The 70,660-nt window shown below is 54.6% G+C and overlaps 1 protein-coding gene and 1 long non-coding RNA gene across 12 annotated transcripts; one reads left to right on the top strand and one right to left on the bottom strand.

Moving 5' to 3' along the window:
• Nucleotides 1-15,103: 15,103 nt before the first annotated feature.
• On the bottom strand, nt 15,104-68,310 carry ELFN2 (extracellular leucine rich repeat and fibronectin type III domain containing 2). 11 transcript variants are annotated; one of them, XM_066258899.1, is made up of 4 exons: nt 67,705-67,896; nt 59,367-59,437; nt 58,857-59,023; nt 15,104-21,255 (listed from the first exon to the last, which is right to left on the bottom strand). In XM_066258899.1, the coding sequence occupies exon 4, from the start codon at nt 20,791-20,793 to the stop codon at nt 18,319-18,321; it is 2,475 nt and encodes an 824-aa protein (XP_066114996.1). In that variant the 5' UTR covers nt 20,794-21,255; nt 58,857-59,023; nt 59,367-59,437; nt 67,705-67,896; the 3' UTR covers nt 15,104-18,318. The 11 variants fall into 11 exon arrangements, with proteins under 11 accessions (XP_066114996.1, XP_066114989.1, XP_066114975.1 ...); XM_066258892.1 differs by lacking the exon at nt 67,705-67,896 and adding an exon at nt 60,844-61,068; XM_066258878.1 differs by lacking the exon at nt 67,705-67,896 and adding an exon at nt 60,662-60,713.
• LOC136319950 (uncharacterized) lies at nt 21,917-27,712 on the top strand. The gene is made up of 3 exons (XR_010728243.1): nt 21,917-22,003; nt 26,336-26,479; nt 27,519-27,712. It is a non-coding gene; the product is annotated as an uncharacterized lncRNA (long non-coding RNA).
• Nucleotides 68,311-70,660: the final 2,350 nt, after the last annotated feature.

Here is a 70,660-nt window from a genome sequence, read left to right as displayed (position 1 = left end):
CCATCTCCCTGCCAGCTGTGTGCCTCTCACTGGGGCTTCCTCACTTCCCCTCAAACAGGTCAGACTCCATCCTGCCTCAGGACTTTTGCATCTGCTGTTCCCTGTGCCTAGACCAGCATCCTGGCCTCCTCCTCATTAGCCAGGTCCCAGCTCTGACACTGCCACTGTGATGGACCTCCCCTGAGCATCCCATGGAATTTGGCCTTGTCTCTCCATCCTGGGACCTCCTTCCCCAGTGTTGCCAGAGGCCAAATAACATATGTACTTGTGTTTATCAACTGTCTCCTCCCGCTTGGATGTCTGCTCCTTGAGGGCAGGACCTCAATGTCCGGGTCACTGCTCTGTACTTGGAGCCTTCTAGGAGCAGCCTGTGACACCAGGATGTTCTCCACTCACACTGACTGAACCAAGCATGACAAAGGGCACCTTTGCACATCGAGGGACAGCAGACCAGTCCCTTATCCACAGTCATGAATCCAAATGCTTGGAAAAGCAACTCCCCTTCTTTTTTCTTACCTATTTGGCAGTAAACCTGACCCAAATTGATGTGAGGCTATTCAGAGTCTCTGCTTATCCCACTGCTGTAAATACATATGCAGCTTGCTGAAGAAACAGTAATGTGTTTCACTGGGCGAGTTGTCTTGGGCTGGGGTCCCCAAAAGCAGAACCAGAGAGAAGATTTGGGGGCCAGTAGCTTATTTGGTAGGTGATGCCAGGAAGCAGGAGGCAGGGACTGGCCAAGGTGAGACAAAGAAAAAGCCAAAACAAAGGTCATGGTCAAGGTCACTATAAAGGACAATGGGGCAATGAGGTGGGAGGTTGACTACTCTGGGTACTGTGAGAAGCCTGGAGTGCTTGCTCTCTGGAAGGGCCAGCGACTCCAAACCCTTACCCACCTGCCCCAGGCCCTACCAACTGAGGGCTGCCCCAAAGGCAACTTCCCAGCTACAACTGAGGTGAGACATTGTCTGCATGAGGCTGAAGTCAGAGGTGGCTAAAGACCCTCAAGGAGGCTGCAGAATCGGCCATCCCCAGACCTTGTGGGAGGAGAACACGGAATGTGGCATATGCACCAAGTTACCTTCCCACATCTGGCCCCAAAAACTTGAGGTTGCTAGAGCTGAATTGCTGGGTCAGAAGGGACACATTAGAAAGAGTCTTGTACTTGTAAAGTTTGAACAGATATGGCTAAAAGCCCTCTGAAACGGCTGTCTAAGCTTTCCATCCCCTCTAACCAAGTGTGAGCATGCCCCAGCTGCACCTGCACACCACCAGCAGATGTGACAGCTAAATGCTGAGCATAACAGCAGGCACTGTAGTCCGTGCTCTGTACCAACCACTGTTCTAAGAATTTTTTTCTCATGATGACTCTATAGTAATGTTTTTCCATTCATTTTGCCAGGTGAGAAAACACCTGGAAAAGGCACGAGGCACAGGGGTTACTTCATGCCAGTTTCCATAGCTGGTAAGTCCAGGCAGGGTCCAACCCACCTGGGATATTAACCACAGTGCTACACTGTCTCTGATGACATAATAATCTTTTAATTCTAACCAATCTCATGAGTGAAAAATGACAGTTCATTCTCTTATTTTGCATTTCTCCACTGTCATTTTATCAGTTAGGATTAGGCATGGGTACAAATAACAGAGACCTAAGCCAGAAATTGATTGCTCAAGAAAAACCTTGAGGTTGGCAGTCCAGAGCTCCGTGGAGCTTTAACCAATGGTGTCAATCATCCAGACATCTTCTTTTGTTACGTTGCTGTGTGTAATCTCAGCTCTTAAAATCTCCTCACAGTCCCATATGGCTACTAGAGCCCCAACAATCACATCCTGTCTTCCAGCCACAGAAAGAAAGAAAGAAGGGACAAAGAAAATGAAGACAAAGCACACCTACCGTTGTCTTTTCATAAAGGCTCCTGAAATCCGCTACTTCTCATTGGCCAGAACTTGGGCACATGGCCTCACCTAGATGGGAGGCTGGGGAATGTCTTTCTTCTAGATTGAAAGGCGGAAACCACAAGACAAACCAAAAACACAAGGCTGGTGTGTTCCAAAAGGCAAAGTTTATTTTAAAAATGCTTAGATAGGCCCTGGCCTGTTGGCTCAGCGGTAGAGCGTCGGCCTGGCGTGCGGGGGACCGGGGTTTGATTCCCGGCCAGGGCACATAGGAGAAGCGCCCATTTGCTTCTCCAACCCCACCCCCTCTTTCCTCTCTGTCTCTCTCTTCCCCTCCCGCAGTCGAGGCTCCATTGGAGCAAAGATGGCCCAGGCGCTGGGGATGGCTCCTTGGCCTCTGCCCCAGGCACTTGAGTGGCTCTGGTCGGGCAGAACCTCGCCCTGGAGGGGCAGAGCATCGCCCCCTGGTGGGCAGAGCTTCGCCCCTGGTGGGCGTGCCGGGTGGATCCCGGTCGGGCGCATGCGGGAGTCTGTCTGACTGTCTTGCCCCGTTTCCAGCTTCAGAAAAGTGAAAAAAAAAAATGCTTAGATATAAGTAGGCTGAGACCAGCAAAAGGGTATCAGCCCTGAGCTGCAGGAGCAAGGATTAGATATAGGGGTTCAGGCTTTTGCTGACATGGTGTTCTCTCCACCTGGGCAAGCCCACATTATCATATCGGGTTTGTGGCCTTGGTTACTGACTTAACATGAGCAGGAGGAGGGAAAATCCTCCTGCAGAGACACAAGTTCTTTGATATAGCACAGGCTTGGTGTTCTTGGTAAATTCTGAAGATAGCCAGGAAGTCAGTCTCCCAGGAATAACTGGGACCTGAGTCTGTGACTAGGCTTTTGCAAACAACTATTGAGATTTAAACTTTCTTAATGGTCAGGTCCCTCCCCAATGCAAGCTTTCCCAGACATTCCTGCCAAGGCAAACATTTTACTACATTGCAAAGTGAAGGCCAGGAAGCCATTAAGCAAGAGAATAGCAAGCAAATTAACTGCAACCTTACAGTGGGGGATGAGAATGTTCTGTTTTGAGCCCCGGAAGAAGCTGGGTGAGGAGAATTTGAGTTTTACAGGGGCTAATTTAACTTGAACATAGATGACCATGTACCCGGCCAAAAATCAAGGGTTCTGCCTCTATGGAAGACTGGAAGGTGGATATTGGTAGCGCACTCCTGTGATCCCTCCCACACTGGAGGAGTATCTTTGCATAGGTTTCTTGGCCATTTTTATTTCTTCACCTAAGAATCATCTTCTATACTTTTTCTATTGCATTGATTATTCTTTTTTTTTTTTTTTTTTTTCCAGAGACAGAGTGAGAGTCAGAGAGAGGGATAGACAGACAGGAAGGGAGAGAGATGAGAAGCATCAATTCTTTGTTGCAGCTCCTTAGTTGTTCATTGATTGCTTTCTCATATGTGCCTTGACCGTGGGGCTACAGCTGACCGGGTGACCCTTTGCTCGAGCCAGTGATCTTGGGCTCAAGCTGATGAGCTTTTTTGCTCAAACCCGATGAGCCCGCGCTCAAGCTGGTGACCTCGGGGTCTCGAACCTGCGTCCTCCGCATCCCAGTCTGATGCTCTATCCACTGCGCCACCACCTGGTCAGGCATTCCTTTCTTATTTTTAATTATGCTTCTTATAGGGAACTCACTGCTTCCCAAAACAATCTGTTCTAACAATGCTTGGCTCTAAGGATTTCTGTCAAAATCAATTGGAAGACACAGTGCTGGGCCCGCTCAACACCCAGCTCCTCTTAGGTGCCCCACAAATGTCGGCTCTGTTCCCCTGTGTCAGGGGTTGCCCAGTGTTGGTGTGCCTAGAGTCCCCTGGAGTGCTAAGAACTCAGAGGCCCAGGCTCATAGACAGACAGGGATTGGGCCTTTGTGTCTTTACCAAGGTCCCCGGGTGACAGTGAGGCCCACTGAAGTTAAAGTTTGCCCTAAATTGTTACATTGTCACTCCCTTCCTCTTTGACGTCTGGGGCAGCACAATGGCCTGTCTCTCCTCCATTCAGTAGCACCACACACATCTGAATTTTCTCACTTGTCCCTATGTGACAGGCTATCCAGACTCTTTTCCATGGTATTGTTCTCAGCAGATAGACCCCAGTGGCCCAACCTCTCTCCTGGAATAGTCAGCCTGAACTGACCACAGCCTCTCAGGTGGGTATGGAAAGTACAGAACAGCACAGAACTCTCACCTCCCCCAGCCTGACCCTATGTTCTGTTGATGTGGCCCATGGCTGCCATCAGTGCTCGAAGCAGCTGTCACTCTGTGAACCAACACTGAGCCAGAATCTACCACAATCTTGTGGAACAGGAGTTACATGTTGACGGTGTATATCTGCAGATGGCTAAGAGAAACTCATAACATAAAACCCTAGCTCAAGTTCAAGCGAAAGAGACCTCATCTCACAGAGGAAGGCAGAAGGAAGCAGGTCCAGGCCCAGTGCCGCCATCAGCTCCACCATGCTTCAAATATAAGCTTTGTTCTCTTTCCACGAGGCCTTCCCAGTCTGTCAACTTTGCTCAGGGAAGGCCCTCGTGGCCACAAGGCTGCAGTGGTCCAAGTATCTGTGTCCCAATCAGATACAACAGGAAAACCAGAGGAAGACTGAGACCCTTCCCTGGAAGCCCACCACCAACTTTCCTTTCCTTGGATGGAGCTGGGTCACATGGCCATTTCTAAACCAATCACTGGCAAGGCAGGGAGGACCACCATGATTTGCTCAGCCCAATTCAGATTTGCCCTGGGGGCTGGAGTGTGGAGCCATCTCCAGTGCTCTGTGTTGGGGCTCTCCTAAACAGAATGAGAGTTCTTTTAGGGAAGGTAAAGGGGAAAATGGAGGTCCAGTGGGAAACCCTCAGCAGAGAACAGCAGGTACAAAGGCCCAGGGGCATGACTGCCTGGCTGGCTGAGCATAGCTGAAGGACTCAGAGAGATTATTTAAAAAGATGAGGGCACAGCCAGCTGCCTGCCCACCAAGGTCCCTTGCTGCAAGGAGAATGACAGGTTCACAACCGAGGCAGGGAGGTCAGTTCATAGGCTGCTGCAGTCGCCCAGGGGGAGGGTGACATGGCTTAGACCACAGGGGGAATGGTGTATATGGAAAGGACCCGTCAGAGTCAAGCTGGGTTTCAAGGTGAAGTCACTTGAACAGACATGGTGCAGCATCAGGTGTGGGAGCAAGGGGAACAGGCAGGAAAGACAGCCTAAGGCTCTGGGCTCGGGAAGCTGCAGGGCGCCACTCACACAGGCAGCAGGGGGTCTGGAGGTTGCTAGGACCGTCTGGGTTGGATATGCAGCTGAAAGTCATCAACATATGGATGGTAGCTGAAGCCCTGGGAGTTTGAGGAGAGCCTCTGATAGAGAACCAGTGAGCAGATGCTTCTGTGTGGCCATGCCCCTCCCAAGCTATTGCAGGAGCCCAGGAGAGATGAGGCCTGGATGAAGGCCACACAGGAAGGGTTTGACTTCAGAAGCATTGAAAATACAATCTGGAGGATGTCTTGACCCAATCAGGTACAGCTGGGAAAAAAGCGAGTTGACATCTGGACTGAACCAGGTACCGCTGGGAGAAAGAAGAAGGTGCTACTCCGCTTGGGCCAGGTCCTTCCCTGGCCGACATGCCCCTGACACTCTTCTCTTTCCTTTTATCCCATTCCAAGTTTCTCTTCCAGCTCCCTCTGGCTCACAGCTGCCCAGCACACCCTCTCTGGGGTCTGTTTCTTTTCTACAAAGCATATGCTTCCATTGCTGTGACCACAACTCAGTCACAGCCTTCTTCATTCAGCTAACATTCTCGGGCAGCCTCCCTGGGCCAGGGCCTGGTGGGAGAGCCTCTCAACTCTCAGGTCTTCCAGGCCTCCCTCTAGCTCGTTGAGGTTTAGATAACTAGTTCCATTTTACAGAGGTGGAAACTGAGGCTCTGGAGTTCAGATGGCAGGTCCAAGGCTTAGTGCCTGGTCACCACATATTTTCCCCTGGAGGTCAGCCTAGCCCTTGGCTCATAGCCTGGCCTGGGACATCTATCTCATCACCTGTTGAGGGGTTTGGGGGACAGCCAGGCCTGGGGCAGGGCCTGAGTGGTGAGAGTCTGGCCTTGCTTATGCTAATCAGCATTTGTTGAGCCTCAGCCCCCTTGGTCTATACCCTGGAGATCACAATGACTGCAAGTATCTCCCTGGCATGCTGCAAAGAGCTACCTCATGGTGCTGTTGTGGGGCTTAACTGATGAGCACTGTACACAAGCACAGTGCTGACCCACGGTGGTTGATCTGTCCCTAAGTGAGGTCCTCCAGGGCAGGAGCCATGGGCCATTCCTCTCACCCCTTCCCCCCCACCACAGAGCAGCCATAGCAGGCCTGGCACAGTGATAGCTCAGAGATTGCTGGGGAGGCTTCTACCCACAGGTCCTAAACCAGGACAGTCCTTAGGCCAGACGGCACTGGGCAAGGCAGATATACATGGGCCAAAAACAGGATCAGTGCTGATTAAATCAAAACCAGAGAAGTGGACAGATGAGGATGTTGGAACCACCTCTGGGCATGAGACATAAACAGAATAACAAGAGGACTTATGAGGAGGATTGTTGCGAGTCCTGTATGCAGTCTAGATGTCCTTCAAGAGAGCTGAGTGCTGGACGGTGTTTTCAGAAACTTACTCCCTGCAGAGACTGGCCTCATGAGGTCCCTGGTGAGCTACCCACCTGAGGAATCTGAAGAACTTTACAAACAGTTAAGGCCAGGCCACATCCAGGCAGCTCCTTGTACTTGGCCCTCGCCAGAGTGCCCCCAGGACCACTGGACTGCCTCAGTGTCCCCTGGCTCCCAAGAGACAGGCCTGTCTCCTTTGAGGCCTCGCCACTGCTGATGCCGGCCAAGCCCTGAGCCACAGAGGCCACGCAGAGCAAGGCTCCAGGTCGGACCCTCAGGGTAAGAAATGAGGAATCCCCCTGGCTGTGGGATTATGCTGAGCAGGAGAAGAGGGAAGAAAAAATAGGCGTGTGACATAGCTGAAAAGGAAGAGGGAGGACACAGCCCAAATGCACAGTGACCTTCAGACCCCCTTCTCCCCGCCCCCCACCCTCCCTCAGAAGCCAATTCCCTCAGCCCCTCACTCCCCGGGGAAACAAAAGTTCCACCCCGCCTCTGTGACCAGCCTTCAAGTCCGCCCTGCTCCTGCTCAGGCACATAAAAGCAAAACCATTTACTCATCCAACACCATTTCTAGAGCCTTTTCTTCAAGCAGTGGGCCCCTCCCTCACCATTTGCCTGGGCTTTTTCAGCCTGAGCCCAAGCCCACCCCTAGTGCTCATAAGGGCTGAGCAAGAGCACACAGGGAAGTTCAAATACTGCAGGTTTTAAAGATTCAAAGATATTAATCCAGCTAACAAACCGTTAGAACATCTTCCTGCCTTGACAAATACACCTTCATAATGACCTCTGACACAAATTTCAAATTCTTGGACTTTTGAATGTAGTAGCCCCATGAAAGTAAGCCCCCACTTCCTGGCCCACAGCACCCACCCTCACCCGCACCACTATGCCACAATTTAAGGGGCCTTGTGTGCATGCATACAGTCCCCAAGCCACATGTCCAAGCTCTGTTCATACCTCCTTCACATGGCTACCCCTTGGCCATCTCTCATGCTTGGGCTGCCCACACAGGTGGTATAGTCTGCCCTTGGGAGGACAGATCCTAGAGCCAGGTGGGCAGACAATCAGGGGGATCCCAGTTATTCTGAGCAGGATATAGAAGTAGGGAAGCACCAGGTGCACATGTGTAAGTGCTGCAGACTCATGGCCCTGCAGGGAGGAGCTGGGAGCTCGAGGGGCAGAGCATGCCCTCTGCTGTGCATGGCCCAGGGCAGGGCCCCTCTAGACCCTGGTCCCACCTGCCTCCTCCCATTCCCATCTCTGGGGCCTAATGGAAATACTGTTAAGACCTGACCTCTATCTTCCCATGTATCTATGCTCCCTATGACCTCTCCCCACCTCAAGGCAGGATAGTAAGAAGCCAGGAAAAAAATTCTTAGTAAGTGGAATGGGGAAACTAAGACAGATGGCTGATTCAGACTGGCTTCACCCAGCACCCTGACTCACCTGCCTCCTTGACTCCCTTGCACGACCCCTCTCTTAAACATTAAGCCCTCAAGACAATAAGGTCTGGTCAGCATCAAATAATCTTAGGAACAAAACCTCAGATCTGTTGACCACAGAGACAGAGTTTTTGGCCAAACTAGAGGTAACATCTAGGTTTCAGTTGGGTTTCAGCTCCAGACCCAGAAAAGCAGTACAACCCGATGAGCAACGCCATGGCTGACTTCAGGGCCAGATGCAATGACTAATGACCCCTTCCTAGTGCTGACTGATCAGTAGAGAACACAGCCCTACACTGTAAGCTCATTTTGATGAATCAGCATAGTAAAAGAACACACCTGGAAAGCCAATAAAGATTTTATTGAGATCCTCCCCTGAGCCCTCCCCTAAAATTCCTGCCGTTAGAAAAGAGATAAAAACCCTTAAGGCAAAGGGCCCAGTGGGTGCTCTCTCTCTAGAGCAGGGGTCCCCAAACTAGGGCCCCCTGAGGCCATTTATCCGGCCCCCGCCGCACTTCCAAAAAGGGCACCTCTTTCATTGGTGGTGAGAGGAGCATAGTTCCCATTGAAATACTGGTCAGTTTGTTGATTTAAATTTACTTGTTCTTTATTTTATTTTATTTTTTAAATTTTTTCTTTTTTTTTTTTTTATTCATTTTAGACAGGAGAGGGAGAGACAGAGAGAGAGGAGAGACAGAGAGAGAGAAGGGGGGAGGAGCTGGAAGCATCAACTCCCATATGTGCCTTGACCAGGCAAGCCCAGGGTTTCGAACTAGCAACCTCAGCATTTCCAGGTCGACGCTTTATCCACTGCGCCACCACAGGTCAGGCCTGTTCTTTATTTTAAATATTGTATTTGTTCCCTTTTTGTTTTTTTACTTTAATATAAGATATGTGTAGTGTGCATAGGGATTTGTTCATAGTTTTTTTATAGTCCGGCCCTCCAACGGTCCGAGAGACGTGAACTGGACACAAACTCCCAGCGAGGTAAAAGGTATCAGAAGAGATCCACGAGCCGAGAGCCACCAGGAAATGGAGTCCGATCCAGAGTTGAAGATGCCAAATGCCACTATGGGACATCACTCACAGGGACTCACTCAGTGCTGGGGAGTCCGCTCTATAGTGATCCAGGCTGAATCCAGGAGCTTCTCTGAGGACGAGTTTCTGGCAGTTGGAATCAGGGATCCAAAAAGTGCTGGGGCGGGGCTCTGCCTACCGGGGAGACAAGGAGGCTGGGGCTCAGAGGTGGGTTCCAGGCTCCACCTGAGCAAAGGGTTGATAATTTGCCTGAAGTGGCTTGCATGAAGACCCAAGCTCCATGCCTGACCAAAGACAAGTTGCATCCTTTGATCCATGAGAAGCAGCAGCTTGACAGTTCATAGCTGTGGAGAAAAGGACAATACACCATCGGGGGTGGTGGTGGTGGGGTGACACTAAGGAATGAGGCAGGCCAGGGGACCAGGTCAGGGGTCAGGCCTACTCTGGAGGCTTTCCTGGCCCTCATCTGGAGGAAGAGGCTCTTGGGTCCACAGGAAACCTCAACCACCTGAGGCAGAGGCAGGAAGATAAGCACAGGGAAAGCGGGCCTGGGGGACACCTTAGCGCCTCGCCCCTGGAACAAACCGAGACCCTGTTATACCCCCCAACTGTGCCTACTACTGCTAATGGCAAAATCTAGGCACCTTCCTCCAGAAAGCGGTCCCTAGTCCTTACAGGATGATAGAGTTGGGAGAAGGCTGTCTATAGAGCACCAGAAAAAAGTGTGAAAGAGCCTAAAGTCACTGAATGAAAACCTGTGAGGTCCCCCGGAATAACTTTGGGACACCACCAGGTGCTCCCTGGTGCAGTCCAAGGGCACTAAGCTTTGTGGAAATGTACTTGGCTCATGTCACCTAGCAGTATAGTCGGTAGGTCCCTGCAGCCCACTGAGGTGCCCATGTGAGAGGCAGAGATTGTGGGGTGCAGAGGGTGGAGGTGCAGGTGCAACTCAAGGAGACCAGCAAGGCCTAGGCATGGGGTGCGGTTGCCCTGTCTTCCTTCAGCACGAGGACTGTGGGGCCCCAGGCTGGAGGAAAGTTATGGAGGAGCAGGTTGGGGCCTAGGAGAAGCACAGACCCAGGTCTTAATTGGTGGTACCAAGATATGAAGGAGTGATAACTTGTATGACCCTTTTCCAGGAGCGTCTTCCTAGGACCTCCTTCCAGGTCCTTCCCAAAGGACAGGCTGCAGGCCCCCATACTCACAATGGCAGGGCACAGCGCAAGGCAGCTGGTGTAGTGCCTTGAGTGGGCGGTCATCTCTGCGGTCACTGCAGCAGAGCGGTGGGGGGACCCTAGGGGATGAGGCAGGCAAGGGGGCCCAGGTCAGGGGTCAGTCCTGGTCTGGAGTCCTGGCCCTGACAGGGAGCAGGGAGCTATCTGTTCACACAGAAGCCTCCAAACCTGAGGCAGAGGCAGAGGCAGAGGCGGCAGGCCTAGGGAAAGAAGGAACGAGGGTCACAGACCAAGGGCCGGGGTGCTCGGGACCATGCCTTCACACTTGCCTCTGAGAACCAGCAGAGACCGGTGATGTCTGTAATGCCTCTTCAAGCACAAGGGCTCATTTTGAGGGTATCTCAGAGAAAGAGGAGTTGCTGTTGCTAAGGCAAGTTGGGAGCTTACAGGAAGGAGCTAAGTGGCAACTTAGAGGAGGAAGTGTGCTGCCAGAAGCTAGGAGGGGTCACCTGGAACTGAGAACACCTTCAAACCATGCACCTGCGCAGGAGTCCAGACAGACGTCCTGGGAACGCCCAGTGAAGTGGGAGCTCCCACCCCACGTGGAAAAGGTGTCTCTGAATCTGGAAGAAAAGGAAGAAGCCCTGACTTGGACAGGGTCAAGATTGGGAGGAAATGGGTGGGGCTGCAGACTTCCTGGAGAAGACAGAGGAACCAGGTCACTTACAGCATGGCCCCACAAGCATCAGTTTGAGAGAACCCCCCACGTAGAGGACACAGCATAAAACGTGTAAGGGAGCGGTCTCCCCTGGGCTCCTGTCCCAGCAAAAAAACCAAAACAAAACAACACAAAACTGTCTGTGGAAGCTACAGCCAGCAAGATTTTACCCCAAATCACGCACAAAGCAGACCCACTGGGTGACCCTTGTTTCATCACTGATGAGTCCGTCCTCACCCCATAGAGAACTGGGAGGAGGTACAAACACACGTGTCAGGCTTTGCTCAGCTCTCTGGGCATGTTTGTGCTTAGGTATTTGTTGATGTTTGCTCTTGAAAGTCAAATTGAATATTTGTAAATAAGGAATGAATTCAGAATCACAATTTTTCCTTGGTACACCAATCATATGGTAAGAAGATTGGGACATGACAAGATGCCCATTACCCTAGACTCCTAAAAAGTTATCAGGATACAAGGTTTTGTTCTTCAAATAAATGAAACATTTTAAAGGGAAACCAGATATACTGAACTTTTGGACAAAGTTTGGAGTAGTTAAGAACACTGAATCAATAACATTTGTTAAACAGGATCTAAATTAACCAAAAGTCCCCTTAAATGTGAATGTGAAAATTTACTAGATTTATGAATAGAATAATGGTTTTGTGTTGAAATGAAAAGGTATGGGTCTCTGAATTTATAACTTTAATGAGTAAAGTTCATTTTGGAACTTGAGTCATAACAGAATGGACTTCTCTGTACACAAAGCAAAGCTGTCCTTGAGGACACTTCCAAATGCCCAGTGACTACTCCTTGTCCCCTAATCCAAGTGGGTAGGGTGGGGGTTAGGCATTGAGGGCAGCCTGCTGTGGAAGGACCTGGACTAGTCTGGACCCACTAGGCTCCTGTCCACCTTTGGTCACATTTTTGTTTCTTCTGAAATAAAGGGACCCCCCTGCCCCCCCCCCTTAGAAAAGGCCTATGCTGAACCACCTGGGCCTGAGACAGGCTTGGGGGCCCAGGACAGCCCCAGCAGCAGGCCTGAGATGACAGAGCTTGTGTGATTCCACTACCTGCTCCTCTGTCCCCTCCCACCAACCCGGCCCTGTCCCCTCTGCACCCCACGGTGTCAGTTCATAGGAACATGCCTGCAGGAAGCATGGCATAGGCAGCTTCAGAAGAGCCAGGAAACACAGTGGGAGACCGTAGACTAGGCTGCAGCCACCTTGGGACAGAAGCCCTGAGGGTGCTTGAGGGCAGCATGGAGGGGAACTGAGGCCCCCTGGGCCTCCAGCCCTGGGTCTTTCCAGAAGCTTCCCAGCAGGCCACACAAACTCCCGAGGTGAAAGGGATCAATCAGAAAAGAGCTGAAAAGGGCTGAGAGCCACCAGGAAACAGGGAGTCTGACCCAGAGACGAAGATGCCGAATGCCCACTATGGGACATCACTCACAGGGACTCACTTCACTCAGTGCTGGGGAGTCCGCTCTATAGTGATCCAGGCTGAATCCAGGGGCTTCCCTGAAGAGGGGTTCGTGGCAGTTGGAGTCAGGGGTCCAAAAATGATGGGGAAGGGCTCTGCCTATTGAGGAGACAAGGCTGGGGCTCAGAGGCAGGCTCCGGGCTCGCCTGGGCAGAGGTTTGGTAGTTTGCCTGAGGTGGCTTGCATGAAGATTCGAGCTCCGTGCCTGACCAAACACAAGTTGCATCATTTGATCCCTGAGATGAAGCAGGTTGGGGGGGGGAGGGGTGTTCATATCTGGGGAGAAAAGGGCAGCAGACCAGTTGGCAGCCACCATGGAGAGAGGTAGGCAGCCTGGAAGTGGGCCTGGCAATGACCAGAGACCCACTGGGTCCCTCATCATCCCTGGGGACGGTCTGAGAGTGATGCCCACGTGTCCCTCCATCTCTAAGGTCTGAACACAGTGATGACAGGGGCCAGGACACCAAGAAGGGGAGCAAGGGCAGTTGGCAGAGAGAATTCCAGGCTTTCAGAAGAAGCCATCAGGCCCCAGCTCCTCCCAGGCTTTGGGTGTAGGGGACAGTGTCCCCTTAGTTTCCTGCTAGCCCACCCTATGTGTGGCAGACACACCTCTTTTTTCCTTTGACCATGGGTGGTAACCGCCTGTTCAATGCATCTCTTTCCTTACCCTGACTCGGGAGGCTCTGATGACAGAGGGAAATGGGGCAGAAAGCACCAGAAAGTAAAGGCATTGAGACTCCAGCTTGGGGAGGGCTGAGGGTTGACATTCAACACAGACCTTAGGCCCCATTGTTTTAAATAAGAAATTTATTGCAAATATAGAAATTGATTCTCTCCATACAGGAATCTTCGAGTTGAGGAAAACAATTTCGTGCCATTCAGTTTAAAACAGGAATTTGGGAAGAGGGAGAGGCAGATATCAGGAAGAGAAAATAAATGAACTTACCCCCCTGAAAGGAGAAAAGGAGAGGGTTCAGGCCCCCTGAGGGAGGAAAGGTCCACACACAGCTAGGGTTCACAGGTTCATCTAGCCCAGCGTCTGGGACCAACTCTGCAGGACCCAAACCAGGTGCCACGCCCCCGGGCCAAGAGGCCGGCAGCTCCTTGTAAAGGGAGGGAGAGATCAAGGGTGCAAAAATGGACCCCTCGCCCCTGGCCATCCCTGTGCTTGTTTGGTGAGGGGCAGGGGAAGGAAGAGGAGGCCCAGACCTTCCCACCCCACCCACACCCTGGTTCCTCACCCCACTGCTCAGCAGCAGTGAGGGACCTCTGATGGGGAACTCTGAGGCAGGCATGAGAGGCAAGGAGAGTGAATACCGGTTCTGTCTTAGAGGTGGGAAGGTATAGGGTCACAGGGAATGTGGAGCGTGGCAGCTTCTGGGACTGAGCTGGTCATGGAGCAGAAGTTCAGCAGTGAGGAGAATAGCATTGGGGTCAGGAGAGCCCCTACCTTCACACTGGCCTGTTGGGCAACTTTGAACCCTGCCCCACAGGCGTTAGACACCCCCAGGGCTTCCCTATGCCTTCCCCACCCACCCATCAACCCAGAAAGAGGACCCAGTTTCACCAGGAATGGGGTGTTATGCTGCTGAATGGTAGGTGCCCTCAGAGGGCAGGGGCAGTGTGAGGGGGATGACCTGAGGTGGTACTTCTGGACATCTAGCCACTACTGACCCCTCTTTCCTTCAGTCTCAATCTTACATGGCCAGAGGGCTGGCTAGTCCTCTGGCTCACGTCATTCAGAGCATGGCTGCCGATGATCTCTTCTTCTGAGGGGCAACCCTAGCCCTTCCATCCTCCGTTACCCTATTTTAATTCTCTGCACAGTGTCCATCTTTGGGGAACATTTTATGGCTGTCCCTTCACTGTGTGTAAGGCCCTTAATAAGCTGGGACCGGTCACTCTTATCCCCCATGTCTGGCCCCCTTCCTGGTCTTTCTGTCCTTACAAGACACTGGAAGATTTCTTTCCTTCCCTTTCCTGTACTTCTGTTTCCTCCTCTTAAATTTCCAGGATTGGGGGACCAGTGAGTGACTTCCAGTTGGGAACATCAGAGACCCTCAGCCATGCCTAGACTCTCCTCTGTCTGTCTGGGGCTACTCAGACCTACTCTTCCCAAGTGGGTCTTTCTACTACCACCAACCCACAGAGTGTCCCCGAGGAGGGGAGCAGAGGCCAGGGACCTCTTCAGGCAGAGAGATGCCCCTCCTGCAGAGGAGAGAAGCAAGCCCAGAAACCCTGGGAGGTGTCGGCACCAGACTAAGCTTTCTTTCCACCAGACCTCTCACTCTGCTTTTTACTCTGGAAGGTCATTAGTGCCAACAGAGGGTTAGGGGCGCCTGCTGTACCCTCCAGGAGAGAGTGGACCCCTCAGTGTCACCTCAGGAACAGGCCCCCAAGAATTTCCTCAGGAGCATCTCAGACAGCAAGCCCAGGAGTGACCCAGAGCAGGGAGGCCTCTGTCAGGAGGTTCGGGGTGCAGCACCTATACCTCCTCCAGCCAACTGGTTCCCCAACACCACCGGGGTCCCCTGTCAGGCCATCATCCAGGTCCATCATTCATTGCTAAAACTGTAGGGCCCTGGCCAGCCAAACTCCTTGACGTTAATGCTCATTTGTCTTTCGTGAATATTTTGCTCCTCCCAAGGGATAAGAACGATCCTGAACAGCACAGAGGACACAGATGCAAGAAAGCCTCCAGGGTGAGTGACACTGAATGTGACCATCCCTTTTCCAGAGCGAGGAGCCTGGCCTGGGCAGCTGAGGGATTGGGCCTGGCTGGGAGTTCCAGATGCTTGAATTTTTGAAACTATTCTACCCTAAAGATCAGTGTGACCTGGGTCATGAAGATTAGTTCACCGCCTGGGGCGCCAAGACCCTCACTGTTAAGATGAGGACCTATCTTTAAAGCTCCCTGAAGTGAGACATTCTGAGCTTTTTTATAGGTCAACTTCAAGCAGGAGTGATGAGGGGATGGCAAGGAGAGGCTCCTGTTCCTGCTGCCAGAGCCCTCCGTGGGCAGTTCCCTCTCCCATGAGCCCAGGCCAGCCTCTGGCTCCGGTTCTCAGGTTCCTCCCGTGGGCTCCTCCCTCAGGGCCCCAAGCCTCTCCAGTAAGCTGGCCATGAAGCCCCAAGCTCTTGGTCTCCTGTACTCAGCAGTGTGACTAACCCCGCACCCCATTTGGTGGCCAAATCACACGGCCCCTCTGTCTTTGGGGGCCCCAACTTCTCCAGCTGCAAAATGGGAGCAAGTGGGACAGAGGAGAGGCCCTCCCATGCTCCCTTTCCCAGGGCACCCTTGTCTGGCAGGGTGGGGGTGGGGGAGAAGCAAAGGAAGGAAGGGGCAAGGGTGAGGACAGATGGGAAAGAACTGTGGACATGAGGAACTAAGGGAGGAGAGAAGGTGGCACTTGTAAGCCCCAAGTTCAGAAAGACGGAATACAGGTGTGGGGCAAGGGCTGTGTTTGGGTGGCACCTGTTTTGGGTCTTTTGCAGAACTGGCCCCTCCCCAGATGTCAAGAGCTGCTAATCAGATCACAACAGAGGGTATATGGGAAAAGGGGGGCGGCGGAGAGGGGCAAGGGAGTCTGGACAAACCGGCACATACACGACAGATGTTTGCTCAGAAAAATACAGGAAAATCATCATGCAAATATAACAGGGAATCTGCTTTCTCACACCGCTGGCTGCTCTGCCTACTTGCTTTCCTCTGTTTTGCCAATCGGTGTGAGGAGGGGTTGGGAGCGGGTTTGGGGGGGTTGGGGGAGGTCTGCTCTGCATATTCATGCTGGCCTCCTCCCTTCCACTCCCCAGAACAGTCCTTTCTTTGTAAATGTCACCCCCAAAGTGAGCCCTGGGCTTGGTCTGTCCCCACGTGGGTGTGAGAGAGATGCTCAGTTGAGTTTCAACCCCCTCTGGCCCTCCACTGTCCTCTCCCTGGCAGGAAGGTCACTGGAGCCCCCCCACCCAGGGGTGGCACTGCCTTTCCTGGTCAGAGCGCCCCACACAGTACAGGTCTTGGTCCCACCCCAGTACCTACCCTCACCTCACAGTCACACTTTCCAAATATCAAGAAAACCGACCGGGTGGCCAGCCAGAGGCCCCCAGCAGGTCTGAAGAGAGCTGCCTGGCTGCTCCCATTCCTGAGGTGTGTGCAGAGCCAAGGGGCACACTGGCCGGTGGGCACAGCTAGAGTCGTCCCCACTCCCTACTGGCTCATTTCCCAACCAAAGGTGAAGGGATGACTGACTCCAGCCCTTTAGCACCCGGACCATGTTAAAGACCCCACAGTGCCTGGACCCCAGACATGCCCCCAGAGCTCGCCCCAAGAAGCCCCTAGCTCATGAGCAAGGCAGCTGCCCTCTGGCCCTGGTCTCCCTTACTGCTGTTTGCCACCCACACTGGGAGAACCCCCAGGAACCCGAATATCCCAACTGCCAGGAGCCCAACAGTTCCAACTGCCAGGAGCCCAAAGGTCCCAACTGCCAGGTTCTGAGTTTCTATGGCAACAGCAGCTGGCCAGGGACAGAAAGGGGCCCCATGAACCCAGCCTGTTCCCAGCCCCATTAAGGGGGGGTGCTCACTGTTTGTGCTTTGTTCGATGTTGGGTGGGGGTCAGCAAAAGAGGAGGAGCCAGTTCCATATTTCCATGGAAATACTACAGGCCCTAGCCCCTCAGGCCAGGGGTCTGGCCGCCAAGAGGGGCTGGGTGGGAAAGCCCTCCTCCCTCTGGGCAGGCTGAGATGTTGCCCTAAGATAGCATGAAGACAGTCAGACAGCAGGAGGTCTGGAGATGTGGGCCCAGCAAGGAGGCCCATTACACTCGCATCCCGCATCCCGGCTGCTCCCGGGCTTCGTGGGTCACTGCTGCCCGTCTGGGATTAGCAGGGTCGTGGAAGCCCGGAGAGCTGAGCTTGGGGTGTGGGGGCCTGCATCTGAGAGGTGGTGGGAGCTGGCCCACCATGCTTCTCAGAACCCAAAGGCCGCTCCCAGGCTATTCGGAAGACACTTGAAGGGGGTGGTGGAATGTCCCCGTGCCTTTGCTCCCTTCCTGTCAGCAGGGCCTCCGCCCTCCCACCTCTGCTGGGTGCCGGCAGCGGGGAGAAGGGCACCCAGCATGATGACTCAGAGCCACGCTCCGAAGGCATGGCTGTGGGGCTTTCTAGAAAGAAAAAGTACCCACCTGATTCTCAAGTCCCTCAGCCCCAGGAGACCACAGCTGGAAGGGGTGGTGGGTGGATAAAGGACGGGAGCCCCAGGAGAGCCGCTAGAGGTGGGGGTAGCACTGGGCTGCAAAATTGGGTGACTGACTCTAGCCTGCCTTGTGACCCTGGGGTTATTACCTCCTTTCTCTGGGCCTCAGTTTCCCCATCCTTAAAAGAAGAAAACTGCCCAACGTCCACCTGGTGCTAAATCTCCAAGTGACCTGTTCCCCAACAGGGGACCTCTCCCTGCCCCAGAGTGACTGTAGTCCATCTCTGCCCCAGGCTCATTTGCCCCCTATAACCTGTCCCTACTCCCAGAGCCCCAGGCCCCACCCTCCTTGACTGCCTCGCCTGCTCTCCAGCCCCACCCAGCCCCACACACCCCAGCAGAGTCCCTGGGCAGCACAGTAAAGACGCCTGGTTTCAGTATCTGTGTAAACTTGAAGGAGAACGAGTCTTTGTTTTCCTGTCCGTTATTGTTGGGTGATGGTTGTTCACAGTCAGGTGGTGGTCAGGTGTGTGCATGGGTGCGTGCGTGCGGGTGTGCGTGTACGTCCAACTCCTTGGCCTCGGCCCCCTGCACGCCCCTGCCCGGCCACCCGGGCCCTTCCCCACGTGCCCCTGCCCTCCCCCTCCGACCTCACCAGGGAGGAGAAGGTCACAGCTTCTGCTGAGCCGAGACCCCCTTCCAGTAATCGAGGATATCATGCAGGTCCTCATCCTTGGCGAACTGGACCTTCTTGCGCAGGGCATGGCCCGCGGCCATGTACACCTCTTCCCGGTGGTGCTTCTTGTAGGGCCGGAAGCGCTCCCAGATCTTGTGCGTGCTCTCTGAGGAGTACTCAGGGCTGGAGGAGTACCCTGAGTAGTAGTGTCTGGGGGAGAGTTGCGAGTAGGTAGAGTCCCGCTTGGAGCGGGTCAGCGGCTTGAGGAAGGACACGCGCTGGCTCAGGCTGTCGGCGCCCTCCTCATAGTACAGGGCTGGGAAGCTGTGCCGGTGCTCACTGCAGTGGTAGGCCGGCTTCACCTCCAGGTGGTGGACACCACCCCCGCCACTCCCACTGCCTGCACTGCCCCCGCTGCTGCCCGCAGGCACCAGGGGAAGCCGGTCCAGGGGGCTGTTGAGGGGGCTGCTCTTCTCGATGTACTTGGAGTCACCCTTGGCCAGCCCTGCGGAGGCTGGGTGGTCGGGCACGTCCAGGCTGAAGACCTTGGCACTCTTGATGGAGCCGCTAGAAGAGACACTGCACGTTTTTCGGGCCACGGCAGCGTCGGCGCTCAGCTGACGCTGTAGCGGGTGGTGGGAGCTCTCCTTATACGGGGGCGAGAGGAAGCTGGGACGCTCCAGGGCCCCAGGGGCTGCTCCCGAGGAGGCTGGTGTGGCTGCAGGGAGGGACTGGCACTCGAAGGCCAGTTCAGGGTCCCCACCACCACTGCCACCCCCCAGAAAAGAGGCCGAGTCCAGCTTGAGGGCATCGATGCAATTGTTAATGATCTGATTGACCTTGTCCACCTCCTTGGCGATGGTAGAGATCTCAGCGGCTGAGCCCTGGCCATTCTCCAGGTCCGGGAGGTCATCCTCGGGCCGGGCCAGGCCATCCCCACCCGTGCCTGTGCGCACTTCGATATAGTTGCCCTTGGTGGCCACCTTGGGTGTGTCCAGCCCGGCCTCCAGCCCCTTGGAGGTGGGCAGCTTCTCCCCGATCATGGAGGGGATGGAGGACATGCGGGACACGGGAAGCACGGGGGGCTCACCCAGCTTCTGGGCAGCATGCACGACAGACCCCGTTTCCACGTCGGCACCGTAGCGCATCTCCAGGATGGTTTTCTTGACCTTGACAGACTTCTGCTTCTCTTCCTGCATGCGCCGCTTACGCAGGCAGTAGTAGACAGCTCCCAGCACGATGACCATGCCAAAGAGGCAGCCCAGTATGGTCATGATGTAATGGGTGGTGGTGGAGGTGCTGGGCGCCAGGTCGCCTGGGACCGGATCCCGCGTGGTGAAGGCCAGGCAGGTGTGGTTGAAGCGGCGGCTGTTTCGCAGAGAGGTCACACAGAAGGTGTACTCAGTGTGTGCCCGCAGCTTGTCAAGGGTGACGATCTCCTTCTTGTTTTTGAGAGTCATGACATCGGAGAAGTAGCTATTATTGTACTGGACAAGGACGTACATCTTGCTGTAGGGATGTGGGATGATGACCACCAGGGTGGCCGAGGTGAAGGTGACATGGTGCAGCTTGATGGCGGGCCCCGCGGACGCGTCTGTGGTAGATGAGGCCGGCGGCTCCACTGAAAGGATGTCATCAGGGTTGAAGCCCGAGTTCTCGTCCGGCTCCCGCTGGGTGTCGGTGGAGTAGGGTGTGGGGTGGCTCACAGGTCGGGCGGGCAGCGAGCCATTGCGGCACTTGGCCTGGAGCACGGTGATGGCATTGAGGCTGTGGTAGGGTCGGGGCACCAGCAGCGGGTAGCCAGCAAACTCACGAGGCGACTCACACTGCAGGCGGTCATAGTTCTTGGTAACGTTGTTGAAGACCACGAGCCAGGTGAGGAAACCGAAGAGGTCGCACTCGCAGTTGAAGGGGTTGCCGGCCAGCTCACACACCATCAGGCTGGCCAGGCTGGCAAAGGTGGTGCCATCCAGGCGGCTGAGACGGTTGGAGGACAGGTCGATGCTGATGAGGCTCGGGCACTCGGAGAAGGCGGTCGGCGTCACCACCTCGATGAGGTTGTGCTGCACGAAGAGGAACTGCAGGCGGCCCATGCCACGTAGCATGCCCTCGGTCAGGTTGCTGAGCTTGTTGTAGCCCAGCTGCAGCACCTGCAGGCTCGACTGGCCCAGGAAGGCGCCGTCCTCAATGTAAGAGATCTCGTTCTTGGTGAGGTTGAGGTCAGTGAGGTTCCCGAAGCGGTTGAGCGAGGAGTACAGCACGGCCTTGAGCTTGTTCTCGTTGAGCCGCAGGTCGTGCACGGTGCTGTTGATGTGCTGCGGGATGGTCTCGTAAGGCGGCTGGTTCTGGCTGCAGATGGCCAGCCACACATACCCCTTGTCGCCCTCGATGAGCCAGCAGTCGGCCCGCACGGCGCCGGGCCGGCACACGCAGAGCAGTGCAGCTGCGCACAGCCCCAGGCGCAGCATGGCGCTGGCCACGGCCCCCTCGCAGGCCGGGCTCAGGGTGAAGGGCACAGAGGGCCTAGAGGCCAGAGGCTGGGGCTGGCAGCACAGTCCTACCTGGGGCCGCCACCATCTTGGGGGCGACCCCCAGCACAAGGGCCCCAGGTGAGGCAGGCACCACCAGTGCCAACTCCCGGGGGCCTTCCTGGGCGTTAGCAGCAGGTGCCGGGCACTGTGGCCGGGCCAGGGCCAGGGCCAGGGGTGCTGCGGGACCCACAGCCCGCTTCCCACGTTGTTCTTCGGCTGGGAAGGCACACGAGCTCTCAGCGTTTGACTTCCTCTTCTTGCCTCTCCTCCTCTCCTCCTTCCGCAGGTTCTGAGCTCAGAACTTCAGACGATTCCCGTGGAAGGCTGCAGAGTGAAGCTCTGAGAGGGAAGCAAGTGAGACAGGGGCAGGAAGGAAGAGGCCCATCTGTCACCTGGTTCCTGAAAGGCAGCACCGAGAGGGGGTGACAAATCAGTGTGAAGGCTCAGAGTAGCCCCTCAAAGTCCAGTGCAGGCCCCCAGTCCCTTCTCCATCCTCTCCCATGGGGTGGGGGAGGGGGTCCTCTGTACCAGGTGCACTCTGGGGCCCTACAGTAAAAGAAGGAATGTGGTGGGTAGCGAGAGAGGGAAGAGGGAACTGGAGGCCTGAACGGAGGGAGGAGGGGCAGAGCCTGAGGACTGGGCACAGAGGGGACACTGTCAAACTAACGAGTCAGGTGCACATACCCATTCACATGTACTCACACACACCCTCAGCACACTCATGTCCATACTTTCCCATCTGCCCACACAAAGACCCACATGATCCAGACTCCACAGCATGCACACAGACAGGTGTGTACACACACACACACACACTCTCTCTTAGTCTTCTGTAAGACAAATGGGCCGTACATACATGGCCATGTACCGGGGCAGGCACCCTCCAGTCCAGATAAAGAATTAAGAAGCCCAGCAAAATGCCTCCTCTCCTCCATGCCCAGAGATAAATAATTCATTTGTTGTGTAACCGTTCTTGTTCCAAAAATAATTCCCTTGTCTCGGCTTCTATGGGGGAGGGGAGCAGAGCAGCATGGCTGTGGGCCCCCCAAGCATGGGAATGTGGAGGCTGGGGGTCTCCAGCAAGGGGAGGACATGGAACAAACTCTTCTTACAGACAGAAGCAGAGCTGAGAGAGAGGGCAAGAAAGGTAAGCCATACATAGCCCCAATCCTACCTCCTCAAAGATAGAGGGGTGGGGGGAGCCCTCAGACCGGCAAAAAAGCCAAAGGCTCTAGAACAATGTGATCAAAGTCCCACAGAGAGGGGCAGGGACTTGCCATGAGTCACAAACACAACCTGGGCCAGGATCAAGGCTCCTGAGGCAGCAGAAATCAGGAAGCCTGGGGCCCAGTCCACTGGGCCCAATTAGGTAAAGCAAGTGAGTCTGTTTCCACCTCTATAAAGTGGGGACCAAGTCCCTACCTGGCCATCTGATGGGAGAAGAAGTAAGGTGAACTGGGCTGTCCCTGCCAAGATGCAGAGGAACAGGGGAGACAGCACAGGACTCAGAGCCTACAGACCCTCATTTTCCAAGTGGGGAAACTGAGCCCCAGACCAGGGGAGACTTGTTCTGGTGGCCTGGCAAACCAGACACAGCCCCTGGGGCTGCAGGTACCCCCACCACCACCACTACCACCATTGCTTTCTGGACTGCGGGAAGAGCCCAGTGTTCCCTCCCTCTGCCCTGGGCAGTGGCCAGGGATGTGAGGATTAGGCAAGAGAAATTCACATTTGGATAAAGAAAGCCAAAGACCGTTCACAAGAGCCTCCTCTGTTTCCTGCTCCTCCTCCTGGGAAACTCCAGGAAGGAGAACGCTTTGAGAAAAAAAAAAGTTAAACCTTTGCCTTTAAAGCAAAACCAATTTACAGCCCTCAGCCCCAGAGGGCTACTGGAACCAAGGAAAGGGAAGCGAGGAGGGGAGCGTGCCAGAACAAGTCCAAGCAGGCAGTTTTTGTCGAGCAGGCAGGTGACCAGGGCGTCCAGATGACCCCTCAGATTAAAGGCTGACTTGAAGTCAGAGGCTGTGATAATCAGGACCTCTGGGAGAGGCGTTCTCATACCTGCCAGCCCCCTGCAGGACCAGTTTGGGCTGAGGGGCCAAACAGGGTGGAGGTGGGACACCGTGGGGCCAGCTGCAAGGAGGGGTGCCCAGGCAGCAGAGAGCATTTCTGTCCTTGGCTGTGCAACGCAACGTCTCAGGGCCAGAGTAGACCTCAGCTCCTGTCCAACGTGGCCAGGTCAATCTTGCCCCTTCTGTGGCCCCATTGCCCTCAACACACACACACACACACACTGCATATACTGGAGGAGGTTGATTGCCCTCAACACACACACACACACACACACACTCTGCATCTACTGGAGGAGGCTGAGTCGCCAAGCTCGCTCTGTCAGAGAACCCTCCATCTGCACCTCCTCCAGCTAGCAATGTCTGGGGACCACATTTGTATGCAGGTGCATGCACAGGTGTGCGCTGGCTCAGAGCGCCAGTGCAGGAGTGTGCTGACATGTACAAGTAGATGGATGTGCAGGCAGGCGTGAGCACTCACACATGCCTGTGTGCCTTGTGGCCAGCTACAGGGGTACTCAAGAGTGAACGTGGGCGCGCGTGTGGGGCATCTCAGAAACACAGGCAAACACTTGCCTATATGTCGACATGTTAAACACATGTATTATATGCCCTTATGTGTGCACATGTGCACCTTTTGTCCCATAGAGCCCCCTTATATCTACCCCCTATCCTCAGATCTGAATTGCTTAAACCAGCAGCCCCTCTGCCAGGCCCCAGAGCTGTTGGGTAAAACTGAGCTGCTGGAGCCTGGATAGCCCAGGCCATGCTGAAGGGGGGAGGGGTATAAATAAAGCTGAGGGGGCAGGGAGGGGAGTAGGAGAAGGGGCCCAGGCTTGGTGTGGGGAATAGTGCTGCCCCATCTCTTCCCTTCCCAGCCCCCACCCCAGCCACTCTAAGCTCTGCCCCTCTGAGCCCTCAAGGTGACCCTGCCCATTGTCCTTTCTCCCACTCCTCCCAGTCTCCAGGACAGCTTGGGCCAGGGCCTGGCTCACCCCACCCTCACTCTCCCCTGTGACTCAGATGGAGGGGTAAAGGGCCCCCCCATCACCCTGTCCCCTGTGCGTCAGCACGATGTCCCCGTCCTTGTCCCTGGGCTGCCTGCCCACCACCCGTGGAGGCCTGACACAGCCAGGGACGGGGACCGCAAGGCTTTGGAGGCGCTGACAGTAGCACTTGGCCCCCAGCCTGCTGTGCGCCCACTCAAGGTGTGAGGGAGGGGGTTCTGGCCAGCAGTGGGTCGGTTCCCTTGGGCCTGGGGCTGGAGTCTCGAGGATCTCACCCTTTCCCTGCTCCTGTGAGGGCGACCCCCTAGCACACACAGTAGTGGGAGGAGCAGGACACTGCCCCCCACACACCTGGGGGTGGAGGAGAGGAAAGGAGGTGAGGGAGTTGCAGACAGGAGGCGAGGACTGAGAAGGATGGGAAAGTAAAGATGTGGAGACAGCCAAGCAGGGAGAAATGGAGTAATGGAGGGTGCGTCTAAGACAGAGGGACCAATGGTCTGCAGAGCAGCACAGGCAATGATAGATGGGAGGGGGGCTGAAGGAGGGGACACAGCACCTGCTGCCCACCCACCCAGGGACAGGGAGACAGATGAGCACTGGGCCTAGCTGAGCCATTGAAATGCAGCCTGTGACCAGCTCAGGGGAGGGGGAGGCGGCAGGAAGCAGCTGTTGGAGGCAGAGGCCTTTTCTGCCCAGGGCTGAGATGGTGCTCAACCTGGCAGGGCGTGGCCGGTGGCACAGCAAAGTGCAGCTCCTAGCTGGCCTGGCCTGTGGGGACCCCTCCCCTTTCCCCTTGTCCCCACTGTGCCCCCCCACACACACACACAGGCATGGCAGCAATGAGTGACCTCTGGCCAGAGCTGGGGCAGCCCAAAGTGCCTCACCGCACCTCTTTAAGGGTCCCTCTCTCCTTCCACCAGAGAGAGAAGGAAAGTGGCAAGTGGGGGACAGCATGCCATCAAGGAATCTAGGGGCAGGCCCCAGCCAAGCTGGCTACACACCATCTTACATCCCTTCTCATGGGGACACCCCTGGATGGAGAGGAAGGAGAAGAGTCAGCAAGACCCAGGGGTCTAGGGAGCAGAGCTGAGGTGGGGTCTCAGTTCAGAGTATGCATGACATGGAATGTCTGAGTCACTGTGGACAGATGGCTTCCCCTCTCGGGGCCTCAGCAGCGCTTCCCCCCAGTCAGTGGTTGGTTTCTGTGCCCTTCTTCTCCAGGTGCCATGAGGCTTGGGGCCGCTCTGTGGACTCAGAATCCTAACACTCCAGAGCTAAAAGAAGGAGCCCTTGCTCAGCCCACTCCCAGCCCTTCTCAGAGAAGAAAGTGAGGCCAGGACTGGGGAAGAGATACATTCCTCTGGTGGCAGATCAGGCTCAGGACACAGGGTAGCACTGACAGTTCCAGATCTGCCAACCTTGAATGTCCTCTGGAGCTATTGCCCTGACATGGCTGCCCATCCTCTAACCCAGGACCCAGGGCACAAGCTTGCATTTTTGCCCATGAGTGGGATGGATAGCTCCTACCTCTCGAACCTGCAATGGACTAATGTGCATGATCACCACACAAGGTTGCTCCCAAGGGTTCAGCATCCTTGGCCTCCCCCTCCCTGAGCCAGGTGAGAGGATAGGCAGGCTGAGGTCACCTGAGTGTCCCCTAGCCAGGGGTGGGGTAGGGAGGAGGGATCAGCAAGGAAGACATGGTCTGGCCAGCTCAGAAACCTCGTGGGAGTTGCAGGCCCTCTCCAAACCTCAGTTTCTCCACCTGCGTGGCAAGGTGAGTGCCACTCATCTCCTAGGGCTCCCACAAAATTCCAGGACATAATGGAGACGGGTATTCTCTACACAGAGCAGAAGGCCCAGCAAGGCACCACCTTGGGCTCCTGTTCACGAGGCCACACTCACACGGGGACATTGGAGGGGTTCAGGGATCAAGCAGGAGAGGTAGTCCATGTTCCAGCCTCCCAGGAGCAAGGATATGAAGCTTAGCCAGGGAAATCTCATTTGCAGCAGCTGATAAGCCCTGGCACGGGCTCCTCCCTGGAATAGTCTGGCCAGGACTCCCAAGGTACCATTGTCACTGTCCGTGTCAATGCCATTACCAAGGATTAGGAGGACCAAGCACTGCTGGTGTCCAGCCAGAACTCCCAGGGGAGGCAGCCACCTCACCTCACTCTGCTGGAAGCACAGCACCAGGCCACGGGTCCCAGAGACAGGCTACCCCTGGGAGCAGATAGGTAGCTCTGCTTTCTGGGACAAAGCCTGCCACCCCCTTGGGCAGGACACTGGGTCTTGTCTTTGCCTCCACCTCATCAGGCTTCTTCAGACATGCTGCTCTGGGTCTTAATTCCTCATCTCTAAACAGGATAACTAAGCCTTCACCATTGAACTACTGTTTTGTAGGTGAACCCTTTGGACCTCAGGTGCAATGAGCACCACTGCAGGGCAGAAAGAAAAAAGCATGGATGTTGGAAGAAGAGGGTCCGCGGACTGAATGCTGAGCTGTGCACGTGAATTAACCTCTCTGGGGCTCCAGTATCCTCACTTGTAAGATGGTCAGGACTACCCCTTACCCAGTGGCTCATTTGTGTCTGATGTTTAGGTCCCTTAAATCTTATAGCACCCTCCATGGCTGGCACTGGTAGCATCATTTTACAGATGACAAACTGAAGGCTCTCTCCTTCCCCATCTTTCTCTACATACCTGGGCCCATGGCAGGGACTGGACATGCATGAGCTGTCTGGTAGATTTCTTCCCCCTTGTGACAGCACCTCCCTCCCTATCAGGAAAGTGTGCCAGCATGGATTGTGTACACACCAAGAGAGACTTCAGTTTCTCCCATCAGTCAGGAAGTATACTTATTGGAAGCCAGCTATGCCCCTCAAACCCCCAGGCCCACTCCCACCTCAGGGCCTTTGCACATGCTGTTTTCTCTGCCTGGAATGCTATTCCCTCAGTATCTGAACTCACTACCTCATTCAGGTCTTCACTCAACTGCTCTCCCCAACCGCACCCTTCCTCACACCAAATCTGAGATAACCCCACTGGTCACTCAGCTTGACCTTTGGTCCATTCAGAGCACTCAACATGACCTATCATTTAGTTTTTTATTATCACACCCTTCATGGCCCCCCATCATGAAATCAAAGCAAGCTTCATTTTATTCACTCCTGTAACCTTCATGCCGAGAACAGGGTCAGGCATGCCTAGGACATGATGTGTAAAATAAGAGCTCAGGGCGAGACAGGGTGCTATCAGAGGGAGGGGCTCCATTTCTGGTGGGGTGCTCACACTGTGCCAAAAATGTGATAAGCCTTCCTTTTATTTATTTTTTTAAGGGTCTCAGGTGCTTTTATTTATTTATTTAAATTTTTTTTAGATTTTATTTAAAGAGATGAGATAGGGGGGGGGGGGGGGGAGCAGAAAGCATCAACTCCCATATGTGCCTTGACCAGGAAAGCCTGGGGTTTCAAACCGGCGACCTCAGCGTTCCAGGTCGACGCTTTTACCCACTGCACCACCACAGGTCAGGCTGATGAGCCTTCCTTTTAGCCGCATTACCTCTCTTATGTTTCCCATTTTACAGGTGAGGAAACAGGCTCAGAGAGGTGCACTGATCTACCCAAGACCACACAGCCAGGAACCAGGAGCCAGACTTTCCAGAATCCCTGTGGAGGTGATTTCTCTCCAACTTGCATACCTCCAGTGACAGGGATCTCAGCATACATCTGAGGCTACTTACTTCTTTCTTGAACAGCTCTGATTGTTAGAAATTTCTTCTTGTATTACAAAGCCAAATCTACCTCTGTTTATTGGTCCTGGCCTGTCTGGAGCCACTGTCAATAGCGGCCAATAGTCCCCCTCAAAGTCCCTTTTGATATTTGCTAATCTGTTACCCCGTGCCTCTGCAATCTGCTTATCTAAGGTGCACGGCCTCACGGCCTCCACTGATCTTTCTACACCATGGTCTCAAGTCCCCCCACCCTTTGGTCCAGCTGTGCAGGGTCATGCCAGCTGTCAAGGTCCCTCCTAAAAATGTCACCTAGAGCCAAGCATCAGTGCCAATATGTCTGAGCAGTAATGGGCACCAGGGGCCCTCTGCCTTCCTTTGTTCGGCACAGGCTTATTAGAGCAGTGTTGAGTGTGAGCGAATGTATCAGCATTATGTCCTCACCTTGTTGTCCTAGATGTCAACCAAACCCCCTTCACACACACACCAGGCAGCTCAGATAACCTCAGAACGTCCTCTGGGTTTCACCCGAGGTGCTGGGTGTCCATCCACCCCCATTCAATCACGTCTTGTTAGTCTCATGCCTTAGTGCCAGCTGCTCCACATCTTGGGGAAGCTAAGTTCTGTCCCTCGATGCCCAGCACCTGCTCCTGGTTCTGTGCCAGCCTGCGCTGGGCGAGCAGGCACGGCTGCATCCATTTCCATGTCTAAGGAAACAGGAACCAAGCCCACAGCTCACCTCCAGGGCAGGCAGGGCACTCTGTCCCACCAGCTATGCACACACCCACATTCCTTACATATCCTCGTGTGTTTACTGCACACCTACTATGTGCCTGGCACTTCACTGAGCTCCAACTTACCCAGGAGACCTCAATAAGGGCACCACCCCAACAGCAACAGCTGACAGTAACTGAGTTTGCAAGGCCTGGACATACTGGGCACTCGTCTCCACACCCAGAGACAGTGGCCCGAGAAGGAGACTGGGTGAGTTTGCAGAGTCACAGGCAGTCATGACACATAGATGGCTGGCTCATTGTGTGACCTTGGGCAAGTCAGTGCCTTACCCCTCTGGGCCTCAGTTTCCTCACCTGTTCAGGGGAGAAGAGCTGTGCACAAGTGTCTCTGGTCTCCTGGGCCCGCCCCAAAGCCCTCTGCAAACCGCCTACCGGTTGTTTCCCATGCACTCAACGGGTCCTTGGGCCTCCCCTGCCCCCAGGAGTGTCCCATCTGTCATTAGCACCTGTGCTGTGTCTAGGCCTCAGGGGAAGGAGGTAGGCAGGAGGATGGAAGGGTTTTTACCAAACAGCCTGCCTTGGGAAACCACTCAGTAGCCCGAGAGAGGAGGACCCAACACTGGTTCTGGGGACAGCTCTTCACATGTAGCCCAGGTCACATAGCCTACTCCCTGGCACCCATTCCCCAGCCCCAAGCAGCCCAGCACCCACTCCACCCACCGCCAGGCACTTGGTAGAGCACGTGATCCTCCTTCCCACAACCAAGGATGACCTGTATTAAATGTCCTTGTCTTGCTCCCATCCCAGGGGTCATCTCTGGCTTTCCCAGAATCCTCTAGGCTATTCATGACTGCCTCCCCCACCTGACCCCTACCCCCCCAAGCTGACCCCTGTCCCCCCCACCTGACCCCTGCTCCCCTACTTGGCCCCTGCCTCCCCCGCCTGGTCCCTGCTGGCCTCTTAGCCTTGGCTCCAGCAAACCCCAGGCCCCCACTCAGCTGCAGCCCCAGGCACTACTCACCAGTCTCCACTGGACCCGCTCTTTCACCAGTGCCTGCGCACGCACGGCTGCCTCTGCCTGCATGGCCTCCATTCATTCATTCAATAAACATTTATGGAGCACCTACTATGTACTAGGCGCCAGCTAGGCCCGCCCTCCCAGCTCTGCCTCCTCCACCTGCTCCTCCTCCAGGGCCCCAAGGGGTGAACATTTCCCTGCCTTCCAACATCCTCAGGGCTGTCCCAAGGCAGAGTGGCATGTCAGGGGCCTACCGGGAGAAGTGGAGGCTCCGGGTGGTGGAGACTGCGGCCCACTCAGCAGCAGATTGTTGGGGGAGGGATGCACAGCCTGGGGCAAGATGAAAACCATCCTGGGCTTACGCAGGCTGGGCCTACACACACCTCTCATTAACTGGTTTAATTCTCAGCACAGCCTTATTGAGTGATACTATTATTATTCCCACTTTACAGAGGTGGAAACTGAGATCTCACAACTTCTACACAGCGGCTTTTAACCTCCGTGGCACTGGACTCTGGGTCAGGAGATGCTGGGGAACTGTTTCATCTGGGCAGTCAGTTTCAGATACTTTTCTGAATTAACTGCCAAAATTGAAAACTTGGGAGATTTTATTTTTAAAATCCCCATTTCTGGAATCCAGTGAAAACCCTAGGAGACGTGGCTACCCAGGGTCCACATCCCATCAGGACCAGAGCAGGTGTCACTGGTCCGTGGGCCTGCCCGCCTCCCTGCCTGTCTGGCTGAGGTTCCACTGACCCCTGGGCACTGGAGTTCTCAAGGCCAGCATGGAGGAAACTCCCGAGTGGGGACAATTAGAATCTCAGTCCCCTCATCTGGGACCCAAGGGTACCACCACCCCTGCCTCCCTGGTTCAGTGGCTCTAGGTCTTTTGTGTGTGTGGGGGGGGGGGGGGGGGACGGGACTCTGGTTTTAAATCTGGGGTGCAAGAGTTCTATGATGTATCTACAATTCTTTGGTCCTAAATGTGTACAGAGTATTGGCCTCTGTGGTCACCAATTCTACAGACTTCAAGTTGCCCTGACCTGTCCACACTCCCCACTGGTTTGGCTCCAAGGAGGCACACTGGGGTAGGAATCCCAAACCAGGGGCACACCCAGATGGCCCCCCCAGACCCCTAGACCTGCCTGTCACCCTGTGGGGCCCTGGCTCTTCAACAATGCTGCTTGGCTTGCTGGGTAGAGTTTGGGGCTTCCATTGGGGCTAATGGGTTACTCACTCCCAAATAAAATTCCCACGCCATCAAACACAGCCGGCTGGCCGGCCTGGGCTGAGGTTCCGGCCAAGGCTGGTGTGAATACCAGGAGGCCTAAAGCTTCTGTTGCTGAAGCCACACCTCAGAACCGGGCCTGCAGCACAAGGCTCTGAGGGTTCTGGAATGACTCCCTGCTCCTGCTGCTCTCCACACAGATTTTGGGTTCCCCACTCTGCTCACCTGGAACTCCTCCTGCCTGTCCTCCCCACTGCTTCTCCAGGCCCCGGAACCCAGGGCCCAGAGACAGCCAGGGCCAGGAGAAGAACCCCTTCTAGGGCCAAAGTCCATCACAACCCCAAGCCAAGCGGTCACATGGGGTTGCTCTCCTGGCACTGAAACTAGCTTCTCTGGAGCGGCTGGGGGAGCATTCAGAGGCCTGCAGCTGGTGTATCAGAGAACAAGGAAGCTCTGTCCCTGCAGGAGACCATGTAGTGCTGGGAAGGGCTACCCAACGACTGCAGGCTGCGCAGAAACCATCACTCGGGGCACGTGGCCAATCCACGGTGACTGGTCCCGCCTAAGGTTCTCCTGCAAGGGTAGGCCACATTCAGCTCAAATCCCAACTCTGCCACTTAACCAACAGCGTGGCCCTGGCAAGCTTCTTTTCTCTGAGTCTCAGTCTCCTCTTCTGTAAAACGGGACTAGAAGGGCACTACCTCAGAGGGTGGTAGAGTGAATGGCTCTGGCACATAGTAAGTGCTCAATAAGGATAGCTGCTGCCAGCATGGTTATCATGACCTGGGTCCTCATCACCCACTGATGTATCAATGGCAGCAGGAAGGGGACAAGACCTGGCCCCTGACAGTATCTTCTTTTGGTCTTGAGGGCAATACATCCCTCTTCACCAGTCCCTACACCCTCTCACAGGTCCAGCCTCACGAAGACCAGCGCCCCACACCCCCTTCAGCCTGGTCCCCAGACTCTGTTTCTCTCCCACTGCTAAGCACAATGGCTGTTCTAATTAATGGATTATCTCAGTGTGACAGCTGTGGTCTTTTGAAAATTGGGTTGAATAACAAGATCCTGGCGTATGGTAATTTCTTTTCATCTCCTACTCCCTCTTTCTCTCTCCCTCACTCCAGCTTTGTTATGCATGCAAATGTTTTTCCCCTTTTCCTCCTTCTCAAACACCTTCCTCCTCCAGATGGCCTAGGGGACAGACATCGGTTCTGCTTTCCCCACCAGTCTGCTTTACAGTGAGGCAGGTGGGAACTGACCCTCCTGGGCCCCTCCTGGGCACCTGACACATGTGCCTTCTGTAATCTCCCAGCGGACCCAAGTCCTGACACCTTCCTCTTGGGACTGCACCGGCCCTGGAGAGTGACCTACACCTCAGCTTTCCTCCTACCTCCCAGGCTGCTCCTTTGCCTTCCCTGAGGTCCTGGTCACAGCCCTCTGCTATCCTCCCCCAGCCCCTCCCCCACCTCATACTTTCCCAAGGCTCCTTTTATCACTTCTTTGTGCTGACCATACCCAAGCCACTGTACACCAGCTGCTTCCTCCCTGCACCTGAAACTCCACTCATTCACATCCACTACCGACTCACCTTTCGTGCTCCCACTCCCTGACCAGCGAGAAGCACCCCCGCTGCCCAGCTCCCTGCACCTGGAAGGTCTTCGTGTGTACCCACCCACTACTCCTGCTCTGCTCCAGCCTTCTGCCCTCTGCCCCAAATGAACTTCTCAATTAGCATCCTCCCTGATCTCTGCCTCCAATCTTATCACCCCTTCAATCCATCCTCCACCCAGCAGAGGATGAGCAAGTTCTAAACTATGAATCTGAGCATGGCACTCTCCTGCTCGAAAGACTTTGTTGGCTCCCTACTGATCTGGGAAAATTCCAACAGACATCAAGGTACCAGAAACCCTGCCCCCCTGCCCATGGGGTCCTATGGAGCTGGTTCCTATTCTCCTCTTCTGCCTTCCTGCCCCCCCCACCAATTAAAATTGTCCGGTTGGGGTCCTTCTGTGGGTTCCCACAGCCCCCTGGGCTTCCTCCATCATAACTGGCATCATACCTGTTGTTATTACCCCTGGACTGACTTCTCCAAGGAAGGGCCCAGGTACTCCATTACAGCCCAGCACCAGGCACCCAGTAGGTGCTCAATACATGTTAACGTCTGAATGAAAGAGGTCTGCTCTCTCCCTTTATAGATAAGGAAACCGAGTCTCAGAGTAATTAATGACTTGCTCAAGATCACACTGTTTGTGCAAGACAAAACCAGGATTTGAACCCAGGACTATTATTCCAATGCCAGTCTTTTCTACTTCCTAAAAGGGCTGTGGGGATCAGCTTCTGCACAGATCTTAGGGGACTCGAACAGAGATAAGAATGGATAAGGAAATGGGACCCCCTACCCAGGCTGTCACTGCCAAGACCTTGAACTAGCCCCATGACTCCCAGGGCTTCAGTCGGCTCATCTGTAAAGTGGGAAGGATCCTGCCTCACTCCCCATCTCAGAAAGTTGCTGTGGGGACAGAAATTCAGGTCTTAGAGAAAGCCCATCCTGCTAATAACATCTGAGGGATTTGATTCCCTCAGCCCCGTCCGAGCCCATCTGCGATGCCCTTGGCAGGCAGTCCTCAGAGCTTGGGGTCTTTCTAGGATGAGAGATGTCACACAGGACAGAGATTCCATCCCTCAGTGAGGACTATTAGGAGAAGCAGGGGAGTTTAGGGACTCAGATCATGACCTTGGGCAAAAAGCTTCCCTCTCTCAGCCTAGGCATCCTCATCTGTGAAGTGGGCCCATTAATGCTCATTGTTAGGATTGCAATGGGAACTAAGTGCAAAGTGCAGGCACTACTACGACCACAAGCTTCTACAGGAATGTGATCCTCAACTGTTTCCCAGGGAGAGAGGGAAGAAGGGGGCAGGACAAAGCCGGACCATCTATTTTTGACTCTCCACTCTCAACAGCCGCAAACTTGAGCTCATGCCCCAAAGGGTAGCCCTTGGGCCCCTCCCTCTCTCTCTAAGCTCATACCCCATGACATCCCTTCACAACCTACAGAGTGTCGGGGTTGTTACCTATGCGCATGTCCTCCAGGCCTTTGCTCATGCTGTTCCTGAGCCTGGGGTGCCATTCCCACACTTCTCCACCCTCTGCAGCCCAGACTTCACGCCTTCTCCTCCATGGAGCTTTCAGAGATTTCCTCTCTGCAGGGAGGGTGATAGCCTCCCTTCTCTACCCAGTCCCTGACTCCATTCCCATGAAATCCTGGAAGGATCTTAGAGATTGTCTCGCCCCACCTCTTCTGTCCCCATTTTACAGATAAGCAAACTGAGGCCCCAACGAGGGATATAAGCTCTCCAGGGATGCACTTGAACCCAGGTATCTCTGCTGCTTCCAACCCTGCAGGCAGCTTCTCTCCTGGCTCTGAGCTGTTGTTCTGTCCTTGCCTACCTTCTCCAAGCCCCCCCCCCAGCCCAGAGCTAACTGAGGATGGGACCCTCATCTTCCTCTCTGCTCCCACCCCAGTGCCTAGCCTAAGGCCTGGCACATAGTAGGCACTCAGTAAATGTCTGTTGAATTGAATTGCGCTCAGGGCAGCCAGTCGTCTCTGCTCTGTAAGAGAAGCATAGAGTTAGTGGAGCTGTTCCCGTGGCGACGGGGGTGGGAACCAAGCTGGTGGGGTGAGGAGTGTGGCCTCCCAAGGACCTTGAGGACCCTGGGAAGGAGATGGGGTCTGGGAAGCTGGAACATTCGGACTTAAATGAGTCCGAATTCTGTCCCAACAGGCAGCATGGCCCTGGCAAGTCATGCTGCCCCTAGGGCCTTGGTGGCCTCATTTGTCCTGTGGAAATGACACTCCCGTCCCTAGGGGCTTTGAGGACTTCTTGTGATGAGGACCAGAAGAGACATGAGGAGTGTAAATAGTGACTCCAGCTCACAAGCATTGATGCTCACAGGCTGACCCACAAAGTCAGGTGGGAATTATGCCCAATTCTACAGATAAGGAAACTGAGGCTCAGAGAGGGGTGTGGCTTGCTCGAGGCCACAGAGCCCATGCACTTGATGTCATGCTGTATACACGGTCTCCCTGCAGAACTGGAGGGAAGTGAGGCATGATAACAAATCCCAGACAAAGACGTCAAGCCCACCAATGGGTGGCTGGCCCAGCCCAGGCCCAGGAAGGTGACAATTTTCCATGCAAAGGACCCCCAGCATGAGCCCCAGACTGTGAAGGGAAAAGTGAAAAGCCATGTTCTCCCTTCCCCATGGGGTGAGCTCTGATTCCACAGCCCCCAGAGGGTTCAAAGCCATACTGAGATCTACGGGCTGTTGGCCAGGTGTTTATATAGATCAGCAGAGACTATAAATACATAGCCTGGCCAGCATGCCAGGGCCACACCCAAGGAGCAGCCCAGGGGTGCTGTAGCCCTAACCCTGCCCCAGAGCTCTCTCCCCCTGGCCCTCGGTTTTCTCATCCATCAACAGCAACAGCATGCTACACCATGACCGTAAGAGCTCAGGTTCTTCACCCAACAACCTATAGTTCCCTAATCCAGCCAGGCCAACAGGAAGCTCTCCAGGCCCCAGCCAGAGTCCTGGGGAGGAAAGAGAAGGATGCAAAATGGACTCACCCTAGGTCCACCTGGGGGCGTGGCTGTGCCTCTGCTCACCGGCCTGGAGCCAGGAGAGACAGGGAAAGGGGCCTAGACCCCAGACTTTCACTCATTTGCTCCCTCATTCGTTCCAACAACCATTCTTCCAGCAGCTGCTGGGAGCAGACACCTCACAGCCAAAACACACAGCCTTAGGTCGGAGCTCTCATAGAGACGACGGAAAGATAAACAAGCACCTCTCCTCTGACCCTGCCCACACCACCCCACTGGGGCTGTTCTCTGACTCCCATGACCTGTCCCAGCGTGCATCAAGCGACCCTGGTTTCACAGCTGCCTTCTGCCTGGGAGGGCAGTCTGGCTCACCCTGCAAACCCAGGGCCAGGGCCCACAACAGCGCCCAGGAGGTGCTCCATAAACGCTCACAGATGAATGCAGCACCATGTGATGCATGCCGGGGTGGAGTGGGGAAAAGGCAGGATCTCTCTTCCCCAGCACCAACTGTGGGCCAGGCCCGCACATTCTATACACAACAGCCATGTTGTTACACCCACTTGAAGGATGAGAAAACCAGGGCTGAGAGAGACAAAGGGATGTGCCCGAGAACCCAAAGCTACAAAGTGGCCCAACACCTGCTGCTCCCCAGAAACGAGAGGGGCCAGTCACAGACACTCCCAGTACAGATGCTCTCCGTGTCACCGGGACGGCGTTTGCAGAGTCTGGGACTCCCCAAAGACGGGGCACAGGTGAGGGGGTCAACGTCCTATTTTCACATCAAAGCCTCAGAACAGCCCTGAGTGGCAGACAGACCCTCACTTAACAGGTAGAGAAACTGAGGCTCTGAGAGGTGGTGCTGGACCAACCCCAGGACCAACATACTCTGAAGGCCCTTTCCAGGCAGTGCACGGAGGGACCCTACTGCTGGCTGGCAGTTCTATCTCCAGCCCCTCTCACATTCATGGGCAAGGGACGTGGATGTGGGGCCAGACCCAACTCTGCCCTTGCTGGCTGGGGACCAGCCCTCTCTGAGCTCCAGCTTCCCCAAAACCCATCTTCTCTGCCCCACCCCACACAACTGCTACAAGGAGCAAAGGAGCAGACTTATGAGAGGCACCCCCCTTACAAACTATAACGTGCTTTCCATATTTAAGGTAATAATGTAATTGTTACTGTTACACTTTCCTTGGCCTTCCTCAACTTCTTCTCTGCCTTCCTTTCTAGAAAGGCTATGACAGTTATCAGAGGCTCGGACTTTGCCTGCCCCTGTGCTAAGGATTTGTCCTCGGGATCCTAGGAACCAGGTACTATTTTTATGCCCATTCTGCAGATGAGGAAACTGAGGCTCAGAGAGATTCAGTGACTTGTTCAAGATCACAAGCCAGAAATGAGAGCACTTAGCCATGATTACACTAGATATATGCCCCTGAGTGTCTGTATATTCAGCCCTTTGTGGTGCTAGAGACCTTGGTTCATTAACACCCACCTGCTCCCCAGTTTACCCGACTTCCCAGATGTATGCAATATTCATATTTCCTCATCAGCGGCTCGCACACTCCTTCCCAAGGCCTTCAGAAGCCCCATTAATCATTCAGACACACCTGCATATTCATTAACTTCCGAATTAATACAGAGTCCCTTATTACTTCGGGCCTGCTGCCTGCATTAAAGACATTCAACTTCATTCATTATTAAACTCCCTTGGCAAATGATCACATTCCTCCTTCACAGAGGAGGGCAGCACTCAAGCCCCAAGCCTGCAAGTCTGCTCCAGCTGCTGTGTGACCTTGAGCCAGGCACTTACCCTCTCTGGGCCTCCTTTATGTTTATCTGGCAAAATTAGGCAAACAACAGTCTCTAAGCACGTCCCAGTCTCCTCAAAGTCAACCCTGTCCCATTCTTCTGCAGACTCTGGTGTCCCTTCCCTGCATTGTCTTGCTTGGACTCACATAACCTCTGTTCTCCATGAAAAAGAAGCCCGTGCTTTCTGTAGTTTTCCTGATCCTCCACACCCATGGCCTCTGCTCACACCTGGGCCTGGGCTTTGCACCAACCCATCAGCTCGAGGGCATCATCTGTCCCCGAGTTAAGCTGGCTTGGCAGACCATGACATGTCCAAAATCAGAGAGGCCACTGACTCCACAGCCAGCAAGGGTGGCCTCCAGCTGCAATATAACAACAGTGATGACAGCAACAATAACAGCACCCCCATTTCCTGAGCACATACCATGCCCCAGGCCTGTACTAAGTCCTGACTTTCTCATCCTTCTTGGAACAATCTCCACTTTACATATAGAAAAACCAAGGTCAATGAGGTCCAGGCCATCTCCTCAAGACATGCTGGTGCCAGCTGTCAATCAGGTCTCTCTCACTTGGGGCGAGAGCTCTCTCACTGAGCTCTTCACCATCACACATGCCTCCTGGGGGCAGGACCCGTGGATGCCATCTTGCTGTGACTCCATCCTTCCCTGATGGTTCCTCTATGTGCCAATGGAGCTATGGCCAACAAGAACGAATCCCCCATTCCCTGGCAGACACCCTGATCAATCTCCATTATGCTTGGCACTGAGCAGAGCTCACGAATGAAGCATGAGAGTGCTACCGCCAGTATCACCCTGCTGGCTCTGACCCGCCTTCCGCCTCCGCTCCACAGGGCCTCTGTGCAGGGCCACTCACCGCCGACAGCAGCAGGCCAAGCCATCACCTTGTACAAACGCTGCGCCTGAGGCTTCCTTCCCCAACCCACTGGCTGTGTGACTGTGGGCTCATTACCCAATCTCTCTGTGCCTCAGTCCCAGTATCAGAATCACACCTGACTCTGCCCTCTGCCTTATCTCTGAACTCCAATCCATCCCAACACCTGTCCAGGCCACACACCTGTGTGTCCAAGCCACTGACAGCTAGCTATATCTGGATGGTAACCACCACCTCCCAGCACCTCCAGGCATTCCTGGGTTCTTTCCTTCCTTTCTGTTCAGCTGCCAGACAGCCTCTCAAAATGCCATCTATCAGACCCACTGAAGGTCCTGCTCTTAAAGCCCTCCCAGAAGCTTCTGTGCCCCCCAGCTAAAGCCAGAAGTCCTCCTTGAAGATCAAGGCCCACAAAACTTGACCCAGCCGCCCACTCCAGACCCTTCCCCTGCTTTCTCCCCAGGGCAGGGCAGCACCCCCCTTTCCTGTAGTGAGTCTCCTCATTCTTGCCCGACCCTGAGATGGGCACCTGTCCTCGCACACCTTTGGGCCGCCTGGCAAGCACAGTGTGTTCCCTACTAAAGCTGCAGCCCCCTACCCCAGCACAATCGGGAAGCAATCCTGTCAAGTCAAGACAGTAAACCCACCCACGAAGCTGTGGTCAGTGCCAACAGGAACCCTAGTAGACCATAATTAAGACCTCGCCAATCTTCATCTACATGCAGACACAGCCCCCCCCCCCCCCCAGGTAACAGAATGACAGGTCATCAGACCCATTTCTCAAACAAGGAAACCAAGGCTCAGAAAGACAAATTGGGCTCCGAGTCACTGCTGGTAAGTGGCAAGGCTGGGCCTGGAGCCCTCCTAACTGCACCTGTGCACGGAGTGCTCACTACATGCCAGACCTTAGTAAGTATTTTACACTAACTAACTCTTTCCACCCTCTCCACAGCCCTATGAGATGGGCACTATATTGTACCCATTTGTGAGATGAGGAAACTGAGGCCCAGAGTGGTGAAGCTACTTGCCCATGGGCACATAGTTAGGAGCTGGAAGAGCCTAAGACACACGAGCATGTACCCGCAGAGCTATTCCTCCACCTCGCTCAAATCTCCTTCCTAGCCACCCCACCCCACCCCCTGCCATGACACTCTGGGTGAGAGGCATTGCCTTTCCTGGCTCCTTGACCATTCCAACTCTGTGGCAGCAATGACTTGAGTCAGGCCCTTCCAATTTAGGGCTCTGGCTTCCATCTTTAAGAGGGGGTGGATGAGATGCCCTGAGGATTCCATTATCCACAGGCCTATGGGCTTACTATGCACCAGGTGGAAAACACAGGGTGGGAAGGAACAGGGAGCACATTCCAGGTTCGGGTACAAGCAAGGTGCAAGCCCCTGCCTACTGTCACCAAGAGCACTACAAAGCTAACAGAAGGCCAGAAGAAAGGCTGCAGGTGCCACTAATCCCCAAGGCTGATGATGACCTGAGAGGGCTGGGGCCTCTGAAGACCTGCCTCTGTCCAAGGGGCTGGGGCTCCCCAGAGGGGCAGCAGCCTGCCAAGCAGACATTCCACATAACAAGCACCCGCCGTAGGCCTGGCCTGGGATTCCTGGCACCAATGGAAGAGACAAAGATGAGCGAGGGACTGGCGGGCCAGTAGGGAACTCGGGCCAATGGGAACTGAGTGCACACCCACTGGAGATCTTTGCTATTTAAGGAAACTCTTCTGCAAATTATTTTGTAAAATAAATAACCAGCCTCTAATATCTCCTATCAAATATCTAAATGATCACAGATTGGGGTTGCTTAAAGTAAGGTTACACTCCTGGCCTTCTGGGTGCTTGATCATCACATACCCACACTGAGGGTGGGGACCAGGGCCAACTCCCACTCTGTCCCAGCCCCCAACATGGAGGGCCAGCCCACAGCAGGTGCTCAGTAAATTCTGGCCAAGTGGACTCTATTAGCACTCATTTCTGTACCTCAGTATCAAAGCTACTATATGTGGGACCCACCTGCTACCCCAGTACACTTTGCTCTGTCCCCTTCAGACCCTCTGGGGCACTTTTTGAAAGGTCAGAGCTGGCAACTCCCTGAGCACATCCAGGCCACTGTCATGTAACAGGGGAGAAAACTGAGGCCGGAGAGGGCAAGAGGCTGGCCCAAGCCTCGTGGCCACGGCCCATCCCTTTCCAGGGAACCCCTTCCTACCTTGGCCCCCTAAATACTGCTGTTCCTCTGGGCTATCCTCAACCTACCTACATGTGAGTGGCCTCATACCCCTGGTCACCCAAAGCCCAGCCTTTGCCGGCCGAACACCTGCACAGGTGCCCTCAGACGTCCAGGCTCAGCCAGCCCAGGTCATCTCGGCCAAGCCCACTCCTGCCCACACATCTCCTCTTGCTCAAGGTCATCACCACCCCACCTGTTTGCTCAGGCCACAGGTCTCGGTTTCATCCTTAACTCCTCCCCTTGCCCTTCCCCTTCCCCCAGGAGATGATGATTAGACCAGCCACCAAGTCTGCCACTCTTGTCCTCAAATTGTCTCCCACATTTGTCCTTTGCTCCCTACCTCACCAGGACAGGCCACCATCATCACTCACCCAGTTGCCTACTGTGGCCTCCTTCTCCTCCATGCCCTCTGCACAGCAGCCAGAAGGAACCTTCTAGAGGGCAGCTCTGATGCTTCCTTTCCTGCTCAAGATCTTTCTGGGGCTCCCTGCAGCCCAGGGACAGTGGCCAAGCTCCTTACTGTCATTTGAAACTTCTGTGAGATGGACCTATACCTTCCCACTTCCCAGGCCAGCACATAGCCCTCCTCACCTTCTCTGCCCACATCTGCACTGCCACACATTCCGCCTTTCTGCCACTCACCACCTTCCCTGTCAACCCCCACCAGCTTCAGCTCAGGCGTCACCTACTCCAGGAAGCCCTCCCCAAACCCAAAGACTGGCTTCACCACTCCACAACACCTTCATGTTCACAAACAAGTAGTGTTCCGCCCCCAACATTCACAATTTCCCTTCCTGAGGGTGAAAAAGGCACCATGTGCCCTTCTATGCCTCAGTGACAGCAGGAGACCTAGTGCATAAAAAATTGAGCCTGGCCAGGCGGTGGCGCAGTGGATAGAGCGTCGGACTGGGATGCGGAGGACCCAGGTTCGAGACCCTGAGGTCGCCAGCTTGAGCGTGGGCTCATCTGGTTTGAGCAAAAAAAAAGCTTACCAGCTTGGACCCAAGGTCGCTGGCTCCAGCAAGGGGTTACTCGGTCTGCTGAAGGCCCACGGTCAAGGCACATATGAGAAAGCAATCAATGAACAACTAAGAAGTCGCAACGCGCAACGAAAAACTAATGATTGATGCTTCTCATCTCTCTCTGTTTCTGTCCCTGTCTATATCTGCCTCTGTAAAAAAAAAAAAAAAAAATTGAAAAAGCAAAAGGACCCCACATTTCTGGTAATTCCCAGAGGGCCTCTGTCCCCACCTAACCCATCTCCCTACACATTGAGTGGGTTCATCATTATCACTGGTGATAACAGGGCCACCCGCCCAGCTCCTTATTATCATTAGGACCATTAGAGCATAGAACAGTGCTGCGGATCCTGTGTCCACGCTGGCCTCAGCCCACTTGGGGAAGTGTGGTCAGTCAGGTGCAGGATGAGTGGAACCCCCTGCCAGGAGCCTCGCCTGGGCCAGCAGCCCTTACCTCGGCACATGGGCCCTATTTACAGAAGAGGAGACTAAGGCTCTAAGAGCAAGCACATGACCTGGGGGCTCCAGGCTGGTGGGGGCCAAGCTAGGGATCAGAACTGGACTCCCGCCCACTCCCCTTAAACGGGATCCAGGAGTTTTCAAGTGGGAGGAGGGAACAATGTTCACAGAGCACCCTGGGCTGGGCATTTCAGACATTCAGGCACCAAGGAAAGAGCACCACCTCTGGGGCCAAAACAACTTGGATTCAGACCTCCCAGCTGTGTGGCCTCAGGCAGACTGAAAAGCTTCTCTGAGCAGATTTCTTCTCTGTCCCTGGGGATGGCAGGCTGCACTGCATGCCTACCGTGATTGCTGTGACCACACACAGTCAGTGACTCCGAAGCATCTCTTAGGCCAGGCTACAGGTGGCCATCTCATCTAATCCTCACAGCAATCCCAGAAGGGGCAGGTTCTAACAGTATCCCCACTTTATGGAAACAAAAGGAAGGCCAGGGTCAAAGGACCTACCCGAAGCCACGCAGCTGTAGGTGTGGAGCTGGGTGCACAGTGCTGTGTAGAGGATGACGGTCGGGGCTGGGTCCTCACTAATGATATTCCTTCCAGGTTCAGACCTTCCTTTAACCCTTCAAAGACATCTTGAATAGACCCCCCCCCCCCCGGCTGCATTCCAGCCACCTGCCATGTCCTCGCTTCCACCTCCACAGAGCCCAACCCTCTCACCCTCTGCCACCCTGATCAAACGCCAGCTCTTTCTCCACCTTCCCTGTGCTCTGCTACCTTCCTCCCTCACTTTGCCACCACCCATTAATGCTCCCCCCCAGAGGTGCCACAGTCCCCTAAAGGAGACCGAGACCCACCCCCATAACCATGCCTGCTCCGATCCTCCGATCCTCCTCTGCAGTTGCCAGAGGAAACTTCCCAAGGCACAAGCAGGCTTGTGGGTCACTGCCCTGCTCAGAAGCATCTGATGCCTCCCTGGTCCTTATCCCAACATTCAAGACCCCTCAAGATCTGGCTTGGTCCTACCTGTGCAAATCTGCCCTCCCACACCCTCCTGAGGACACCAACGGAACAAATCATTCCCCACCGTGCACACATATATGCACACACTTATGCACTTACACATACCATGCGTGCATGCACATGTGCCCCACCAATCTGGCACTGGGCCTCCCTGACTCCCCCCTTACCTGGGCCCCTCCCTCTACCCCATCTCTACCACCACCAACCTCCCATACCTCCAGCCTGACCCAAGAACAGCACCTCCGGAAACAACTCTCTCCAATTCCTCAGCTCTTTCCACTCTGCGCTCTGTCTAAAATACGTCATCCATACCCATTTCTAAGTGCCCCGCATGCCCCCTGCTGCTGGAAGACAAACAGTCCAGACTCCTTCTCCTGGCCTAGAGGGCTCTCTCCAGCTCTCCCTCCTCCCCAGAATCCCAGATCTTCCTCCTGACTCCCAGGCCCTAGCACTGTGAGCTTCTCACCCTTCTACACCTCCTGACCTTTACCCTTGAAATGCCCAGGACTAGTATTCCCTCCTGCCCCATTTCCAACTCATGAATACCACTCCTTATGCAGGACTCAAAGCCACCTCCTACAGGAAGCCCTCCAGCCCAACCAGGCACCTACCTTCTGCCCTGGTTGTGGGATCCTTACAGCAGGGACTATTCTCATTCACCCCCAGACCCTCAGTGCCTTTCACAATGCTTGGCCCACACCAGATGCTTTAGAACAGTCTGCAGACTAAACATCCTTCTTCCCTCTCTATCCTTCTCTGAGCTCCTGGGGCAGGGAGAACAAGCTCATGAGCCAACAACAAACCAGTATGAATACACCCCCTTCTCTTCTCCTCCTCAGCCTCTAGCACCTCACCAGCAGTGGCTGTCACCTTCCTCCCTGCCGCCACTCTCACCTATCGGCTGAATTCCATGGGTTCAGAATAAAATCCTCAGCCTTCCCTGACTTCATTTCCTCACTTGGCAGCATCTGACCCGCACTGTATCTGCCTATTGAGTGCAGCCTCTCAGGCCTGGAGGACAGAACTCCATCTTACTCCTCCCCAGGTCCCCAATACCTACCACAGGGCAGGAGTTCAAAAGTCTCCTTGAACAAACAAATGAGTGAGTGAGTGAGTGAGTGCTGGCTTCAAATCCCACACTTCTGCCTGGGCCTCTGTTTCCCTGTCTGTTATTGCACATCACAGTCCTTGCCTTGCTTTCTGTGCAGGGGGAGCTAAAGGTAGAGATCAAACAACAGATGGCGTCAGCCTGAAAGTGTTTCCAAAACCATGAGTCACTACACACCTGGAAGGGACTTTTTAACTCCAAAGGAGTGAAAACCGAGGCTGAGGTTAAGTATTTCACTTACTCGTTCATTTAATACTATTTCTCAAGCCCTGGGGCAGGTGCGGGCATCCACGGGGATCAGGACAGACACGGTACTGCCTTGGGGAAGCTCACAGCTCAAAGGGAGTCGTGCAGGAGACCAGCCATCGCGGGAGGAATGTGGGGAGCAGCAGGGCTGCAGGACGAGCTGGCCTAGGCCAGGGAGGGGTGTCCAGTAAGGCCTCCTAGAGGAAGAATCATCACGCTCTCCAGCCTTCAGGAAACAGCAGGTCTCCCAAGAGCCAGTCAACTATCAAAGGGGGCACCCCTCCCCAAAAGCCAATGTCATCTCAGATGAGTGGCATCATAAGGTTGTATCCCCATTTTACGGATAAGGAAACTGAGGCCCTCAGAGAGCTAAAGCAGCATGCCCACAGGTCTTGAGCAGCAAAAAATGGAGGTCTTGGGGCACCTCCTGATACCTCTGGAGAGCCTGAAAACAACTTCTAGAACATTCAGGCTCTGAACTAAGGGCCCAGCTGCTTTAATGGCATCCAGGTAAGTTGCTCCCATACACAGCAAGGAAAGTCACACCACAGGAGTGGGCCATCGGGAAACACGGGCCACAGCTGGATCTGAAGAAATCACCAAAAGCAGCCCAAGCACACCCTCCACAGCGGGAGCCGGGTCACATGAGCTGAGCTGAGGGGCGGCTGCCCGGAGGCGATGAGATTTCCTGTAACCACACAGGGCCACCTTCCCTTTAATGCATGCAAATGAAGGGCATAAATTTCTGCTTACTTAACTTCACAAATGTTAACAAGCTCATAAAAAATAAGTTATTCTTCCAGAGCTCCACAACATCCTTCATTTGTTTAATTTTGTTTCCCCTCCTTCCCAGCCACCTCTGTGAGGGGGAAGCTGCAGACTGGTGTTTCCCTGCCAAGCCGGCCTGCCTTCCCTCTCTTCACCCTGCCCCTAGGAGGCAAGAGGAAAAGCCCCCGATAAGGCATCAGAAGACCCAGGGGTGAGCCCCATTCCCTTCCCTGCAGCTGTGTGACCTTGGGCTCTGATTTAACCTCTCTGGTTTAATTGCCTCATCTACAGGGTAGGAATTGCAATTGCACCAGGTCTGCCTGGGGGCTGGTGTGAGGATCAAACAGATAATCCCAGTAAAGTGTTTAGCTCCCTCCTGGCACAGACCAGACTCTCAATAAATGTTAGCCCTTGTTATTATGTAAAGGAGAGTTAAATACCTCCTCACCACCAAAGCTAATCCATTTGTAGTTTGCCTTCTGGGGCCAAGTGGCAGCTCCAAATGCAGCCTGGGGATCAGTTTTGTTGGCCAGTATTGGATACAAATCCCAGTTTGATGCCATCAGGCAGACCCTGAGCCCTCCTGGCATGTGCAACAGGCCCCACCATGCCCTACTGCCTTACTGGAACTAGATGCACACCTTCAAGTGACGTGGCCTTTGTGGGTATGTGAGTTTGCCACCCCTAGTTTATGCCTCTCAAAGCTGATCTCACTGACACATCATTAGGCCCAGCTGACAGATAAGGAAACTGAGGCTTACGGATGGGCAGCTCACAGTATGAGTCCAGCCACCAGTCCTAGCCCATTTTCTCCCCTGAGCCTCTGCCCCACCATGACAGCCTGAGAGAAGCCTCCTTGGCACACTAAAAAGCAAGTGGTGGGAGAGATAGCACTCGGTAGGTAGCTGAGCAGGAGCCAGGACCTACCCTCATCCCACTGGGCCTCAATCCAGCCCAGTGATGAGCATGCCAAGCCAGGGTGACACTCCTGTGTGCCAAGCCCCAGCAGAGCCCAGTGCTGGGGGCTGCAAAAGACGGGGTACAGTGGTTAGAGCTAGCACATTCCCCTTAGGTCCCCTCTATGTCCTCCACCTTGAGTGCACCTCGTTTGCTGTGGAACAAGAAGCAACTGAGGAGTACTACAGTGCTGGGGGGTTTCCATGACTCACCTAGTGGTGCAGTTATGATCATTCTCAGACAAGGAATTGGAAGCACAGAAAAGCTAAGTAATTTGCCTGGAACCATAGGAAGAAACAGAGCAGGGTGGACTGGTAAAAAAATCAATGAACAAAGAGGGAGAACACACTCCTGCTTATTAGTTTCCACGTGAGGCCTCAGAAGGACCCGGGCTCAGAGGCGAAGAGGAACAAGGTCAGACGGAGGAGGAGGGAACTGAGTCCAGAACCTCTGGCCTGTGGGAGCAGCCCCACAAGTGCTACCAACGGTAGAGGATGGCCCCTCTAACATCTCCCATCACTGCACACCTGCCCTTGCAGCCCTGCACACCTGCCGCTGCTCTCATGGTATCTCAAGCTCAGGGCATTTCATCCTTCCTCTTGCCAGTCTCAAATCACCCCCTCCACTCCCTTCCCAGGCAGGTGCTGAACAAAGTGTTGCTCTCATTGGTTCAGGGCCTTGCCCAAGCTCCCACCAGGCCAAAAGTAGGTGAGTGGGGACTCGACCAGTTCTTGAGCCCCATCCTCTCCATCCAGAAACCACCAGTTGCGGCAGGGATGGGTGGGGCCATGATAGGCAGAGGTGGCCCTAGCAGGTGGGAGAGGGCTGTGAGAGTCTATATCTCCGGTCCGGTTCTGGTTGCCCTGGCAACAGGACTAATTAATTCCACCTTGGGCTCCATCTGTGCCTTAGTTGTATGGGCGGTTTGGGCTCCCCGGTGTTTGTTTTGAAGGAAGGGGAAAGAAGGGGGGGGGCTGAGAGGCTGCGGTCCCCAGGGACTGGCTGACCCGCCCCTTCACATGCAGCATCCCCACCCCCAATAGGAAGAGGCCAGCTAGGCCTCCAGAGACCATCACGGACCTCCTCCAGCCAAGGCGGCTTATCGGAGCCCAAACAGCACCTGGCACAGACCGCAGTGCCTGTGGTGTGTACACACATGCACACACCCAGGGGAACACAGGCTCCACAATGGGAGAGACTTGGGTTCAGATCCCAGCCCAGCTTTCTGAGTCTCAGCTTCCCCATTTGCAAAATGGGTGGCAACACTCCCCTCAAAGGACTCTTAGGAGTATTAAAGAAAGGTCCCCAGTGCAGGGACACCTGAGGGGTGTTGTCTATACTAGGAAAAGGCTTTGCTGAGGGTGATCCTGGCCAAGGAACCACCTATGCAGTACCCAGAGGGGGGCACTTTTGAGAAACTGGATCATGGTGTGGGAGAGGGAGAGGGAGCCCCGAGGCAGGGACCCTGAGGCTCAGCCAAGTTCCAGGGTGTCTCAGAAGCCAGGGTCAGGATCTTAGCCCAAGGACAGTGGGGAGCCAGTGACATGCTGGGGAGCTCATATCGATAACAGAAGGGCACAGAATGATGGAGGGGCACAAGCAATGGCCCAGGCCCAGGCCCAGGACAATGATTCAATGCAGGCTAGGGCAGCAGGCCGACAGGCGATGGGAGGATTTGAAAGCAGGTCTTGGTGACTTACAGGATGAAGTCAGGAGACCAAGGGTGGAGTTCAGACATAGTCATGTCTGAAGGACCAGGTGGGTGTCTGAGCGATGGTACAGGGAACCTCAGAAGGAGCAGATAGGCCAGCATAAAGGAGAAGGAAGAGTCCAGCACGGGACAAGTTGAGTTTTATGGGCCAGAGGAACACCCCAAAGGCTGTGTCTCGTCAGTAGGTGGCCATACCCAATGCTCAATAGCCAGAGATAGGGCATAGCAGAGATGGAGCCTTGGGCATCCCATGTACACACCTGCTAAGAGGAGGTAGGAGAATGGAGGCATGGCCCCCAGAGCAGGGGCTAAGGATCAGGCTGGGAGGGAGGATCACCCCTCAGGGACAGGTGTAGCTGGCAGTGGATTCTCCGCACAGCAATACTTGGAGCCAGACCACCTGGGTTCAGATCTCAGCTGCTATATACCTCACCACCAACTGTGAGATTCTGAGCAAGTAATTTCCTCTCTGAGCCTCAACTTCCCCATCTGTAAAATGAAAGTAAAAGTAATACCTACCCCAGAGGTTTTTATGAGGAGTGCTGTCCCCCTGGAACCCACAGGCCGAGCCCTGGAGACGCAGGACCTCCAGGGACCTGCTCTTTCAGGACTGAGGACAGGCTACTAACCTTTGCTGAGTATCTACTATTCGGCAGGTGCCTCACATTTGTTACAAGACCATACGGAGTGGTGATCAAAGTGAAAAGGGCTGGAGTCAGATGGCTCCAGGCTGAATCCTGGGTCCCCTACTTACTGATGGGGACCTGGGGAGGGTCCTCACCTCCCTAAACCTTGGCTTCTGCGAATGTGAAATAGGGATAATGCAGGTACCCACCCATGGCTCATGGGATTGTTGTGAGCATGAAATATGAAAACATGAATCATTTGTCATCCGCATGGCACACAGCAAGAACTAAATAAATCATCCCCGTTGTCACTACTGCTGCTCCTCCCAATAACCCAAGCTGGTAGATGTAGCAATTACCATGTGACAAATGAAAAGGACAAAGGCCTCTCCAGCCCTAGGGTCCAGGACCTGGACTGGCTACCATCTTATCCCAGGACTCAGCCCTCTCTCCAGTACAGGGCCTGTGTCTAAACCTTTCCCTGGCCATTCCACGCTGAGACCTTGGGCAAGTCACCTCACCTCTCTGAGCCTTAGGTTCCTCCCCTAAAAAAGAGAAGTCCCTCCCCTCCACCAAGGCAACATACAAAAGGTGTCCAGCCTAGGGACTGCTCACAGTAGGTGCTCAATAAATAATAGTAGTTATGATTAGCAATTGACCCAAAGGAACAAATGAATGCAGACAAGCACTCACAGTGGGGTCTTGGGTGAGATGTCCTCCATGAGTCACACAAACACACCCCCGGAGGGCCACAGCCTGGGGACCCTGCCCCCTACTCCCTTGCCACCCCCTGCACTCCTTGACCAAGGTCCTAAACCCATGCCTTCATCCATACTAACCCCCTACCCTGCCAACCCCTGCAGCAAACAGACAGCCACAGCCACGTGTGCCTCCACCCAGCCCATGACCAATCGGGCAGCCCCTTCACCTCCCCGCCCTCCCCTGAATCTGCTCAATTAGGGAAACTGGGGAGCCAGGGAAATAAACTTAATTTTTGAGCTAATCAGTCTGCTTCATACTAATTACCATCCTCCCGGACAGGGCAGTAAGGTAGACTTCCTGGGGGAGACAGAGGGAGAAGCTGGTCCCTAGGAATGACACCCCCTTGCTCCAAGACCTGAGCCTGCCCAAGGATAAGTGGGGTGGGTAAATCAGGAAGCTTGGGCAGGAAGGATTTCAGGGTGGGACTGGGTGGATGTGGCCAGAAGTAGGGGACACAGCAGGGGGGTATCCTCTGGGCTAATCCCATCCTCCCAGGGTTCCCTTCCAAGATTCCTGCCTTATGGCGGGGAGGCTAGGGGGAAGCCCAGAACAGGTGCCCCAGTAGGTGTCCAGCCTACGGCTTTGGCAGAGACGGAAGATGGACACTTTTAAACTAGAAAATAGAGCAATAATCAGAGTGCAGCTTTTGGATCACAGCAATGTGTGTGTGTGTGTGTGTGTGTGTGTGAGAGAGAGAGAGAGAGAGAGAGAGAGTGTGTGTATATCATGTATACAAGTGCACAAACAAGAGGGCTCAGGACTAGGAGCCAGGAGGTCCAAGTTCAAGTCTCTTCTCAGACCTGGACAAGTCCCTGGAGAGTTGGAGGGGATGATGTCTGAGGTCCTTTATCCTTCAACAAATGCTTACTGAGCACCTACTATGCACACATCAGGCTCTGTGCTGGGTACACAGGCTCAGCTATGGACATATAGACATGGTCCCTGTTCTGATGGCTTCCACTGTGACAGAAGAACCAGGGAGCCACCCCATTTACCGGTCAGCAGGGCATGGCATGGAGAAGGCGCCATGCAGAGCATCAACCCTGCAGGACGTGGGCCAGTGTGACTGGGATGAAGCTACTGCAGGCAGAGCTCATCACTGCATTTTTTAGAAAAGGTCCTGCCCAGCAATGAAACTTCAGATAATCAGAACTCACTCTGGGCCCCCATGCAAATCCCTTCCTCTCTATGGGCCTCAGTTTCCCCATTTGTAACAATGAAAAAGCAGGATGAAATGGTCTTCAACGTTCATCTTGGGCCTCACTCACAAGCAAGGATTTTCAGTTGTTTCTCATCATGGGTGTGTTTGTGTGTGTGTATGTGACAAGAAAGCAGGGTGGTGAAGCACAAGAAAGTACACATACAATCACACACACAGTGGACCGTGTCCCGGCGCTGGGCCCAGCTCCACAGTGGATACACCAGATGGACAGGTGTGCACCTGGTGATGAAAGGGGCTGGCAGTGCCTCCCTTCGGCCCATCTTCTCCTAATTACAGGCTCTCAGGGCACATGCTCACCTCCGCTGGCACTGGGCGCCCCTCTTAAACTGCCTTTCTCCCACCCTGCCATGGAGCCATCACAGCTACCTACTACACAGAGTGCCTACTACATGCCCAGTGTCCCCATGCCTCATTGCACCAAATTCTCACAACAGCTCTGCCAGGTGAGTACTATTACCCTATTGTACATATGGGGAAGCTGAGGCTCAGTTAGGTCTAGTGATGTGCTCAGTGGATGATAAGCTAGGGACTTAAATCTGCCCCAATCCCAAGCTGCCACATGTACCATGTATCAGAACCAATTTTCTGGACCAAAGATTCAGACCAGAGGACCAGGCTGGCCCAGGTCCTGCCCAAGCCACTCGCCGTGGATTACCAAGGGCACTCAACACAGCAAGGTGGTTAGAAGGTGGCCTGTGAACCAATGGCCCAGGTTCAAATCCTGGTCTCACCACTGACTCACTGTGTGACCATAGGCAGGATCCTTAACCTCCCCGTGCCTCAGTTTCCTCATCTATAAAATGGGGATAATGCTATTTTGTTGGATTACTGTGAGGATCTAATTTCTGTATAGTTCTTAGAATATCTAGAATATGATAAATGTTATTTAGGTGTTATTAAATAAAAGCAATAACTGATTTCCTTTGACTGTATGGGCAGTCTGAGAAATGGGGTCCCCAAAGGGTAAGGATCAGAGCTGAGACTTAAACCCTGAACCTGTGACACAACAGGAAACTGGATAAGCAAGGGGGCCTGGCGCCAAGGTGGATCAGGGTGCCCCCCGCCCTGCTGTGCCTGAGAGGAGATGCCTGAGGTGCGGGGCTAGGGGCCCCGGGAAGGGTCGAGGTAAATCCCACATAAGTGAAAACAGATGGTACATACGTGTTTGCAGGGGCCCAGAAGCATGGAAATGGGCCCCGTCTGTGATGGGGGAAGGCAGCAGCATAGCTCTCTATTTTATATACAGAAAGCACATGTCAGCTCCCTACTTAGAAGAAGGGCATATACACTCATACATTCTTTTACACATACACTCTCCAACACACGACAAATACACACAAATCACCAAGGACACATATATCTGCATACCCAGCTTTAGGCCCACCTCCTCATGAAGCTGAGGGAGGGACACAAAGGCTGCTGCAAACAGATGGGGCAGGCCAGAGAGATGGGGGAATGAAGACAGAGGAGGAGACAAAGACAGAGTCAACAGAGGCAGAGCAAGAAGGCTTTCCTCAGCTCCCCGCCCTCTGCGGTGGCCCCAGCCCCAAAACAGTCCCTTCAGGCTGGCCCAGGAGGTGTAGAAAGTAAAAGTGCCCAGCCAAAAGCTGCTGGGCCTGGGTTCCACCCTCAGCCTGGCCAGTTACTGCTGTGTGAGCCTAGGTACTCTCTGGGTACCACCGGCCTGTGAGTGTGGGAGGGGGATGGAGACCCTGTGGCTCCGACCCTCCAGCTCATGGTACTGGGTCCCCTTCACGGACCTACTCTCCCCATGCCCCTCAGTGTCTGCAGTCACCCCGTAGGCCCAGATGGTCCCTAAAGACAGTCCCCCTGGCACCCCAAGCTTCCCCTGAATCCAGGACAGAACGTCCATCTCAGCTGCCATCTCAGCTAAGCCAGTCACTTGGTCCCCAAAGCCCCCACCCCACCTGCCATCAACCCCAGCACTGAAGCAGAGAGGAGAAGAGCAGAGCGGTGACAGGAGACACTAAGCACCCAACACATGCCTGTGGAGAAGAGGGTGAGAGCTGCCTTCCTGCAACATCTCAATCCTCACAACAGCCCTCAGTCCCATTGTAACAGATGAGGAAACTGAGGTTCAGAGAATGGTCTGCTCAGAGCCATGCAGCATGGAGGAGATGGAATAGCTGGGATGTAACCCACGCTGCCTACTCCAAAACTCATCAGCTCTTTGCCTATCTTGTTCAGCAGTCACTGAGAGTCAGAGAGGTAGACATACTCACATTTCCTGACCCCATACCCCAGGCCTCAGGACTCCGTAGACCACAGCCTGGCCCCAGCAGCCTGAAAGGTGATGGCTGGAATGACCAATGAAGCCATGCCTACCTGCTCCCACCACCAGGAAACCTACCAACAAGTAGTTAGTATTTATTGAGTGCTCACTGTATGTCAGGCACAGCGCTAAGTACTTTATAGTGTCGACTCTATTTTTATTCCCATTTTCCAGATGAGGACACTGAGGCACACAAAGGTGAAACAACTTATGGATAGAATCAGGAGTTGAACCCAGTGGCCTGGGCCCACGTACTTGACTACTATATCACCCTGTCTGACAGCCCCAGCAGTTTCTCCACTCTGACCCACCATCCCCAAGCCAGCACCCCAATGTCTGGCAGACACAGGAAAGACCTTATTCCTGAAGGCTTTGCTTAGCTCAAGGGCCCCTGAGCCACCATCTGGGACACCTGTTCTCCTCTGCCAACTTCTCTGTATGGCCCATCTCTTCCCAGGATGCTTGGGGACCTTGGTGAGCCCCTACATCTGTCCTTGAGGCCCAGCCCTGGGTGGCAAGGGTAAATTCTGTGACTTCCCACAGACCTTCAGACTGTATCCTCAAGGATAGGGTCTGGGTCTCAGCCTGAGGCCCAGAGATGGCCTGAGACTAGCCAGGATCACACAGCAAGTTGGAGGAAGGAAGGAGCCCTATGGCCCTTGTCTCCACCTCACAGCTCGGCACAGATCCCACCCTCCATCTTGTGGGAAAGACTGCCACTGGATTGATGGAGCCATGTGTCTCAGTGTGGAGGAAGGCTGAGGGGATTAATTTTAAGCAACTTCTAGAACTCCTATATGATTGGCCTTGCCAACCATGTAGTCCCTGGCAACCCTGTGGGCCTATTATATTCAGGTACTCCTCTCTCCAATCCTCCCTCCAGGAAGCCAGGCAGTGCCCAGGCAATGCCCCCATTTCACAGATGAGCAAACTGAGATTCAGGTGCACATAACCACTCAGAATTGGGATCTTACCCACCATGCCTGCTTCTTCTAACCACAAAACAGTCTTTCCTATAGTCCCTGCCCTGAATCCAACCCCTTCCCAGTCCTCAGGGATTGCCTCTTCCAGGAAGTCTTCCTAGAACTCAGGGAGCCTCCACTCAGTGAACTATCTTTTCCTACATTCAGAGAGCAGATTGAGCCCCCAAAACCCTCAGTGCCTCTACCCTCAGACTAGGGCTCCTGAGAGATGAAGTTCTACCCCCACTCAGATGGGGACTCCCTGAAGTAAGGACTGTGTCCCCATCAGACAAGTATCCTGATGGTAAGTTTTCCCCCTACCCCCTAAGACTAGGGATTCTCTGAGGACAGGGTCCCCATGATCTACTTCCTTCAGGCTAGAAAGTCATGAGAACAAGACTCCCTCCTCCCTCCTCTTGCCCTTCCACCCACAGCCCCCCCCAAACCCAGAGTTCAAAACTCTGCCCAAGGGCACAAGCAGGACCCCAGACCATGCCTCAGCCCCCCCTCTCTCCTGGAGCTCTTCCAGGCCTGGTTCGTACCAGGCAGGCTACCCTGCCCCCCAGGCCTGTCCATGAATCCCACCTCTGTTGGGCACCACAGACCCCCCTTTCTCCTCCCCAAACAAATGGGGTCTTGAGTGAGACACTGGGACAAGCACACACAACACCAGATCTATTCCCTGGGCTAGCGTGGCTGCCAGCAGTGGAGGGGGCATCCAGGCTGGGGAAGTAATCTATTCATCCCACAGCCCCTCTGGGTCCTGCCTCGGAAATTGAGGCCACTTTAAAGTCTATCCTGGCGGGGCTGGGACCAGCAGCCCACTCTCTGGGTAACCCCAGAACACACCCTGCCCAGGAGCCTCCACTGTTTCCTCCCCTCTCCTGACACAAGCAAGCTGGAGCGCCTGAGCCTAGGAGCCCAAACCCCTACTCTGTTCTGTAGAGAATTTCCCCAAACCTGAGGACAGTCACTTGTAAAAAGAGTGTAATAACTCCTATACCCGGTGACTATGAAGGATACAGACAGCAATGTCCCTAGCACATAGCTGGTATTCAGTTAAAATCAGTTTCCTTCTCTCGCCTCTTTCTTTGATTTTCTCTCTCTTTCTTTTGAGAGTTGGGGTAGGGGTAAGATAGCACATGACAACAGGACAGAAAATGGCCTGTCCCAAGCACTTAAAATGTACCCTATTCAGAAGTCAAAATCTGAGATCCCTTGGTGGGCAGTTAGGCCCCCCAGGCCTGGGGTGATTCAGCAGAGGCTCATTTCCACCCAGAAAACAAGGCCTTGGAGCCAAACTGCAAATCAAAGCTCAAAGCCCACTGCCTCCAAGAAGCCAGTCAAGATTATTAAGGCAGCCAAAACATTATCTCCATTTTATGGGCAAGTAAACTGAGACACAGAGTGGTTAAGTAATTGACCTAAGGTCACACAGCTAGTGAACAGGGGAACTGATTTCTTTTGACAATTAGGCTGCTACCTAAAGCTCTTCCTCATGGCAGAAGCCTTCCCTACTTAAGAGCAGTTCTGTTCCGTGGTCCTGCCTCTGTGTTCAGAGGGAAGTCCAAACCCCCTAGCCTGAAATGCCAGGCTCCCCAGCAGGGTGGTGTAGTGCAGCAGAAAAAGCAGTCAACCTGGAGTCAGCCCAATCTGCCACCTACTTCCAACTGTGTGTCCCCAGGCAATTTACCACGCCTCCCAAGCCCCACATTCCACATGCACAGAATGGGAATGACAAGACTGACCCTCCCTGGCTGGCAGGGTTACCTACCCATGCAGTCACTACATACATATTTATTGAACAGCTACTATGTGCCAGGGTCCCATTCAAGGTACTTGGGATAAAGAAGGGAACAAGTCAGAAAAGGTTCCTTCCCGGATAGCGCTGATCCTCAGTGATGGGTGGGTAGGTAACAAGCCAATAAACAAAACAGCATCTGGTTGTGTTAGGGGCTATAAGCAAACAAAGAGGGGACGGGCCAGGCCAAATCAAACTGAGTGGTCAGGGTGGGCCTCCCTGAGGAGGTGATAATGAACCAAAACAGGAGACAGCCAGACAAGAAGCAGGGAGAAGCAGCAATGAACAAAGAAGGAACAGCAACTCCTGCAGAAGGAACAGCAAGTGCAAAGGCTAGGAAAAGAAATGAGACCCAGAGCAGGTAGAAAAATGCCTGGCACCTCGCAGATGTTCAATAAAGAACAGGGGTTGGCATTATTGCTATAAAACCTTAAGCTCCTTGGTTGGGCCTTGCTTCCTTCTTCTGGAAAATGCACAGCAGATTCAAGGGACTCCTAGGTCTCTTCCACAAACAAGCATTCATTTAAAGCAGTGATTTTTCACCCCGTGTGCCACAAGAATGTTTCAGTCAGAGGTACTGACCTCTTCTTCCTTAGATTGTCAAGTTTAAAAAAATGACAACAGCCATCCATTGTAAATGAATCAGAATTATACCTATTTTTCTTTTTTGCCATATTGCCAAAAAAATAAACAATTTTGTGGTGCACCACAGAATTTTAGTAATTAGTTTATGGGGTGTCATGAGATGAAATAGGTTGGAAACCACTGATTTAAAGTAACACTTGCTCCATTGTTAATCCTCCCATTTTGCAGGTAAGGAAACTGAGGCTCCCAAGATCCCTCTAGACCAGTGGTCAGCAAACCGCGGCTCACAAACCATATGTGGCTCTTTGGCCCCTTGAGTGAGGATGCAAAGGCCAGCTTAGGAGTACCCTAATTAAGTTAATAACAATGTACCTATCTATATAGTTTAAGTTTAAAAAATTTGGCTCTCAAAAGAAATTTCAACCATTGTACTGTTGATATTTGACTGTTGACTAATGAGTTTGCAGACCACTGCTCTAGACCATAATTGGCAACATCAGGATGTGAATCTAAGTCTTATAACCCCAAACTCTACACTCTATGGTCTCACTATACACACAACACTCACTATGTCTCCCCATCGCATCCCAAGTGGCTCTCACTGTAATAATGTCTCTTCTTGGGATGCACTGAGGTCTGGGCTGACTGGCCCCATTTCTGCCCTTTGGGGTCACCCAGGACAGCCTGCTCCTCTCTTCCCCAGCTCAACCTGAAATGTGAAGAAATGTAATGGGTTAGAAAGAACAGCGACTGCCCCAGGAAGCACCTCCCAGGCGCCAGGCCCTGCGCAATAACTTCAACCCCCACTCCCCAACGGGAAGGCAAAGAAGGAATTCTTATCATCCTCATTGTACAAATGAAGAAACTGAGGCCCAAAAGGCAAAGAAATGGACCCAGGGCCATCCACCCAGAAAGTGGCAGTGTCAGAACCTAAACTCAGATATTTGTCACTCGAAAGACAGTTATCCTACCCATCATACCCCAAGAACCCCAAAATGTCTCTCTTTGTACATCCTTCTCAGTCCCCTGCCTGGCCTGTCTCGTGGTGATGTCAAGGAGATTGATAGGACCGACTTCCCCTGAATCTGTTATTCCCAATCTATTATTCCCAAGGCACCACTATGCTGTGTGCTGTGAAGAGAGCCAGAAGGCAGGGGGCTCAGGCAACAGGTTGGGGGACAAGGCCCAACAGATTAAAGTGCACACACAGACCCCTGGAGCAAGCAGGAGGCAACATGAGAGAGGATCCAGGCACCTCTCGTCCATCCTGGCTCCGTGACCAAGGTGCTGCATGACCACTGGGAGGCCCTCCTCTTCTGCTACCATGAGATCGGCTCAGTACCTCCACCACTCGGGTCACGAGAGAAAGGGCACAATAAGGCAGATCGCAGGTGAGAGACACTGCTGTCCTCCCCAGGCATGTCAGAAAATCATTTTAAAAATCAGTTTTAAAAGGCATTATGATAATGATGGCTACCACTTACTGAAAAGTCTATTAAGTGCCAGGAACTACACCAGGGGCATCTCATGAATCATCCCAAGTGATAGCAACTTTGAGGAGCATGTACATCACCTCCGTTTCATATCTGAGGAAACTGAGGCACAAGGACATACAGCTGTAAGTGCCAAAGCCATCTGACTCAGAATGGGACAGCAGCAGAGGCTTCAGGGGGAGGAGCTAGGCCTGGTGAGGGAGACATTCGGGGAGGCAGGTGCCCACTGTGTGACCTTGGGAAAGCTGCTTCCCCTACCTGATGCCTCAAGGCCAGGCATCAACACCAGGCTGCCCGGAGCACAGCAAATATAAAGGAGGGGTAGGAAGTCACTTGGGGGCCAGGAAGGAGCATGCATGCAGATGGCTAACTTGTTATAGTCAAAGGCCCACAAGAGGGAGGGGGCTCTGGGAGGCAGAGGCAGGAGGAATTGGCCACAGAAGTGGGAAGAAAGGACAGACAAGAGAGGACCTTGGGAGGAAGGACACTGGCGGTGCAGAAGGATCTCCCGTCCAGACACATGGACAGGCAGGATGAGCAATAGAAGTGGGGAACACAGCTCAGACCACCCACAGTGCCTTACTTTAGCCCACTTCAGCCCACTTCAGCCTGTGCTGGCAACTCCAAGTCCACTGCTGCAGCCCTCCCCTGTCACACCTCCACTGTCCCCCTGAAACCCCCACTGCCCCAACTCTCCCTACACAAGCCCACCTATCCCGAACCCTTCCCTGAGGACCTCTACACCTCAGCAGCCGCAGCCCCTCCACATGGGGACCACCACATCATAAAGAAGCATCTCTCTCTCCTTAGCAACCACCAACACCTGGACCCAGTCTGCAAGCCTCCTCCCCTATCTCCTCCTCTCTCCATGGAGACCATAATGCCACAGAGGCGGGTCCCTCTCCACGGCAACCACATCACTCAGCAACTGTCAGGACAACAGCTCCCTCCACGTGGCCACCACTGACACAGCCTCAGCGACAGCAACAGCCTCAACCTCTCCTCTCCAGGGCAGCCACCGGCCCTATTCAGGACAGAAGGACTCCTTCAGGCCTGCCTGCCAACCCATGGCCCACTAGTAGAAGACTGCTCTCCCTGTCACCTCCAAAATTCAAGACACTGGATCAGGCCAGGTAGTGATTCTGCCCTGTGTTTCCCCTGTTCCCAACTCACTTCCAGCCCCTCAGTCTGTCCCGTTCTATAACAGAAAAGCCCCCAGTTGAGGGAAAAGAGGCCACGTTCACCTAGGCCCTCCCGGGAAATCAGTTCCCCACCCCCAGCAGGTGCACAGATGCCCTCAGCCCTGCTAGGGAACAGGCAGGTCTGGCTCAGCCTTTCAGCTGGGTGAAGGGACAGGAGTGGGGTGTCTGAGCCAGCAGCAGCTTCCTCCCTGCCCAGGGGGCCAGTCCCAGCCCCCAAAAGGCTTGCCACTCTACCCTCTGCCTCACAGGCCCTGTGGAAGGGAAGCTGGGGAAGGAGAGGTAGGGTGTGGGTGCCCACAGCTGGGGGCAGGGCCAAACAAGGCAGGAAGGGACAAACAGGGGACATAGGCTTGGGTACATCACGGGTTGGCAAGGCCAGGTCATGTGAGCCAGGCTCACATCCATCCACACACTCACACATACTCAGTAGGACCTTGTCCTTACCAGAGGTCTGCAGGTAAAGGGGGCCCCTCTGGACAGCAAGGCTCTGATCCTGGCCTGGTCTCAGGGAGGTCCCCACGGCAGGCAGCCGAGGTGACAGCAGCAATAGCAATGGGGTCTCAGGTCCTGGCCCAGCTCAGGCAGCGGTAGCTCCTCATCCAAGTCCTCTCCTGTGAGGAGGCGAAGGGGAGAAAGGGGAGGGAAGGAGAAGAGTGGAGGAAAGGGAGGGGGACAGCAGGAGGGAGAGAGGGAGGGAGGAGGGAAAAATGCTGAAGTCTTGAAGGGTACACTCACTTCTTTCTTAGGTTTCCCATGGCAACCGAATATACCACAAATGGATATCAGTGTGAGAGAGAGGGAGGAGAAAGAGGGAGGGGATGGAGGGAGATGGAGGCAGAGATGGAGAGAGATAGAGGCAGGGGGGATCACGGAGATGGGGATAGATGATGGGGCAAGATGATGGAGGGGAGGGCCTCAAGACCCACGTGGAGGGCGGGGCATCCCCACCTATACCTGCCATAGGATTCAGAGGGAAGGGCAGGGGCCAGCGGCCACAGGACTTCTTTTAATCCCTCCATGGGCCCCTAGGCAGGAGGAGCAAGCAACAGATTGGTAGGTTTTCTGAGAGCTGAAGGGCCCTCACACTCCCCTACACTATCCAACTCCTGTCCTTCACTTCCTGCTGGGCCCTGTGGCCTGGACGTTTCTCCCAAGTCATAGTCCCATCTCCACACCTCACTCACAATCATGGACACACACATCACACCCAGGGGAGGAGGGCCACGCACATCCTCACACTAACCTGATGCCCAGTGCCCATACACACAGCCCTCCCCTTTCTCATGCCCAACTGTGCCACTCTTCTGTTGGTCACCCCAACACCAATACGGGCCCACTCCCCTCCACTGCAGGTAACAAGCACCCCTCCCCAGTGCACATCCCTTATTCAGAACTCTGCAAGGACCTGCATACCCCTCCCCATTGTGCCCACAGCCTATGCCCCACTTCCTGCCATATGTGCTCACATACTCTAAGAGTAATATACCTGCCCGACCTCCACCTGCACAGACACGCTCCCAGACAGACATGCCTGGCCAAAGCCTCCCTCCATCTGTGCACACACGTGCACAACCATACACTCAGCCTCTTCCCTTGGAGGCCCCTTTCTCTGCCTAGCCCTGCACCACCACCACCCAGATGGTACTCCTGGCCCTCCTCAGCAGGCAGGGGCTCACACCTTGGCCCCCTCGACATTGCCCTTCACAAACAAAGGTAGGCCCAACAGAGCTGGCAGCCAGCAGCAGCAACAGAACAGAAACACATGGCCGTCCATGCTGTCTCAACCCTATTACCCCCAACCAGAGGCAGAAAACAAGGGAACAGTAGGACCTGCACCTGGACAGGGCTCCCAGGCCCAGGGTGCATCCTCTCATCCCAGCTACAAGGCTCACACTTGACCCTGAGCCCAATGGCCAGCAGGGACAAGACGGAACAGCACCCCAGGTTGCACACTGTCCCCTCCCACACACATACCTGCTCCCACAGGGCACCAGGACAGCAACCGACACATCAGAATTTCACACCCCCTCAGACACACATGGGCACACAGCCCCAGATTCCCTGTACACAGCTGCCCACAAAACCGAGATATAAGGGGGCCCACCCCAACACACAGACCTACACAGGTGCCAACATGCCTGGGAACACTGCACAGATACATGTCAGTATACCCACAGAAACACACTGGCCCCCATTCACTGTGGACCACCCCACCCAGACACGGGTTTTACCTACACACCCAGACAAACCTGCCCATGAGCACTGAGGCCCCTGTACAGGCCCAAATGGCAACGCATACACGCCCCAAGCATGCCATCACACACGGTGAACTACTGCTCCCAGCATGCACGTGACCGCACCTGCACGCCCGCAGAGCACTCCAAGGGCAGTTACCAGCGGCGCCCCCGCCCCCCATCCCGTCCACACCCACCTGACACCACACTCTTGCCAACAACTCAGCTGGCCCTGGGTGAGATGGGCCCCTCTGCCCTCTTCCCGTGGGCGCGGCGGGGACCCGCCGCCAGTCCCCGCCCTGAGCCGGCGGGTTTATGATCCCGCGCACCGCGTGGAGCCCAGAGGCCGTGAAATTGGCTGTAAGTGTCAGGGGATGCGGCTGCAAATTCTAAGCACAGGGAAGTAAGGCGTAAACCGGCCAGGCGGCCGGCCACACGGGGCGGGGGCACCGCAGAGCCGCGGGCAGCTGGGACTATGAGCCCGCGGGCCGCGGGATGCAGCGCGGGTGGGGAGCTCGCGGCCCCGGGATGGGGCTCCGCGCTCGCGCGCGCGCGCGCTCCCGCCCCCGCCGCGCCCCCGCCACCCCCGTAGCTCCCGCCCAGTCGGCCCGCCAGCCCCTCCTCCGGCCCTGCCACCGAGCACAAGCCACGCCTGGGACTGCGCCCAGGTGCACCGCGTGGCCCAGTCCGGAACGCGTACCGGGGACAGACACACCCTACGGCCCACCAACCCCGAATCTGCCTCGGCCAGAGCGCCCACCGGATTAACGGCTTCCGGCCACAGCTATGCGACTCTGCGCCGCCGCCTCCGGGATGCCTTCCGGGCCCTCCGCCTTCCTTCCCGCTTCTCTGCTCCCCCTCCTCCCTCCTCTGGCCTCTGCTAACACGCATAGCCGCAGGCTCAGCTGCACCGGCGTCCTCGCACAAGAAGGGAGAGGGAGGGCATCTCTCTGTTGAAGATGCTGGGTTAGGCCCTTTCTAGGTTCACTTTCCCCATCGCACTTCGTGCCTTTACTAACTGTGCGGCCTTGAACATGTGACCACAGACTCTGCCTATTTCCACATCTGTGCAACAGGAATGATGCAGAGGGTCCTTCTGAGGATCGAATGAGGGCTTCTTCCAACAGGCTTAGAACAGCAGCAAGTGAACCCAGAAAATCACTAGTCAGTGTTAGTCAGTATCAGTCTCCTTCTTGCTGCTGTGTCACCCAAGGGAAGGCACCTCACTTCTCTGAGCTGAGGCTGTACTGGAAAATGAAGGTAGCTTTATGCCTCCCGAGGTGTGTGGGAGGAGTCCAGAAGCTGGCTGGGAACATGTAGCAGCCTCCTCAACTGCCATCCAACCAGCAAACATGCATGAGTTAATCTGGAAATGCATTAAAAATGCAGGTTCCTGAGCCCCACATCTACCCTATTAAATCAAAATCTCAGCAGACAGGGGCCAAGAACCTGCATTTAACAAATGCCCAGAGACCTCTGGTGCTCCCTGACAAAAGGGTAATGCTTCATTTCTTAATCCAGAGTTTATGGTCTTGTGTGGTTGGTCCCCAAACTACATTCCAGACTCATCTTCCCAAAATCCACTCCAGGTTTTCCAACCTCCAGACCTCTGCTCCTGTGTTCTCTCCACTTGGTCTGCCCAGACCCAGAGGCCCCTCAGCTACTTTCACAACCCTCCAGCCAAAATTAAACAAGATAATAGAGTTCCACCCTGTGCCTGGCACATAGCAGGTGTGTGATCATGGGAGTCCTGCAGTGCCCTGAGCAGAAGCAGTTCCAAACTCTGTGCCCCATTACAAGGCTGGCTCAGCATGTGGCCTCTGACCTGCAGCACTAGCCCCCACCCCAGGGTGGGGTCACAGACTATAAGAACCACCACCAGCAAGCAAAAGTCCTATGTGTCTCATCTCTCCTCCAGGACAGGACGTCATCTCTGCAATTCCTGCCTGAGCACCCAGCCCAGAAGCTACCCCGGGGTGAGACAGGCTCATAAGTGTGTGTATGTGAGTGTGTATGTGGACTGAATGCAAAATACATCAGTCCATCCTCAACAGCATGTAGGTAAAAGGAAGTTGTTCCATAAATATTGTTTGAGTCTACACCTGTATGGAGCTGAGAAACAGATAGGGAACGGCTAAATAAGCACCCCCCAAGAGAAAAATGAGGAAGGGAGGGGAGAAGGCATGCCAACCCCATAGCCTCTATCTCCCCAATATCCAGGAAGAATTGGGGGGGGGGAGAGATAGTAGAGGTAAGCCAAGGAGGAAAACTGAGTCAGGACTGACTCTTGGAGCTGGGCCCAGAGAAGAATAGTCAGGCAGCCTTGGGAATTGGTCCTCACTTCCCCCCAAGAGAGGTGACACACAGGCACAGACACACACACAGATGTGTTCTGGCCCCCCCTACACACACACACACACACTGCAGCTCCGGGTAGGCAGCTCCCAGGCTCCCTTCAAGCTTCCTCAGGCCCTCAGCCTGGCTCCATGAAACAGGTTCTATGTAATTCAGCAGATGAAAGTAAAGGCTGAAAGAGAGGGGAGGAAACACACACAGAGCCCAAGACCCACTCCAGGGAACCAGGAATGAAATCAGGGAGACAGATGGGAAGGGGGTGGGAACTCATCTAATTGACACCTACTATGTGCCAGACACAATTCTACACAGTTGACTTTCTCTTACATAATCCACAGAGAAGAGTCAGGAATTCGGCACCATGATCCTCACTTTACACTGAGGAAGCAGGGCCTCGTGAAAGTCAAAGTGAATTTACCCAGGCCACACAGCAAGCAGGAAGAAAGGCAGAATTTGGTCTCTGAGCCCCTGTCCTTAGCAGAAGTGAGATGGAGAGTGTGGCAGAGTGGTCTAGGGGCCACACCTGAGGCCACGACAGACCCGGGGCCTGGAGAAGATAGTGATCCCAGAACAGGGTCCCCTCCATCTCCTAGAGGAGCCCCACAGGGAGCCCACTGTGTGCCCAAGCTGTGCAGGTGCTGTGGGACAAGGGAACAGGTTGCTGGATTGTCACAGGTCACTGTGAGGAGAGGGCGCAAAAGGAATGGGGAGAGGGCAAGAGACCCTCGAGCCTTTCCGCCCCTCTGTCCTCGCAGCCATTGCCACACACACTGCTTCCCTGCAGCAGGGTCACTGCCCCCATTGACAGATGAGCAAAGCAAGGCCCAGAGAGGTCCCTCAGTGAGGAATACCCCAAGATGAAAAGGTCCCCGGGGCAAAGAAGTTCAACAATTAAGTGCTGATTCAGGAGTCCCACTGTGGGGCTTTCAGTCCTGATTCCCTGGCTATGTGGCCTAGAGCTGGTCGTTAACCTCTCTGCTTCTTGTCTATGAAGTGAGGACTAAGAGTAGCTCCGCTGCAGAAGGCTTGGTGAGATTCAACGAGTGCCGCTTAAAGGGCTTCACACTGGGCCTGGCTCTCAGACTCAGTGAATATTAGCTAATATCATTATTATTATTATCATTATAATTATTGCTGTCAGCAGCATCATGCAGCCAGCATCCTTCCTCTGTACCCCAGGTGTAAGCTTGCTCAGGTGACTCTCTGGAGCCTCCCTGGGGACTGTCTGCAGAGCTGAGAGGGGAGGAGGAGGGACCTCTATTATTCCAACCCCTGAAAGACATATCCCCAGTAATAATGGTGGTGCCTTTGCCCCAGGTGCTAATTGACCAGGAAGAGGTTAATTTAATAGGGGATAGGGCTGGGACAGCAGGAGGCAGAGGACTGAGTTAACCTTCTGGGCTATTAATGCTGCCCCTTGTTAAGGAATCTCAGGCTTCGGGCTTCAAGGCTACCCTGTTTCCTAGCTGACTGCTCCACATAGCACATCATCACAACAGATTGCGGGGTGGGGGGCGCAAGGGAGGACTTGAGCCCAGGGACCCTATAGCTGCAGTGGGTGAGGGTAACCGTGGCGGGCGTCATCCTGGCCCTGCACGTGGGTGCCACATTCTCACACTCGCTTATCAAGCCTACAAGACAAGCAGCCAAGGCCCTGCGCAGTCAGGAGAGGCTGACCCCCTTGTCACAAACTGGAAAAAGCAGAGGTGTCACTGGAGCCAGTTTTGCAGACCTCAGGAGACAAGGGAGCCACACAGGAGGAGCAAGCCTAGGGCCCCCAGTAACCACCCCAGGCTGACTCTACTAAAGGTTTGGCAGCTGGACGCACCCATCTCTGTCACCCTGGCTATCTCTGAATCTTTTGGCGTGGAAGAACAAGCAAGCACTGTGCTGGGAGTCAAGGGCAGCCTCTTCTATGGCTGATGACCCCTTGGGCCCCTCGCCCTGGCCCCTCCAACACCCACTCCCATTTCACACAGTTCCCTGTCCTTCCATAAAATGAGAGTGCCCTGCAGGAAGTGACCTGCCAATCAAATGAGTCTCCCTGCACCCACAAAGTGGAACAGGGGTGGGGGGCTCTCACTAAGAAATTCATTGACAACAGCTTACTCCACCTTCCTAATCTCGGTTTGCTCATCTGTCAAGGACCTACATAATAGTAGCCAGCCTGCCAGTCTCACAGGACTGCTGTGAGGACCCAAGGAGAGAAAAGAAAGTTCTTTACAAAGTTAGACTTAAACCAAAACTGGAGGGTGGGGGGTAGGAGGGGAAGGCAGCTGCTCTGGTCTGGGGCACAAGAGACAAGGGATGAAGCTCACGGAGACTGAGCCCCCATATGTGCCAAGCACCTGGCCCAGAGGTCTACTGTCTCCTGTAATCCACCCCCCACCTCCCTAACTATCCCCAGGTAACAGATGAGAAACCAAGACTCCGAGAGGCAACAGGAATGTCTAAATCACAAAACACAACAGTGATGACATGGGATTAAAACCAAAAGTCTCTGGCTCCCTGGCTGTGGCCACTTTCTGCTGTCACATGTACTTACACACACATTCACTAGTGCATATGCAAGGGTCTGCAACCTGGCTGACACAGGGCCTAGGACCAGCACTGGTAGGGGCACAGAACAGGAAAAGGAGACAGGGGACATCATATGGGGGGGCAGAGGAGATGCAGGCCTTGAGGGGGCAGGCCCATTAGGGGGCAGGCCTTGAGAAAAGGGATCCACACCCACTCAGGAAATGGGGCCTCTTGGGAGGAACCACTCACTTCTAAAGCCTCCCTTCTCACCCCTCACAAGACAGGCAACATGACCACACTCAGTCACACACACAGTGACACCTCCCACATTCCCACTGACATCACATACTCCGGCTGGTGGGGGTGACCCCTCACACTGCTGTCCCAGTGACGTCACTGGCAATCTGGAGCTGATGTCACAGCCGGAGGTTCTCACTGACGTCGCACACACATATTTCTCCCTGATGCCCCCTTGCAATTATTCCTCTTTCTTCCTGCCCAGGGGCCAAGGGCCCAGAGGTTTCCACTCATGTACATAGCTCCAGGACACACAGCTCACTCAGTACAGGCATTTATGGATAATAGCTGTGTGCGCATGTATGTGCATTCCTCTCATAGGACACACTTACACACATGTACAGGCCCACATGCGCTACTGATGGCCAAGACACATGTCCCACAGGTGCCCATGAGAACAGGTGTATGAGCCAAGCACACACATTTATACGTGATTCAGCTCCCATGTGAAAATGGCCCTCAGTCACTAGAGCAGGCAGTCTGGGGCCTGCAGCCTCCATGACTTTCCTCCAGGTGCTGCCAGCACCATGCTCCTCCCCTAGCTTCTATCCCACAGCCTGGCCTGCAGACAGCGATAGCCTACAGCCCCTACAGCCGCAGCCAGACACACACACGCACACACACACTCTCTCCAGCCCAACACCTGTGTCTCTCAGCAAGGAGACCCATGCAGTGCCCTCCAGAGGCAGCCGCTGAGCTGGGAGGAGACCAGAAGGAGAGGACACAGCAGGGAGCCCAGAGCTGCAGAAAGTGCCCTCAAGTACTATGTCCTGCCAAGCTGAGAAGGATCAGTCCCACCATCCTCTTCTCATCTCCCTTCTTGGGCATGCCTGACACATGTTGGCGTGGCTGCCTCTGTCCTGGACACAAGCTCCCTAAGTGCCCTTGCCCACACACATGCACAGCAGCTCTCTCCCCTCCAAATATTCCAAGGAAGCCCTGCTAGATCACAGACTCTGTGTGTGTGTGTGTGTGTGTGTGTGTGTGCAGAGAGCAGGGTCCACCCTTGCACCCAAGCCTATGTGCACACACACCCCTCCCCACGTGCACACAGCACCCCACCAGCAAACACGCCCAACCCCCCCCCCCCGCTACCCTCCTCTGCCAGTTGCTAGAGTCCACACATGCAAACACAAACACACACACACACACAAACAGGCACACACACAGAGCCTGGCAGTGGCCCTGGTTTGGGCCCTGCCAGAGCTGTAGTCTCTGCTGATTTCTGCCACCTCTCTGGGGGCCACCTCCCTGCTTGCCCCAAGCCAGCACCATGGAGAAAGGGCAAAGCCTTTGCAAGGGTCCCCACCCCCTGGTCACTCCCATTCCGCAATTCTAGTCCTTTACCAAACCCATCGCCCTCCTTGAGGGGGACAGGATAAAGCCCGACCCTGCCCCCCCCTCGCTGAGCTGTCACCGAGCACGAATCAAAGCCCCCTTACCAGCTATGAAGATAAATTCTTTGACCCGGCAGCACTCCGTGAAAAAGGGGGGCAAGGGCCCCCGACTCGAAAAGATGGGGGCAGAGAGGTGCGGTGTGGCACTGACTGGCACAGCCGTCCACCATCCAGCCTCTGCACCACTCCCCCAAAATCCTCACCTCACCAACCGTCCTCCCGTCCTCCTCTTCCTCTCGCCTCCGCCCACCACCACCACCACCTCTCGGACCCGACTCCCCGCACAGGGTGGTCCCCGGGGATTTCACAGGGATCCCCAGACCAGGAGGCAGTGGGGGTGGCTTTTCCCTTCTCAGTCTCCCCCTGTTGTGTCCCCTCTCCAAACCTCACCCCCACAGATGGAGGGGGTGTCCTTCGGTTCCAGCCCCATTCCCGCCGTCTCTCCGTCTCCCTGGCCGCGGGTGCTCAGATCCGGAGGAATTCACTTACCTCCAGCCCCAGCCGCGATCCGGGCCGAGCGCCGCCTCCAACAGCGGCTGCTGCGGGGCCTGCGCGTGAGTGTGAGCGCAAGTGCGGGTGTGCACAGCGCCCGGCGAGGTCGGCGCGTGTCGTGTGTCTGTGGCGTGGCCCGAGTGTGTGTCTGTGAGCGAGCGTGTGCGCGCAGACACCGCCACCCCCGCCTTTTGCCACCGCGCCTATGCTTCGGCGGGGCCCACCGCCGGGAGGGGGCCGAGCGCAGCCGGCCTCGGGGCCGGCCAAGGCCGGCCGTCTGTCCGTCCACCCTCACCACCCCGGCGCGCGTTCCTTTCGCAGTCCTTTCCTCAGCGAGACCCTTCCGCCTGCTCTCCCGACTGGATCCTTCCACGGCCACACGCACACTCTCAAACACACACCCGCGCGGCAGGGGCCGCGCCTGGCTCCGCTGCTGCAGCTGCAGCGACCGGAGAGGTGGCGACGGTCCCGCGGACCGCGGAGCTCCGGCCACTGGCAGGCTGCGTCCTCCGGCCCCTCCCCAGTCCCCAGCCCCTCTCACCCCGCGGGGTCCGGGTCCAGCCGCCGCTGTCGCAAGCGCATTCAACAGCTGGAGCAAACTTGCTGCGGGGCGGGCCGGGCCTCCCGAGGTGCGCAGCGCCCCCCAGCGCCCTCCAGAGGACGCTCGAGCCCCCTGGGCTCCATCTCCGTGGGGGCACCCCCTCCACCTCGGCTGACCCCAACGCCAGCCGCCCGCGTCCAGTGCCCAACCGCTGGCGACCCAAGAAGTGTGACTGTGTTCCCATTTTTACAAGGGAGACTACTGAGGCTCAGTGAGAGGAGCGACGTCTCCAAGGTCACACAATGAACTTGATAGCAAAGATAATGTTGGACTCCAGATCTCTCTACCCTTGTGCTGGGGCTTTGGCTGTTGCTCGCTACCTTTCCCCACCCATCAGAGAGTATGCCCAGGGATATCTCCTAAGGCCTTCATGCCTTAGTGCCTCCCTGGTCAACACACTGACACACATGCACCACTTGCAAGGGAGTAAAACTCTAGCGGGGAGAGGGGTGGAGTGGATTAGGAGATGCAGAAAGAAATTCTGGCATCTGGGGACTGTACCACTGCACTTGGGCACATTGCAGGGCACATTCTACCTCCTCCTTTCTGGTGCAGAGACGGGCTTGTGTCACAAGAAGAAACAGGCACCTTTTCTCCATTCCCAGGACCAGTAACCAACATGTTGCAGCCCTGCCTAGAGCAGGCCCTGGACATCTCAATCATTTTGAAGAAATACACATGCTCCAGTGCCTGTCCTCAGGTAGTTAAGCCAGGGCTGCAGGAACCCCTAGCAGAATAATTTCATCCAGGCCAGCAATGGCAGAGACTCCCTGGAAGAAGCCACTGCCTAAGATGAATCTTAACAGATAAATAGGAGTTGGTCAGCTGAAGAAGGTGAAGGATGTCCCAGGCTGCGGGAATGGCACGTTGCAAAGGCATAGACGTGTGAGACAGCTTGGTGTGTATGCTCAGGGGTCTCAAAGAAGTTGGGTTTTACTAGAGCGGAGGAAAAAATTTATCTCCTTCCTGTGATCTGAAACAGGGAAGGGTATCCAGGGTGGGGCTGGGAGATCAGACAATCGGTGGGATGCAGGACGCCATTAGCTCTAAGTAGGTGACAGACTTAGGCGTTCCATCACAGCCTTCCACAGTTGCACTCCAGGCTGCCTGGCACACTCCTATCCAACCTTCAAGGCTCCTCACTGCAGACCCAAACAAGTCATTATGCTGTCTCTTCCCTATAAAAATGAGTCTTCCTAGAGGATAGGAACTTTATGGAACATGTTGTATGTCCCTTGTGCAGGGCTGGTCATGAAGCAGGGTCCCAGCCCAAAGTCCTTACTGGAGGAGCCTCCCCCCACCGCCCCATCCTCCTCAAGCTCAGACACAACGGCCCCTGCGCCCTCTGGCGGATCCAGTACGCAACTGTAGCGTGCTCTTCAATTCACCCCCTTCCCTGCCCCGGTGCCTAAGGGTCTCTCCATCCCTTCAGAGGTGGGCACTGGCGAAGGACCCTGACCCCCGCCCCGCTCCGGCCCAAGAAACTGAGCAATGATCCCAAGGAATAACCGGCAGCAGGCGGCAAAATGGCCTTTTCTGGTTCTCTTTGCATGACTTTCCCTGTCATCAGCCAAAGGGCAAGTCACTCCCCTCTTGCCCTTTTCAGTTTTCTCTTTTGTGAAACGAGAATGAAAATAGCAGTCCTGTCCCCAGCGCGATGCTGGGCTCACCACAGGGGCATTCCCTTCCCTCTTAGGACCTCCAGGTCTAGCTGGATTAGCTCTGAGCGGCTTTTGAGATCTAAAACTTTCTAAGATTCTCTCTGGAGACTTTTCCCTACCAGGTTTAACTTAGCACTACTAGAGAGAAGACGGAGTTGGCCCGGGCTAACCACGAATGGTGGGGGACCACACCATCTGGGCACCCAATTGGGCTTACTCTAGACCAGCACTGTCCAATAGAACTTTCGGCGTTGGTGGAAATGTTACAAACCTGCCCTGTCCAATACAGGAGCTGCTAACCACATGTGGCTATTGAGTGCTTGAAATTATGGCTATGGGGACTGAGGAACTAAATTTTTAATTTTGATTTTATTAATTTTGATTTAAATCGCCATATGTGGCTACTGGTAGCCATGTTGGATAGTGCAGGCCCAGAAAGACAGCAACCTCCTCAATAAAATAAAACCCAGAGAGAGCACGCGCACACACACACACATACACACACACACACACACACACACACACACACACACCGTGAGACCCTGAGCACTCTGGCCAGGCCTAGGGGGGTTGGGGTGATGAGGAGACTGCTTGGAATCTCTAGGTGGACAGGTAAGTTGAGGCAAACATGAGAAGCAATGTGTCCATCCCCATAGCCACTGTCCTTCTAAGTTAGGCCTTGCCATCTTTT

Source organism: Saccopteryx bilineata, chromosome 1 (genome assembly GCF_036850765.1).
Source record: "Saccopteryx bilineata isolate mSacBil1 chromosome 1, mSacBil1_pri_phased_curated, whole genome shotgun sequence".
NCBI lineage: Eukaryota > Metazoa > Chordata > Mammalia > Chiroptera > Emballonuridae > Saccopteryx > Saccopteryx bilineata.
This window is presented reverse-complemented; position numbering and strand designations above follow the sequence as displayed.

Excerpts from the sequence above, each read along its gene's own strand:
- ELFN2 (XM_066258910.1), bottom strand. The coding sequence starts at position 20,793 with ATGCTGCGCCTGGGGCTGTGCGCAGCTGCACTGCTCTGCGTGTGCCGG.